Source organism: Equus quagga, chromosome 1 (genome assembly GCF_021613505.1).
Source record: "Equus quagga isolate Etosha38 chromosome 1, UCLA_HA_Equagga_1.0, whole genome shotgun sequence".
Taxonomy (NCBI): domain Eukaryota; kingdom Metazoa; phylum Chordata; class Mammalia; order Perissodactyla; family Equidae; genus Equus; species Equus quagga.
Genome location: NC_060267.1, coordinates 164,781,710 through 164,842,844, shown reverse-complemented (window position 1 = coordinate 164,842,844; position 61,135 = coordinate 164,781,710). Strand labels below are relative to the sequence as shown.

Genomic DNA, 61,135 nt, shown 5'->3' with positions numbered 1-61,135 from the left:
GGGATGGGGAAATAGACTCCACCGGTTGATGGGAGGAGTTGTAAAGTACGTTAGAAAGGTGTCGATGTGGGGAGGTATAGAACCATGGCTATTATTGCAGTCAGTCTACTACCTCCACGTACCCCAGCTCTCCACCGTGGTTGAGAACCCTGGACCATGTGATCACCGAGGCCCCTCCTAGCTCTGGCGTTTCTCCTGGCATGAGGATAGATTTCTATTCATGTTTCCTGCAGAGGGCGCCAAACCCAAGCCAATGGCTCCTCTAGGCTTGGCGCTTTCCTCCTGATTCACTGCATGTAGTTTGCTTCCTTCCTACCCTTTCTAACCTAGAGTACTATTCTGGTTATCTATTGCTGAGTAACAAACTACCCCAAAACTTAGTGGCTTAAAACATCAGCCATTTTATCTCATGGAATCTGCTGGTTAGGAATTAAGACAGAGCTTGGATGGGCAATCCTGCTCCTTGTGGCTTCGGCTGAGATCCCTCACTGGTACTCGGTTGGCAGGTGGACACGACTGGAGAGTCCAGGTTGGCTTCACTCACATGTCTGGCGCCATGGTGGGGATGGCTGGAAGCAGGCTCATTTGAGACCATCAACCAGAGGGCCTACATGGCCTCTCTAGCATGGCAGTTTCAGGGCTGTCAGTCTTCTTACGTGATGGCTGCTTTCTCCTAGAATAGAATGTGTGTTCTGAGAAGCTGCATGGCCTTTTATGACCTAGCTTAGGAAGTCACATAGCATTCCATCTACAGTATTCTATTGGTCAAAGCATCAAAAGCCCACCTAGATTCAAGAGGGAAGGACATAGACTCCACCTCTTTAATGGGAAAGTATAAAAATCTGCTCACTCAAGTCCCCGCTTTTCCTCCCTGTATTTTTGGTCTAGTCTTCTGTAATATTCTCAGATGAGACCTCTCCCTAGAGCAGTGGCTCTTAAAATGTGGCCCCTGGTCCAGCAGCATCAGCATCCTCTGAGACCCTGTTAGAAATGCAAATTCTCAGGCCCCAGCCTAGACCTACTGAATCAGAAACTTGAGGGTGGGACCCAGTAATCTGTTCTGACAAGCCCTTCACTTCATGAACCCTAAAGCTTGGAAACCACTGACCCAGGACAGAAGTCTCTTGGTGAGCCTCAAGTGATGACCCATGACTGCCTTCAACTTCCCATCCTAGATGTTGGATTGAGGGTAACCTGGGTGGGGCATGCAGTGGAGTGTGGTGCTGTTTATGGGTTGGAACATTACAAACAAGAAAATTCACCATTGCCCTTAAAGAAATTACAGGGGCCAAAATAACCACAAATGAAATTCTCTTAAGATGATACTAGTGTCTCAGCAGTAGAATTTCAGTGTTACATGGGCCCCTTTTCATTTCTAAAGAGAGTGCAGCAAAGGGGGACAGAGGGCAGGGGAAATAACCAATTTGTTCCTTTATGAGGTGGTTCCTTGTAGACTTGTCTGACTCAAAAAGTCAGCTGTCTGGGGCTGAAATGAACTCAGATGAACCACCATAGAGAAAGCCCCTCTGATAAAGGCAACGTGAGTTCTCTTCCTGTATTTCTCAGCGGGGATTGGATGAGGTGGGGTGGGGAGTCCTTAACCCACTAGTCTTGTGTGATTTGCAACCCTCTCAGAGTGGTTAGAAATGAAGATGCTGGCAATAAACCACACTCCTGGGTCCTCGGGGCCCATCAGTGGTAACTATGGGTAACTCATGTGTAACAGTCTCCTTGGCAAATCACCAAGGTCCTTGACCTGTGAGCTCATTGTTACCACACAAATGGAAGATCTGAGTTTCACTGAAAATTTAAATTGCTTCACTCTACTCTAGGGAAGAGATGGGGCCAGCAGCTCAAGTAAAGCAGTCATTGGGCCGCAGGTTGGCCCAGTAATTATAACGAGGTTTGGCGATTCTTAAGCAGTTTGACACATATGTGCCCTCTATGCCCCTAATTGAGTGGTGGATGACCGGTATGTCCCACGATGCTCAGAAACTTTGTCCTGCCCACTTCCCAAGCACCAGTTCCTAAGTACTAGTTACCAAGCTTCCTTCAAAGACCTTACTTTGCTTGCAAACTTGTCACTCAAACAGCTTTGCAGGAAGATAGAGAAGAGTCCTGTGGCCAAACCCCATCCCCACACTTTCCTGGATATGGTAGGAGCTTCTGGGCTGGCCCAGAGAATCCCAACCACAGGAAGATCCGTGGGGATAGTTGAGCAGAGCTCGGGCTTCTATTGCTGGTGAAAGAACCAGTGAAAAAACCTGTCCAGACTGTGTGAAAGTCAGCCCTGTGCCCTGCCGTTTGTGAGACTCCTGGAGCCGACACTGAAGCCAGCTGCAAGTTAACAGGGAGCAGTCTTTCTCCCAAGGTCACCGCTACAGCTCAAAAGTGTCATAATCACTCCTTTGAGTGACTCCTGCTTTCTTTCCAATGACATACCCAGCCTTGCTTTGTCACGCCTGCCACCTGAACAAAAATCACTGCAAAACTGTGACTGAAATCATGGACTGTCAAAACTTTGCAGTTTGCAAGCCTCTCAGTAAGAACGGAACATTCCACTCTTGCCTGGAAGACCTGAGCCGCGTGAGTCACTGACACACAGAAGCAGTTTCAATTTCCACCCTGATGCAGAACTTTTTTTCAAAGATTGGCACCTGCGCTAGCATCTGTTGCCAATCTTTTTTTTCCCTCCTCTTCTCCCCAAAGCCCCCCAGTATATAGTTGTTTATTCGAGTTGCAGGTCCTTCTAGTTGTGCTGTGTGGGACGCCGCCTCAGCGTGGCCTGATGAGCAGTGCCACGTCCACGCCCAGGATCCGAACCAGCGAAACCCTGGGCCACCGCAGCGGAGTGTGCAAACTTAACCACTCGGCCACCGGACTGGCCCCTAGAACTTCTGATAGGGGTTCTCAGGTACCACATTCTGCGTTTTTCTTAACTTTGTAGTTTTCCAAGGAATCAGGACCTGGGTCCACCTCACAGTCCAGGCTTGCCGTCAGCCCCTTTATACACAGCCTGCTTTCCTTTACGCCTGTCCCAACACTGCTTTATTAACATTCTACTTACACTCCACCCATCCCCAGATCCTATCGTGATCTTGTCTGTCTGCGTGTGATGAGACACCCACTGTTCCTCTGGTGTTTGTAAACCTAATTCTGTTGATCCGCAGGTTCGACCCGGGGGTATTCATCAGATGGGCTGTCGTGCAGCAGAGTTTGAGGACCACTGCTCTTCTTCACTGCTTTGCAGTAAAGGCTGTGGTCCAAACTGCTGTCAGAAGTGAACTCGTGTAACCAGCCTCAAAGAGGGAAGAAAAATACCCCTGCTCCCCAAAGAGATGATTGATTGGCCTGGGCCATTAAATAACACTTCCTAATCAGTTTTTAGGTGTCAGAAATTTTAACCATGTGATCACTAAAATTCAACACAGCCCTGAAATAAGGTACTATTATGCCCAGTATATAGATGAGAAAACAGAGACTCAGAGAAGTTAAGCAAATTATGCAGGATAATTAAACAGCAAGTTGGTAACGGAGCTTCACGTCCAGGTGTGTGGCTCCAATTTTTTGCTTTTTTCACAATCTGCCCCACATCTTTCATGACCTGCAGCAGCCTATGAGAGACAACCTCTCTGAGTGGACCTGTCAGAACAACTAAGCCTGCTGGGTGTGGGCAGTCTTCCCATATGTTTGCCCCAAGTGCCTCAGCACCTGATCCTACCAACAGGAAAAGCGAAAGTGGAGAGACGGCCGCTGTGCTGGGCGGTGTGTGCCCAGCACTGTTCTCCATTCCTTCTCCGCAGCGTTTGGTCCAGTAGCCACCCCTTCCCCTGTAGCCTGTGAGCTTCTGGAGAATCTCCAGGGAGTGAGCTAAGAGTAATCATATAACCTTTGCCACTGTGGCTTCAGGAACCAGGCTCTAATACAATCAGCAGGTGACATCCTCCTGACGATAGGAATTGGGTCAGGAATGGGTGTATGACCAGTGAGGCTCAAGGCAAGATTTGCAAGGGGCTTCTGGAAACAAATTTCTTCAGAGCCACTGGAATAGATGTTCTCTCTTCCTCTGGCTATTGCAGGGTGCAGAATAAGACTGCAACTACAGCAGTCTGCTCATGACCACCCTAAGGCTCAGACTAACAGGAGAGATGCAAATAGCTGAGAAGATAGCTCAAGTAGAGGAGTGGAGTGGGTGCTTTGATTGAACCATGCCTGATCTCCACCCCACTACAGGAATTTTTAAGTTATATGAGCCAATAAATTCTACCCTGTCGTTTATATCATATTTAAATTGGATTTCCTGCTACTTGCCAACGAGAGCCTCTGGACTGGCAATAGCCTCCTTTGAGGCTCTGAAGACCTCTGAAGACCTTGTGATATTCTCAGCCACTCCATGTGACAGCCTTGGGAGCAGCTGAGGTAATCTATCGCCACTCCTGGGGCATGCCCTGTCACAGTGGAGCACAGAGTCCACACTCACAAGCTGTTAGAGTTGGAAGAAGATCCAGCCCTTGCTTAAAGTCTATTTTAGGTGAGGAAATAGAGGCTGTGAGAAATGATGAACCAGGTATGAACCTAGGTCCCAGGACTCCCAGTTCAGTGCTCCTCCCACCACACTGCGGCACCACAACTTCCCGCGGACTAGTGGATGAGCTCAGCACACGTTTACCTGGCAGAGGTGCGCTCTCAGCTACCTATTCTGTGGCTGCCTGGCCTGCTCACAGAAGCCCCTGTCTCTGGGGAACCTGCTCCCTACACCACAGTTAGCATTTCAGGGAAGGGCTGGGGGCCACTCAGCTTCCCTGATCTTTCATCCTCCATTGCACAGTGCCAAAGGGGTGGAATTACTATTATTATATATATATTTAAGACGTATGACTTTGAATCCTTTCATCTCCCAAGCCTTTCAGAACTCTCCCTTGAAACAGCTGGAGACAGGCCCCCCTCTAATGTTGTGGGGCTGGGGATGGAGGACAGCAGGAGGCTCACACCCCTCTGTCGCAGGATTTACAGTCTAATCAACTAACTACTGTTCTGAGATATGTTCTCTCTGCTCACTGTGACAGGTACACGTTCCGAAAGACCTGGAAGGCCAGGTTTGAATATGGAATTTTTAGATTCCTCAAAGTTCTGTGCCAGCGTGTGGCAGCACAAGGAGAGCAGGGCCCAGGCCCCAGCCCTGCCCCTGGTCCATCCCACACTGAGAGGAAACCCCAGCCTGCGAACTAAGCTCCATCTATAACCCCTATGAACAGCTCGCCCCTGGCCACCGTGGGTGCTTCCAGGTGTGTTCAGGCCACACTCACACTCAGGAGCACAGACATGGGGAAGAGTGTGGGCCCTGGAAGCAGGCTCAGGACCGCTTGGGTGGGGAACTGTGGTTTCCTGGGTAGCTGGAGCCTGGTCTGGGAGAGGGGTGTGCCAGCTCCAGTGGGCATGTCACCTTGGCTTCACAGACTCCCTGCCCTATGGGGAAGGTCACAGCTAGGGGAGGGCCAGAGAAGTGCCCTGCAAGGAGTGGGACCCAGGACAGGGCCACTCTTGGCCAGGTCCAAGGGCAGTACTGGATCTCTGTCGTGTCCTAAACAAGATCCTAAAACAAGGCTGGGGGCGGGGCTGAGTTAGCAAGATGGGGCTTTATGACCTTGAGCAAGTCCCTCCACATCTCCAGACCTTAGTTTCCTCCCTTGTCCTTGAGGGAGTGGGACTGCTTCCACATTCTAGAACCTTCTGCATAGTCTAGGTAGCAGACGAATTCAGCCCCCTCATTTTAACCAGCAGTGCTAGGACACTGGCCCCCAACCCCCAGTGAAGAGAGAGCCAGAGTGGGGAAATGAACTGCCTTTATTTCTTGATTTCCCATCCAGAGATCCCAGTATGAAGATGCTGGCTTTACGTAGGGGGGACATCACCCGAGGACTTGCAGTAGGGGCTGAGGGACTCGGGCTGACCAATGTGCCCACCTCTGAAGACACCCCACCTCGGGCTGATGTCGTCCACTACAGACCACCAGGACGATGGATGGCCCACTAGGCCTGAAGTCCCAGAGACTCAGGCACATTAAATGGCTTTGTACAAAAGCCCAGGAGTGTCTCTCCATCTGGTAACAAATGGGCAAATCCCATTTGAGGTCTGCTGTCGGGGGACACCTTTCCAAAACAAAGCTAAAACCCCACTCCGGAAAGATGGTGATGAAAGGCAGCCCACAGACATGCAGGACTCAGGACCCTGTAGAGACGTGGGGGGCTCGGTACACAGACATGAGGACCAGGCTATGCACTATGGGGACACAGAAGGGAGGTCATGGTGCTCACAGGAGTCAGCAGGCAGCCAGGAGCTGGAGCTTAGGACAGAAACCATCTCTGCCTAGAGCATGTCCTCAGTAATGGGGTCCCCGGTGTGGAACCCCAGGCAGTGTTTTCCTAATGACTGAGGAAAGACCGAGAACCTGCCTGGGCGTGGCCTCAGGAGGTCACCCTCTGCTAGCGAATCTCCTAAACAAGAAATGGATATGAGGGGCATTCACAAAACAGAGGCCAAAGTGCAGAGAGCCACGAGGTCAAGATGGTGCCGGGGGATGGTGAAACCACGAGGGCCACCCCTTTGGGAAACGTTGAGAAGCGAAAGGCCACTGCTCTGCTATTGTCCGCATGGCAAGCACCCAGCTGAGCCTCCACCCTCTACCCAGCCAGAGCACGGGTTTGGTGGCTTTCTCAGTACTTTTTCACAGTTGGGTCTCTTCCTGGGGGAGCTGCATCCACATGAGGCTGTGCTGGGCTGTGGCCAGTTAGGGGTCCCTCAGCGAGTCCAAAGCTGGGAGCCACCCCAAGAGGACAGGCCCACCTCCCTGCTTTGTGGTTCACGGGCCTGGAGAGGCCGGATGGCCGGCTGTCTTGGCTGAGAACGCCCGCATTTCCAGAGGTCAGAGGAGCAGAGAGGCCTGTACCCCAGACGCTCCAAACGGGATGAGAACAAGCTCAGGCAGCCCCGCAGGTCTGAGTGTGTCTAACAGTGCTAAGCCAGTGCGCGGCCTGCGGCGGCAACACTCCAGAAGAGAAGGGGTGCTGTGGGTCAGCTATTGGCCAAATGGCAGTGATGGGGAACAGTTCCCAGGTTGGGCATGTGGAAGGTCTTCGGGTACTTTGGATTAAGACAGGATGTGGTGGTCCTAAGTTCTTCCAGTCGGACTGAGTCAGAAGAGCATCTTAGCAGCAAGAGTTTGTCCTTGTTTTTGTCGCATGAAGTTGGTGGAAACTGGACCAAGTGGTGCCAGGTCAGCTTGACGAGGGTGGAGAAGCTGCTGCCAGTTCCGTGGGATGCAGCCCACCTCTCCTCGTGCCCCTCAGGTGAAGTAGCGGCAGGGCGTGGAGTCGATGTAGCAGTACGGGGTGCACTGCAGGTCTCCATACGACCTGAGGGAGGCAGACACGGGTCAGGGCGGACACCCGGCACTGGGCAGGAGGGCTCCTGCCCAGCCCTGAGGACAAAGCCAAGTTCTAAAAGGCCACCTCTGGTGATGTTTGTCAGACCTCACCCAACAGCAGCCACTGCTCCCCCAGTACTAAGGGCTCAGTGTTCTATAGAGGCTGTTCTCGTTCCCGTTTGGGGTAAGGGGCTTGGGGCAGCTGAGCCCAGGACTCTGGGGCTTTTTCCCTTGAGCCCAGCTGAGGGATCTGGGTGGAAGGGGTTGGCAGCCTTGCTCTTAACACAGCATCTCCAAGGGACTCACCCCATTCTCAAGGCCTGAAAGTCTTCCCGCGCAGTCCATTGCATTGTACTGTACTGATGCAGATGTTCTATTTCTGTGCAGTCCAATATGGCAGCCACTCGCCATATCCGTGGTTATTGAGCTCTTGAAATAAGGTTAGTGTGATGGAAGAATTGGATTTTTAATTTTATTTCATTTTCATTAATTTAGATTTAAATAGCCCCATGTGGCCAGAGGCTACCATATTGGACAACACAGTCTATACCTCTGTAAGCCCAAGTGCCAATCCTGAGACAGTGTGTTATACATTATAGCCATATTCACAAGCATCCCCTGCGGCTTCTAGGGGTTAGGTGAGTGACCACAGTGAGTCAGTAGGTGAGCCCTGGGCTCTGCGTGATCCTGTACTCCATGTCCAATTGTCTACACTCAGTTGTCTCCATGGAGCCATCAACCAGCTTAGACCTTCCGCCAACTCTCTGGCAGGTGCCTATTAGGAGCCCTCCTTACTTCAGGGAGGTGGCAGTGCCGACAGACACATAGAGGCAGTGTGGTCCTGGCCAAGCCTACAGTGCTCAGGGTTTGGGGGTGACTACAGGTCTGTAGTTCCCCCAGCCTCGTTTGATATGTTGATATGCATCTGGGGGTGAGCACTGAGGAGACCGCCTTGGAAGAGAGAGCAGAGAGGGTGCGATAGAGAGACAGGTCTTGTGTCTGCTTCCTAGCCCTGCTGAGGGCCTGGATCCAAGCCTAACAGAAGAACAGGGTTGGAAGCCAGGGCTGGAGAACTTGGACTCTTGAGGGACTTAGGAGGTATGAGGGGCCAGCAATCCACTTTGGAGCCAAGGCAGAAGCAGGATGTGGACGGCGACGGGGAGGAATGGCCTCCCCCTTTTCCCTAGAACGTATACAACTCTGGTTCTGTGAAGATTAAGGGGAACATGGCACCATTCTGCACCTTGAAAGGAGCCTGGGAGGCCATGTTCTGGGCATGGAATCAGTGCCTCACAGGGCCAGTGGCCCTCAGTTTGCTAGGAGATGTCAACGTGGAGGCCAGTACACTAGAATACTTATCCGGAGCAACATGAACACCCACTGAAGAGGCTCGGAAATAACTCGGGGGTCCTTGAGGGGAAGACTAAGCTCTCGGGGTTTTCTTGGAGGAGCCAAGAGGCAGCAAAATTAGATATTAAAGCTGGTGTGATCTCACTTGCACCCACAGGCCTGCCGGGGGTGGGAGACGGCCCAGCTGGTGGCTGTGTCTGTCTCAGCTCGGCCTCAGCGGCATGCAGGCTGCTCTGAGAGGGCCACGGAGCGGTTATGTGTTTATCGCCTGTCTCCCCCGGGGGAGCAGGGACCATGTGCTTGTTATTTGTCACCATACCTCACTGTCTAGAAAGTACCAGGAACAGAAGAGGCACTTTAAAATATTTGTGAAGGAGAGCAGGGGTGGAGGGAGGCAGGGGTGTCATAATAGCATGGGAGGCAGTCCCTACCCAGGGAGATAGGTCTCGCACGTCAGGTAGCCAAAGTCGGAGCCATCACAGTCCTCCACGCCCTTGTGCCGGTGACCGTCTCCACAGTACGCCCGGTGACAGCCTGAGAGGACACAAGGAAGTGAGCCCCGAGAAGGGGCAGGGCTGGCACAGACCGGCCTCGGCCTGTAGGCATGTGTGGCCTCAAGGACCCGCCCAGAGCATGCACCCCCTTGAACAGACCTCCACAAAGCTTCAGATGAGTCCAGGGACTGTCCCTCAGACCCCTGAGTCCCACACCGACGGAGAACAAGGAGCCCGGGCTTCAGCCCAGACTGGCCACCTCCTAGCCGGGGGACTGTAGGCAGGCCACTTGGCTTCTCCAGGCCCCGCTGTCCTTATCTCGAACCTGGGGCATGGACACCGCCTCCCCTCACAGACCACTGAGGGTTCCCGTGGTGAGGGGCAGGAGACAGTGAGCATCGGGCACAAGTGACAGCCACAGGGGCTCTTGTCTGTCTACAGAGAGCTTCCAGGGTAGGTAAGCCCATGTCCCTGGGGAGCCAGATGAGCCCCAACGGGGTCTCTGTTCTCACACAAGGGGAGAGTCTTGGAGTATGAACCCCACTCTCCTCTCCACAGGGCTTCGAGGCCGCATCAGTTCCTTCCTGCTGTGTGATCTCCTATTTGATGGTGTCTCCCCCCTGGGCAGAAGGGATTCAGGCAAAGCCAGCCTCCCAGGGGTAACCAGGTGACCATCCTGGGACCTGTCATGGGCAGCGCAGCTACCCTGAGAGAATCAGCAGCTTCTCATCCCCACACCCATACTGCACATGCCTTCCCCTCCACACTGTCATCCTTCCCCTGGGCTTCTTGAGGGCAAGGCACACGACTTTGCAGCTACACGTCCCCAGCCCTGAGCCGGGGCCTGGCTCCTCACAGCAAGGGCATAAAAATACTTCAGTGAAGGGGTGTCAAACCCCCTACTACCCCCAGATGATCCATGCAAGCGTCCACTGACAGAGCAGTCAGTACCGTCATCCCTATCTCTCAGCGGAGGAAAGTGAGGCTCAGAGCTGTAAACTGCCCTCCATCCCTCAGTTGCCAGGCAGCCCCCTCCCTGAGCCCCAGGGTGAGCCGCTGCCTCTCAGCGCTGCCTCTCAGCCGGTATTCAGACTCTGTTCTGTCTGACTCTACAGCCCAGGCTTTCCACCTCACCTCCTGCTTTTGTTACTTTACAGAAAAAGAAAGCAAAGCAAAGCCTCCAGCACTATGCTGCCCGCCTCTCTCAGGAGCATCCCATATGCCTGAAGGCAGCCCTGGCCAGCCCACCTCCCCGAAAAAGGGTTTTCCTCCTGGGGCTCCGGCTGGTGGAAGTGAGTCTTGATTCAAGTTCTTGGCTTCTCCTTTTTGCCTTTCACTCCTGTATCACCTCTATCTTTTGATAAACACTGTGGACTGGAATGTAGGTTTTGCCAAGAAGTAGGATCTAGAAAAAAGGGAGGTCCTGGTGGCTTCTCTGGGGGCAAGATCCTTGACACCAACCCCCATGACATCCTGGATGGTGGAAGAATTAACATTTGGCCTGAAGGGGGAGGGTCATCCCCACAGCAGGCGGGTACACCCACCCTCCGGCTCTCCAAAGGTTCCAAACCAGCACAGCTGGTGTCCAGGACTTGCCCTGACCTGCCCCGCTGGCAGTTCAAGCTCCAGGCCGCCCTAGTCTGGGCCCACTTACTGATGCAGTCATCGCCCACATCATTGTTCCCATCATCACACTCCTCGCCGGGCTGCAGGACCCCGTCCCCGCAGGAGCCGCGGTGGTCTACAGTGTAGTCCACAGGGTAGAAAGGGGTGAGCTGGCCAAAGAAACACACCACAGTTACCAGGGACAGCACGCCAGGCAGGTCGTTGGCACTGGGGACGGGCTCTGGGTGAAGGGGACACTGCTGGGGGCCGGCCCTCGGCTTCCTCCTGGGTGGGAAAGGCACTCCTTTCCTGTCGCCCAGAGCTGGGCTGTTGGCAGCAAGGCGGGGCCAGATCAAGATGGCAGCCTGGAAGTGCAGGGACGCGCAATTGTCTGGAACCTGGGCTCAGAGAGGAGGTTCTATTTGGGGAGCAGGGGCATGGAGAGCTGCTCAGAAACAGTGAGGAAAGATGCGCAGCCCTTCCATGGAAACAGACTGCCGGAAGCTCTGTGCCAGGCCCAAGTGTGGGCCTTCCCTTCCTTTAAAGATGTGTCCCTTTCCTGGGCAGGGTGTGACCTGAGTGCCCGCCTTGGGTACCTGGATGGGGAGCCAGCCAAGGCTGTCCTTGAAGTACAGAGATCTCTGGTCTCTGCGGAAGGCAATGGCATTTTGGGTGTTCAGCCTCTCAAGCTCCTCCTGGTTGTTGACCACAAAAATCTGCCAGAGAACACACTGGTGAGGATTCCAGAAAACCCCTCTACAGGGAGCCAGGGAAAAGCTGGCGGAGGAAACAGACTCTCTGTCCTTGGACTGGTAACAGTGGGCAGGGGAGTTCGCCTGTGACGCTCCAGTGTTCCTCCCAATGTGGGGAGGAATGTGCTGATTCCCACATCTTCTCAATTCAGTTCCCAAGGTCTGAGTTTGAAATAAAAATATCCGTGATTTATAATTTTTTAAACATTTAAAATATTCCCAAGACTTGAAAAAAAGGGTGATGTCATCTAGTCAAGTAATTCAACATCTGGAAATGATTCTTTAAAAAATTCTTCTACTCAAAGGTGTTCATTACAGGGTCATTTACATTAGTGAAAAGCTTGGGAGTACCCTATAAATATCCGACAGGAGGGCACTGGTTAAACAAATCGCGGCATAGCCACATGACGGATGGCTGATTAAGCATCCATTTGAATGATATTTATGATGAACGGGTGTCCAGGGTTTACTTCAAAATAGTCCAAGGGAGGGTGGGCACTAGTGTGCAGGCGTAAAGAGGACATGAGATTGGCCATGAGTTGATGATTGTTGAATTGGGTGAAGGGTACATGGAGGTTCATTACATGATTTGTTCCACTTTTGTATTTATTTGAAATTTTCTATAATTTTTTGTTTTTAAAAAAAGACGAAGAAAACCCTCCAAAGTGGACCCATGACCAAACGGACAGTTTGGTTTTCTTCTTTTGATTTTCCCTTATTTTCCAATTTCCCATAGTGAGTGTGTACCAAGTATAATGGGGGAAATAAGTTTTACCAAAAGGCTTTTACAAAGTCCCGAGAGGATCAGGTGGGACGGCCCAATGGAAGACCACCCAAGCCTTCACCCAGAAGAGCCTTACCACAGGGACTCGCGTGGAACTGGGCCCGTACGCGGATTCCCCGTAGGAAGGGTTATTCACATTCACGGAGGTTCCACACAGACATCTTCCAGGAGGCCCAGGAAATCCTCTTTCCCCTTTGGGTCCCGTTACAAGTTGTCCTAGGAAGCAACAGATTGCTGTGTTACTAGAGCCCAGGAAGAGAAAACCACACAGCCCAGGGGATGTGAGCAACCTTCACAACAGAAGAAAGGTTGAAGTCCATGGTATTTCAGGGTAGGCCTGAGGGAGAAGTTCAAAGAGATGCTTTTGATCCAAGATGCAGAGGAGGCGATGTTCTCTGCAGTCCCTCAACCACGCTAGGTGTGGCAGCATCTTTCTCAAGCCTCTTTCTCCCTCTCCTCTTTCTATACTTTAGAGACTAGACAGGTAGGCATTCTACTTCCCAGAGTCCCTTGCATCTGGAGGTGATCACGTGCCAAACTGTTGGCCAATGCAAGGACTACGGTGGGAGAAGGGTGGGCATCTGGGAAAGTCTATCCTGATAAGGGAGAAACATAGCTGATGGGAGACATAGCTTCCTCCTTCTTCCTGCCTTGAAGACAGATAAGATGTCTGGTGCTGCAGCAGCCATACTGCAACCATGAAGTAACAAGTGTGAGAAGAGAAGCCAACATGCAGGAAAGATCAGGGCCTCCTGGGGCCTGGGACCCTGAGAGTGACACTTAGAGGCTGAACCAAAGCCAGCCATCGTCCACCTCTGGACTTCCTTGTTGCATGAGAAACAATTTTGTTTAGACCATTTTTAACAGGGACTTCTTACTAATGAACACATTGCTGATGGATGACTTTTATTTTTTTACTCATTTTATTTAATTTTATATATAGGAGACTTACAAAGGAATTCCTGAATGTGGGTTTCTTTGATTTCTTCTGGAAGAAAATGAAATGTTTGAAATGCTCAGCATATTTATTCTGCCTTGGTACTGAGAAGAGCATCCTGAAAGGACGTGGTTGGGAAGTTTACTCCCTGCAGTGTGGGAGACCTGTTAGGGAGCCATTCTCACCTCAACTTTTAAAGGCCCTGATGCCCAGGCCACACCCCAGACCAATTCCAGCAAGACTGCTGAGACCAGAATCCAGGCAGCCATATTTTTAAAAGCTTTCCAGATGTTTCCAGCTTGCACCAGGGTGAGAACCGCTGGTCTTGGGAAGTGGTCCTTGCACAAGCCTTTCCCCCACCAGATTGTTCTCCCGTCGCCATCCCTTCCTCCTCCCCAGGGGCCTCCTAGCTCACTCCTGATCTCAGTTCAAACATCGCCTCCTCAGGGGAGCCTTTTCAAATGCTCACACTCCGTCATGTTCACTTTGGGCACAATTTCACAGTTCTCTGGGCCTTTTCTTCACAGCACTTCTCTCTGCGATTCTGCATATTGTGAGGTTATGGATCAAGCTCCATCTCCCCCGTATGACATAAGCTCCACAAGGGCAGGCTTGGTGCCTCTTTTCATTCACCAGGGCTTGACACACAGTAGGGGCCCGGTACATGTTTGAAGATTGAATGAATGAATGCAGACTAACTGGAAAGAAAAGGTCTTCGGAAAAGGCTAGAAGTGACACTCTGGTTGGCAGAAGAGTGCTAGAGTGAGAGCCATCCACTGGAGGAGAGGAAAGAGGAAACGATGGGGACTGAAAAAGGAAATAAGTAAGTACCTCTCCTCCTGGGAAAATAAGGGGAGTCTGGAGACCAGCCGGCCATGGGTTTCAGGTTGTATAACATCCGGGGCAGCCAGCAACTGGGGACACCGTTTGCAGATCACAGAAGGGCAGGAAATAAAATGAGCCCAGGGGAGAGGTCTGTTCAGGACCCCAGGGAAGCAGCTGCAGCTGGAGGAGGAGACCCCAGTGCGAAGACCCCCACAGCCTGAGCCTTCGTGGGCTCGTGGACAGGTATGTCCAAGATCAGAATGCTGCTGGCCTGAGGGAAGGGAGGTCTGCCAACATCTACCAAGTTATGGTTGTTCGTTCTAACAAGAAAAGTGAACACAATCGTGTGGGAGGAGCTCCAGTCTTGTGTTCTGATATTTTCAGCAGTGCCCGGAGAGACAGAGACTCCACCAGCCCAGGAATATTCTGGGTAATTAAGCACCCAGGGAAACAGAGGTGGCAATGCTCTGCAGCCAAGGACTGGAGAGTGGCACCGGAGCAGCCTTCCAGCAGGCTCTGTGACCCCAGCGACTCCTCTAGAACCATGGGCTTGGAGAGAATGGAGAGTTTGTCCCATTATCCAGCCCATTAGTGGTGAGGCTGAGGTCTGAATTCATGTTTGACTTAACACTATGCCGTTCAAAAGACATACAAGAATATTGATGCTTGCAGGAAGCTGGCAATTCCCAGGTACCACGTTGATTCACTTATACCCTGTCTGGGTGCAGGAAGGACTCAGCCAAATTTGTAATTCGGTTATTGCAAATTACATCCTAAAGGCATATTGCCTTCATTCCCTCCCTTGCCCCCCAGCCCCTCTTTCTCTGTAACTTGGGTGATAAAAAGCTCCCACCCTCGCCACCTCCCCCAGCACCATCCCGCCCCACAGCACCAGGCACCAGAGCCAAAGGCAGCCTCCCGAAAGCACGACAGGACACGGCAGGGAGCCTCCTTCCTGCCACCGCTGCAGTTTCCCTGCTGCTTCCTCCCAGCTGTCAGAGGGCATCTGTTACCCCTGCCTGTTTCCTGCCAGGCAGCACTGAAGGGCACAGCAACCCGAACTTCCCCACCTCGGCCTCCTGGAGCTCATCCCGTGGGCCTGGCCTGGCCTTTCCACCATCCCCTGCAGCCAGAGGACCCTGCGCTCCATCTTTGCCAAGGATCCTCCCATCTCCACTGGCTGCCGCAGGAGGAGCAGGTCTGAGAGGGGAAACTGGGAGAAGGCAGAGGAACCGCAGAACCATCTCCATGCCACCCCCAGCTCCCACTCTGCCCCTGCAGCGGCTGCATGGCTGAGGGGAAAGGGGACCAGGAGTCACAGACTGATTTTGACCAGGTGTGGCCACCAGTCAGCTCTGTGACCTTGGGAAGTCACTTCTCTCTGAGGCTCAAAGTTATTATTTACAAAGGGAGGACTGGACTAGACCAGGGAGCTTAACCCACCGTGCACAGAGCCTGAGGGTCTTCCCAGATGGATTGGGCAGGGGTTTGAAACTCTGGGAAGCAGTGTGCAGAATCTTGGATGTAGGTAGACACAGTTTTTTTCCCTGAGAGTGGGTTTAAGACTTTTATCAGACTCTTAAAAGTAGTTTCAGGAATTGCTCTGGGGGCCTGTTCCAACTCTTGATGATCATCCGACTGGTCCCAGGCATGGGGAAGGTCTCTTTTAAACTTCACCCCCCTTTCCCTCCCCAGCTCCCAAAAATCATTTCCACAGAGCAGGATGATTGCTCCATTTTCTTTAGCTGCCTCACTCCAGGAGGCTCCTTAGAAAGGAAGTGAGTCAAAGGAAGGCAGAGAGGAGATATCAATCAAAGAGATGGCCGCGTTGTGCTCGGCGGCTGTGCAATAACCCCAGGTGGGACAGACTGAGGGCCGTAGCGGCCCATTGAGCACCTGTAGGGTCCGGGCCCAGCCGTCCCACCTGCCAGTGCTGTGGGGATGCGAAGCTGACGCAGCCACAAACCCTGCCTCAAGGACTTGCCATCCAGGAGGAAGATGAAACACACCTGCAGAAAAGTTGCCACTGGAGGGGCCAGAGCAGAGAGGCCATGTACCACTGGGGCCCCAGGGAGGGAGAGCCATCCGTTAGGGACCAATGAAGGCCTTAGTGAAGAGAGGGCTTTGAAGGAAGGAAAGGATTTTGTTGAGTGGTCGAGAGGATGAGAGGAACGCCATTCCAGGCCACGTGGACCCTGAGAAACTGTGGGAACATGTTCCAGCTCTGCAGACAACAGCATGTCTGCGGGAGGGCAGAAGGCGGTCTGGCTGGGATCTGGGGGGGATGGAGTGGTGCACAGGAAGGGGACACGTGCTAGGGGAGAAGGACCAAGGAGAGAAAATAGGACTACGCTGGACCTGCTAAAGGGATGGGGCTGTAATCCACCAGAGACAGACAAGACAGAACAGTAGGCGTTTAGTGACCTGCGGAGGTCTCCAGGCCCTACCCTGCTCCCCCTACTCCAGGTCCCACAGTGGGACCAGGATTCAAAGCAGAAGAGGGCTGGCCTTTACAAATCGATACGCACAGGGAGACCAGTAAGGTCTTAGTTTGCCAAGGATCTCCCGATGCATCTTCCCCTCATACCCTCTGGCTACTCCTCAGTTTTGTAAGCCCCTAAATACCCCGAGGGCCAAGAGAGTCCCTTCTAAAGGCAAAACCTAGGCTCAGGCCATGCTCTCAGTCTCTGGGGCTTGCAGCTCATGGTCATGGGCTCAAGAGGAATGGTACGCATGCCAGGACCAAGGAGGGTGAGTACTAGTTGGAAGGACCCCCAACGAGATCATCCATTCAACTCACAGAAACAGGTTATAAAGGACGGACACACGGCCTAGGCTGCATCTCAAATCTAGTTCCCTTAACAAAATAGAAACAGATGTGGCAAGATAACTTATTGGGATGCTAGCTGACGTTTGTTTTCCCAGTATATCTTCCTCTCCCATTTTCAAGGAGGTAGCAAAGCTTTGTGCTTTCTTGCCCTTACTTAAAACAGGTACTATCTGAGCCTTCTGCCTTTCCATCTTCGTTCTCAGAAGAGAAAATCTCCTAAGAGGGGTGGCACTGTATGAGGAGCGTGAGGAGGGAGGGGGCTAGAGGCTGGAAGAAGAGGGACCACCCCAGACAGGGACCCCTGTAACCTGGAGAAGGGATAAGGTCCTCAGAAGGAATGGTTGTGGGGAACTTCTTGGGAAACTGAACCTTGGGGACCAGGACTTCCAGCCTTGGAAATGTTCCGATACCCAAGCATTGCATGAGGATGGTGGTCACCAGGCACCCAAGAACCACATGGCCTCAGACGACAGGCATTTCAGAGGTGGACAGGGTAGATGAAAGGTTGGAGGGAATTCCTGATTTTTTTCTGCCATAATTCCCCAGGATCCTTGCCCAGTCCTGTCATGGCCATTGAAGGGTTGAAGAGAACCCCAATAAGGCCTGAGGTTGAGCTTTCCTGGCATCCTGGCAGGTGGAATCTCAGAGCCAACTTTAACTTGGTTTAAAGGATCTAACAAAAGAATGACACTTCTTAACCCACCCCATGTTGTGGTTGCAAATATATTCCCATAAACATAGAGGGAAAGAAGTGCACTGTAGAATTTTAATATGCCTTCATTTTCTTTAAAAAAATTAGAATAAAACCTGTTTTGATTCCTTTTGTATAACTGAGGACAAAGCATCTTGCACAGTCAGTAAACAATCTTCTTGGACCTAGAGAGGCTGTGTTTATATAGACGTTGTGCTAGGAAAGGGCTTACTTTGAGCTTACACAGGAGCAAAATAAATAAAGGGCTCAGCTCATCAAATTAAACAAAGGGAAACAGAGTTAGGGTGTGGCTTTGCCCCCTTCAATGGTGGACTTGGATTTTTTTTAGTGATTTCTTTCTATATTCAATGCAAATCAATAGGAACTCTTTCATAACACTGTGTAAGATTAAAACATTTGCAATGTCATCTTTACTTCTAGGGTTAAGAGAATTGCTTGGAACCATGAAATGTTTCTCTAGAAAAAGGTGTTAGATGATGAAATATGTGTCTGGTTTTTTTCACTTAAAGGATAAATGACATCACCAATGTAATTCTTTTTTTCTCTCCCCGATTTGTTCTCTAAAATGCTAAAACAAAGCCAGAATGATGTTTCTCTCTTTTGTGTAAAAGTTGAATGAGCCAAGTTGTGGAGAAATTATAAATACATCCAAGTACCTCAGGCAGTTTCTAACTCAAAACATAAGGCAGCCCTCTGCTGGCATCTCCTGCACCCTCTCCAGGGAGGCTGGCCAGAAGGGTGACACTGTAGGTCCAGTGAAGCAGGGCAGCTCTTACCTGCCGATGGGGGGCCCGGGGGTCCTGGGGGACCTGGACGGCCAGGAAGACCAGAAGGCCCAGGCTTGCCTGGTGGGCCCACAACTCCACTATCTCCCTTCTGCCCCTGACAGAGAGAAAGGCAGAGCCCGTTATGACAGCATGACACGGCAACTTCCTGCCCCATTTATCTCTAAATCAGGGGCCACCCTGCACTTTGGAGTAAGAGCCCAGGGCAGGATGCGGCCCCAGAGCTCTTGACCACCAAGCTCCTAAAAAGCTCAGGGCAAGCGACATTTGAGACTGTGATGGTTGCAAGTTGGCAGACATTACTTCTTGCTCCATCCTGGAAACATGGCACATGGCAGCTCAAGGAACCAACCCAACCCACTCCCTCACTGGGTAGATGAGGAAACAGAGACTCAGAAAAGAGCAGGGCTTTTTGCCACTCACCTAGCATCGAGGCGGCAGAGTCGGGCCTAGAACTCAGGCCTTCTGCCTGCTCGTCAGGACCATTTCTATTTCCTCACAAGAGCTGTTTCCACCCAATGACTTCCCATTGTTCTCAGGATAAAGACTCAGCTCCTTACTTCAGTCTACAAAGCCCCACATGACTGGGCTTTCCAGTTTCATCCTGGCCAGCCTTTTAGTGTTTTTGGTCTTCAAGAGCACCGTGCCTTTTATTTCCCTCCTCAAGACCCTTCTCACTCCCCCAAACTCCTCTCCCCTCCGCTCTGCCTAGTTAACTCCCCGCATCCTTCAGTTCTCAGCTAAAACGTACTGCAGCAAAGCCTTCCCCAACCTTGCCAGACTGAGCCAGTCCTCCCCATCACAGCCTCTCAGAACGTGGCCCTTCTCCTTCATGGCATTTAATCCAGATCATAACTACACTATCATGTATGTGCTCATTTCATCAATGTTTCCTCACGAGACTCCCTGTGGGCTGGAATCTGTCTTGTTGACCTCTCTTCCTCAGATTAAATGAGGGAGGAGGAAGAAGCTGAAAACACAAAAAGGAAGCAGTGTTGTTGAGCTATAAGTCAGGAGATCTGGGGTTTCACCTTGGCCATGAGATCCTGGCTAACTCATGTCACTGTTTTGTGCCTGAGTTTTCTCATCTGTAAAATGGAGACAGTAAACATATACCTGCATAGGTTTGTCGTGAGGCTAACAAAGATCTCAGAGGGGAAAAGCAGCTTGCACAGAACCAAGGGCTGTGTGGGGCAAGCTGATTATCATAGCAACCGGCTTGGTTGCAACTTTTTCACATGTTTAAAAAAGTCCTGGTTTCTTAAAGAGAGGCATACCTGCAGCAATAGCCATTCCACATGGGGTGTCCTCTTTGCTGCCTGTGTGGGAGGGTCAAGAGCAAACATTCGCTTTTCAGGGCTGCCCCTAAGAATAACCCCAGAAACTAAGGCTGGTGCGTGCTGTAGGTTCTTTCCCCAAACAATTTGCTAGTTGTCTGCTCTTGCCCCAGGCCTAACCAGGACAGTGATTGATGCCCGACATCTTTGGCCTGGATCCCTCTTCTACACTTGTGTCTTGGCAGGCTTGCCCCCGTGATGAAACATAATCTTCCCCAAGTCTGGGAAGCAGGCATACTGGGCACTCCTTCCAATCACAACGGTGACATGTGACCTGCTGCCTTGTCAACATGGCCCTGGGGGCTCTCTCAGCAATGTCCAAGGAGTTCCTAAATTCTTAATATGGGACCTGTGAGGTCAGAGTTTGTTTCCAATTTCATCCTGGTGGAGGGAGTTCTTAAGCCTTTGCCCAAGCTGAAGCATTCCTTGAGGTAACCAAGATGGGTCCCAGAATGGCAAAGGAAGTCACACCATCTTAATATAGCCACAGTTAAGGCTTGTTTTTCTAACAGCCATGTCAGCTGGCTATGAGCACAGGAAGTGCACAGCTTGAAGGAGCTGGAAATGCTCCTTAATTCTGACACCAGCAGTAATGGAATATTCTGCTTAACGGGTCACCTACTCAGAACAACCCATGTCTCTATGAGCAGAACTCACTGAGCAGCACTTTCCAGGAAAAGCATTCTTTATTCCTTTATTGCCACAAAGCCTATGATCCCTTTCAAGGAGGCTGCTCTGTCTTTTTAACTAAAGGTTTTGTAGTAAAGTCAAGAGCTACTGTCTTGGATCTACCTGAAGGCAGGTCCCGAAGCATGAAGCGGGTGGAAAGACGATGAGTTGTGGGGAAAAGCAGGTCTCAACTCCCTAAGTTCTAATCCTGACCTGGAAGAGGCTTAGCTGAGGGTCCTGGGCCGGCCACTCCACTTCCCTGGTCCTCAGAGTTCTTTTAACCAAATGGAGGGAATTGGATGAGCTGGTCTCTAAAATCCTCTGGCTCTGAAATCCTAACCTCCTGAAGTCCCTTCTGGATTTCTGCTTCCAGGGTTTAGATTGACTTATAATAACCTCCAGAAACTCTCAGCACCACTGGCCCAACAAACACACGAAATGTAAGATTCCACTAGGAAATTAATTCACGATAAAAAGAAAGTACCATAGCAGGCTTCCGAGGCCAACAACTCAAGTATCTGCTGACTGGAAAGGCACTGAGGGTTTGGAGAACACTTAGGTGGTTTATAACATCTTCTAGAAAGGATCAGCTCGTTTCCCTAACTTCTCTGAGCTCCCAGACATGTTCTGGCGTCATTTTTAAGCTTGTTGCAACCAAATCACTCTCAGCAGGGTCAAGAAATAGCCTTCTTGGCTTCAGTCCTCACCAGGAAAAGGCAAACACTGCCCAAGAAAAGAACTAGAGGATAGAAGCAACAGGCTTCTTGAACCCCAGGCGTAAAAAGTTCTGGATGGAAATCAGCAGTAGGGAAGAAAATGATTTTAGGAAAAAGATTTCCCTTTTTTCCTTATTTTTCTAAGCCTAGTCCTTAGGAAATTGCTCTCTGTGGCATCATTGTAAAGCCATGATCATGCCACCCATTGTAAAACTTTGAAAATTGAACTGGCATCTTGTGACTTCAAAAGTGATTGTAGAATCTGAGTTATCCAGGTTGGAGCCTGTGTCATTCCTAAATTCTCTTGGAAAAGACCAGAATTGGCTTCATGGTTCCAAACCCTAGCTGCATATTAGAATCACATGGACAGCTTTAAAAATAAAATAACAACCTGGGGCTGGCCATGGCATAGTGGTTAAGTTTGGCACGCTCCACATTGGTGGGCTGGGTTCATGGGTTCGGATCCCAGGCATAGACCTACACCACTTGTCAGCGGTGCTGTGGCAGGCGACCCACATATAAAAGTGGAGTAATGTTGTCACAGATGTTAGGTCAGGGCTAATCTTCCTCAAGCAAAAAAGGAGGAAGATTGGCAACAGATGTTAGCTCAGGGTTAATCTTCCTCAGCAAAAAATAAAAATAAAAAAATAACAACCCATGCTAAAGATCCGGGTCAATTCTACCAGAATCTTTTGAAAGTAAGGCCTAGGCATTGGGGACAATGAGAGGCAAGGAATCTGTATTTAAGCAGCCCCCTCAGGTGATTCTGATGTAAGCTAAAGTTTGAGAACCAGGGATCTAGCCTAAGAAAAGAATGGAAATATCAGAATGGAAAAAGTTTTGTGCCCAAAGATATTAGCCTCTCAGCATCATATATAACTTGGTTAGGTCGCTCATGTCCAAACAATCTATTGCTTACTCATTTACTAAAATCTGATGCAGACATTTATAAAAGTTACTTAAAAATTCTTAATGAATATCTGAAGTAACAAGCAAAAATGTGTAGATAGTGATTTTAAGTTAAAAATTTACGATGTAATAACTATATTGGATATCAAAGAAACAAAACACTAGAAAGTTCACAAAAGAAACAATACTCAAAACAAATATATCAAAATGGTGACAGTGGTTCTGCTTGGGTCTTGGGTCTTAGGTCTTTAGATGATTTCCCTCCTATTTTTGTGAATTTTCCAAGTTTTCTGTAATGATCATATATTACATTTATAATGAGAAAGGAGGTAAAAAGCCAACAAACTGACAACCAAACACATAGAAGGGCACATCTCTCTGGAAAGACTGTCCATGGGGACAAAGATGAGAGGTTTCTCTGAGCCCTCAGGTGGCTCTAAGCCAACCAAAGCAAATGTACCTTCATCCTTCCTCTCCGTCTCATTTCACATGGTTTGACATGAGAGCCTGCTACCAGGGGGAATTCTGAATTAAAAATTTCCCCAACCCTTTAATAGTGCCAATAAAGAGGATCACTTACAAATTGGGATCCTGAGTGGGGAAAACCACACTACTGTTGAGACCCAGAAGACCCTTCAACAGCAGGGAAATATCTGCGCTGTTCTCCAAAACTCCATTTGTGTCTGGGGCATTGAGGCAAAAAGCAGGTGTTCTGGGTAAATGACCAGATTTGGTTTCCATCCCAGTTGCTTTAGTCAAGATAGATCTGTTCTTATGATCCAAAGATCCACTCTTGCTTCTAGCCTTGGACAGAGTTGGATCAGAGCATCCTATCCCATCCTCCTCAAACTATGGCCAGCCTAGAGAAGCCAGGAGGTCCTCAAAGTGATGTTGCTTCTGCCCATCAGCCCAGAGGATGCTGGAGACTGGCTCTATGGAACATCTCTGATAGACTCCACCCAGCTGCCTCACCACAGGCCAGGAGGGTCTGACCGCATAGGTGTGGGAGCCCTGGGATGGTTACCTGCTTGCCTCGTTTTCCTGGTCTTCCTGTGGGTCCCCGGTGTCCTGCTATCCCAGGCTCACCCTTTGGACCCATTTCACCCTGGAAGGAAGAAAGAGATGCAAGACAGGAATTAGGGTACGTGGAGCAGGTACATCTCTACAGGTCTATCCAATCATTGGCGACGAGGGCAGTGTACTTGATGGCTCCAAATCCCTTCCAAGTGGGCTGCTCTGGGAGACTGGGAAAGTGATGAGGTCATGTGAAAGGCAGATAGGTTTCTCAAGGAAGAAGAAGGAAAGGAGAAGGTTACCCTGGGTGGGTGACGACTTATCTGAGAAAGCCAGCTCCCAAGCACCACGTATTTTGGTGTCCCAAGTCACCCTCCAGAATGGCCAAAGTGGGAGGCCCCTGCATTTCAGTCACACGTGTGCCTGTGACAACACAAGCTGCTAGGGAAAAATGCTTTCACTTGTAGTTGAAATTTTATGTTGTGTTTCAGTGTTTTTTGTAACATAAATTAAAATCCATGGGTTTTTGAATGATTGGACACAGTTTTGAAACTATATGAGTAGGAACTTCCCAAAGTTCCTGCTCATGTAATGAGCTTTACTTAGGGTTGTATATTTTCCCACTCTTCAGTAAAAATTGCTTTGGGTTCCAGCTCACTTCCATTTGATTTAGATGAAAACTCTTTTGGGGAGAGATGTTCCAGACATACGTTCAAATACTCAATATAATTATTGTAAAAGGCCTGGGAAACTATGTACACAATAGTCCTAATTGAAAAGCCCTATTTTGAACTATCAGAACCACACACACCAACTTTAGAATTCCATGGTTTATTTGCTCTTTCATAAAACCCACGGCTCCTTTTTAGTTTTTTTTCCTTTCTCCCCATGTTCTTCTAGGATTCTAGGCCCACTTGCTGTTTCTTTGGATCATGAACCCACAGGGCATCATCCCTACCTCCAGTAATCCCTCCATGGCCCAGAATGCACTGCCAACAAGCTAAGTTTAGCAACAGCAACTATGAGAGTTTCTGTTAGTCAGCAGCCAGTGGCCATGAAGAGCTGTCCCAGCCACTCGGGGAAAACAATAAACACTGCAACAGCTTTTCACACGGAGGTCAGAAGAGGTATAACACAATGGAAAATTCCAGGGAACACCAATATACAGTAAGCCTCAAGCATAAAGCTCTGAAGTTATCCGTTGGCTCAGCTAATGTAACAAATTTGTCCCTACCCAACCTACCAATATCTTGCCTCAAGCAGAATTGTCCTTAAACCTATGCTTTCTTTCCAACCTGTCGTGTCCTTCAGTATTCCAGGCAATGAGAGAGTGAGAGGATAGGATGGAGTCTACGTGGCCATGGAGATGTTTGCACAATTTTCCCCGGCTGTTTAGAACGGGCCAAAGGGTGTCTTGTTTGGCTGGGAGCAAACAGCAGCATAACAGCATCATATTTTGGAAAAGATTGTTCGAAGGAAGTGTGGCCCTTCTCTTCATCAGCTGGAAGCAGCCAGTAATTTCTTGATCTAATTTCTCTCCTAAGACCTAATTACGGTTATCATATCAGCTCTGTCTTAAAACAGCCTGCCATGAAAGGGAAAGAGAACTCTAGATGGCAAGTCTAGCAAATGGTGCAGAGACCAGAGAAGCTGTCATATTTAATTTTACAGTAATTTATTATACTTTGATATTCACTGTTGCTCTGAATGAAAACCTAACCTAAATATTTTAAGATAAAATTATTTTTTCTCTCTTAACGTTTCCTTTAACTTGTTTATATAATTAATCTATTTATTTTTAATCCAACCCTCCACCTAGGGGAGAAGGAACAGCGTTTTTGACAGCTTAAGACAGTTATAAACTATAATAAATTAATGTCAGATGATGGAAATTGTTTAAATATGCTCTGCTGACTGGGAGAAGGTCAGATAAAATTGTTTATTCAAATTTGGAAAATAAAACATTAAGGCGAACTTGAAAAAAACTTAGAATTCTAAGAAAGCATCCCATTTGCATGTTTGAAGAATATTATGCTTGGAGGCCAAGGTAAAAATAACAGTTTCCCGGGGGCTGGCCCAGTGGCGCAGTGGTTAAGTGCGCACGTTCCACTTTGGCGGCCCGGGGTGCACCACTTTCGGATCCTGGATTCCGACATGGCACCGCTTGTCGAGCCATGCTGTGGTGGTTGTCCACGTATAGAGGAAGATGGGCACGGATGTTAGCTCAGGGCCACGCTTCCTCAGCAAAAGGAGGAGGATTGGTAGATGTTAGCTTAGGGCTAGTCTTTCTCAAAAAAAAAAAAAAAAAAAGAAAAGAAATTAAAAAAAAGAAAAAATAAATAAATAACAATTTCTCGTGTCAATGCCTTACAGTACAAGGAGCCACCGTTCCGATGTTAGATTAGGAGCTGTGCTCAGCGGCATTTATGCACTCTCTCTCTTTATTCTCTGACATCTCCCCTCACCAGCCTCCTCTTCCTCTTCCCCAGAACTTAACCGTAAGGATAAGTTTCAAAAAAATCTACCAGTCAATTGCCACCTCCACAATTTTTGTCATATCTGCACACTACTCTGTTATTTACTGAATGCTTTTCTTTAAACCAACTGAATTAACTCCTTTTTTAAATTAAGCCTTGTCCCAAACAAGATGTCCATGAAATCCCACTAAATATTTAACTATCAAAATAAAAAATGTTTGCTGTCACTCAGCTAAAATGACCCTGAGTACCTCTGGCAGTACGTGTGGCACCCGTGCAGGAGTGCTGAGCTGGGTGTAGTGAGCAGTGGCATTAAGCCAAAGGTACCTGCGCCTCTCACTGGGACCCTTGACCACCGCGGCTGAGATCTGTGTCCCTCGTCATAACGCGTTCTGCTTTTGAACATTACCATGGCCCTCCCAGAGGTAGGAAATGCGAAGAAGGGGCTCTCTCCACCTAGATGGGCGTCCTTTCCCTCCCACTGAACTGGAGGGAGGTCTCAGACCATCCTGCACCCTCTCACCAGCATGTTTAGCAGCTTGCTTCTCTTTCAAAGCAGAATCTTCCACGGCGAAAACCAGTTTCCTGGCCTCATGGACAGAGCGGCAGACCTCTTTTTGCTGTGCTTGGAGGGTCTAATTTGTTACGGAGGCCTATTTTTACGATTTCTAGGTACTTACTTTCTGCCCCAACATTCCAGGAAATCCCGGGAAACCCTGTAAAGAGAGCAACAAATACAGTGAGCGCCTCTGAAAGAACGTGGGCGAGGGTTGTGGAAGAGCCGGGTCATTTTCAGGATGGAGCCCTGGCAGCCAGTCACTTGTGTAGTTGATCATCTCTATGCAGTGGCCATTACCTTTTCTCCTTTGGGACCCAAGTCACCCCTTTCACCTCTGGATCCCTAGGAGGAAACCACAGGAGAGAGTCAATCAGTTAATATCATGGGGGAAAAGTGGAGCCTTTCAAACTGAAAGGTCCCTAAGCTGACACCCTCATTTCACAGGCAAAGAAACAGGCTCAGACCTTAGGTGACTTGCCCGGGGAAGGAATGCTTTGTGATCTACCTTCTATTTGGACCCCAAAGACCTCTTGCATTAATAAAGGACAACTCACATAAATTCTGGGTCCCAGATCCTCTCTCCTCCTATAAGAAATTTGTCCCCAGGTTCTGGCTGTGTTTTGGTTTGGTTTGGTTTGGTTGTTGACCGATGAGAAGGTTGTGAGGTGGAAGCTTGGTCTGAAGACACACGTTGGCCACCGTCCTCCAGCACCCCCATGCAAGCTGCGTTCATTCTCCACCTGGCACAACCTTCACTCGCTCATCTGCTCCACGGGAGGGGCCCCTACCTCCATTGGGAGCTCCTCCCTGAGCCACTTGCCCTGCCTCAGGAGGCCCCTCGCTTCTCTCTCAGCCCACTGACAAGGGACAGGGGAATATCCAGGAGCGGTTGCTGCAGTCGCTGACTAAAGAGAGACCTCAGCCATTCTCTGCTCATCACTGACCCTGGAGCCCATAACCCAGACCAGGCTCTGGGAAGCCCTCAGAGACAAGCACTAACCTTTTCCCCTCGGGATCCAGGGTAGCCCTAAAAAAAAGCAGAAAGTGCATTTACAACCAGCCCTGTATGACCTTTGGGTTTGGTGCAAGAGTGGAAGGAATTCCTGAATGCAGTGATGCCATGTGTCTCCACATTCCCTGGAAGTTTTACGGGGGTTGCAGCAGTAAACACAAAGATGTCCCTGAGGACTGTGTGTACACCAGGCCGAAAAACAACATTACTTGTCTTACCCCTGCAAAGGCCTGAACAAAGGTTTCCATCTGCTTTGTTGTCCAGAGGCTTGACCCTCGCTGCCCAGGAGAACAGCAGGAATGGCATCCTTATGCTCCTGGATCCCTGGGCATGACATCCCCCAAAGGGCTGGTAAAGACAAGCACTCTGGCTTTCCAGACTCTCCAACGTCTGTGACCTTCCCCAGCCCAGGATGGCAGCCCCACCCAGTCCCTGTCTTTGTAGATAGCAGCTGCTCCAGGGCCTTAGTGAGAAGACCTGGGAATGTCCATCTGGACCACACACTGACCTTGGAGCCCATTGGTCCTCTTGACCCTGGCAAGCCCGTCATACCCAGGTCACCTTTTTCACCCTGTGGGAATTAGAAGAAGAAGAGAAAAAAAAAGACCTACAGTGATGAAAATGAACCAGGAGAGTCAGGGCAAGGTTGGGATGGAACTGGGGACATTGGGGCTTGTTTGTGAATCTGAAGTCCCCAAATGCCCCTTGCTCACTCCCAGGGGCCCAAGGCTCCACAATCCACACTTCATTCTGGTATTTGAGATTAAATATAAAATGAAATTCCCCCAAGGGGATCAGATCTCCAAACTGAATGCTCACTAAGATGTTGTGAGTGGACTGAAGCTTGATCTTTTCCTAGAGAGGGTTGCAAGATGGTGGGAGAGAGAGTGTGGCGGCACTGGAGCCTCAGAGAACAAGGTGACAGCACCCAAACAAACTACCCGCTTTGCTCGTTGCATAGGGTGGGGCTTTCAGACATCTCCTGTACTCTCAGCCTAGGTTTGCAGCCAAGCAGGTTCACACACTCAAGTTGCTCCTAACACACCTACACATTTGCAAACCCAACTGAACTGAGTGAAAGTTTTAAAATTCAAATTTAAATTAATTACCATTTAAGAATTCAGTTCCTTAGTTGCACTAGCCACATTTCAAGGGCTTGAAAGTCACATATGGTGAGTGGCTACCATATTGGACACCTCAGCTACATACAGTAGATTTTTATAGAAATATCCTCGGGACTTTTCCTAAGGGGACTGGAAACACAACCTTCTATTCCCATAATAAATACAACCAGTAAGCAAATCAGAGCAGAAAGTGACATTCTCTGGCCCACCTCCCGACTTCTGCAGGTCACATTTCCAAGTCACAGCCTGTGCACCCCATAGTCTATGACCAACAGTGAGAAGAACATAAACAAAGGCACAGATGTGGATGTTAGCTATCCATAACTTGCCTGAGGAAGGAGATTTCATCAGCACTTGGCAATCTCTCTCTGAATGTAGGATTTCAGTTGTTCCAGCCAGCCAACGCCCGTCCCCTCAACCCAATGCCCCCTGCCAAATCAACACAGCAGGCCAACAGCTTCCCAGACGCCAGCCCCTACTGGGTCATCTCAGGGAAATCAAAGAGTTGCATGCTCACAGGACAAAGGAGAACCAGGGACCCTGTGAAAGAGGGGAGCGGCCTCTTATTTCTCCTCCCACAGGGTCTGAGCTGTTGGACTAACCAAGGTCTTGCAGTCAAGTGAAGGAGGAAGTGTTTGGAGACCTCTGGGCAGTCCTCGTGTTCTCTTCTTTCTCCCTCTCTTGAGGAAGTGATTTTCACTGACTACGTACCAGGGGCCAGGGGAGCTGCCATCTTCTCTCCTCACGCTCTGATACCATATGAGCCCTGAGAGCTTGCCACTTACCCTGGGTCCTTCGGGGCCAGGCCAGCCGACAGGCCCAGGCATGCCAGGAACACCCGGGGGGCCAGGTCTTCCCTTCAAAGACAAAAGACAAAAGTCAAGACAACTGGGTTTGTTCCCCTCCTTCCAGGAAGTAGGATTTATCTCTGGGGCCCAGAGGGGAGTATGGAGCCTCTCAGAATGGCCCCCAGGACTCCCATCCCCAACCTCCAAAGACTGGTAGCTTAAAGAGTTGGGTCACTTAGGTATAAATTAAATCCCTTGGTGTCACATTGTCTACACACAAAATCTTATTCTACTCAAGAAATGGAAAGTGGTAAGGAAGGGATTCTAAGCTTCTTGGTTTTTCAATATTTATCACCTCCACTCACTCACACTCACACAAATGTCCCCTGAATTCTAATAGTTTCACCCCAAGGGTGCGGTGCACAATGGGATAGGATTATGTTTGGGCAGCAGTAGCAGATGCTGTTGGTACTCCCTTTAGATATTTTTTACCTGCTCGGCATGCCCACCCCACAGCGGCTACCTTCCTTTCTGCTACAGCTCATTCCTGCAACCTGCAACTGTGGAGTTTGCCTGTGGGCAATTGGGGTTGCCCAGCAATTTATGTACTTCCCCTTCCTGCAGCTAATAGCCCAGCCCCCTTACCTCAAGGCAGGATAAACTGTATGGTGCAATTCACACTCCCAAGCTGTCCTAGGGATGAGGCTGAAGCTGGATATCACCTGATACCACATCCATGCTGGGCTTCTTCCCCCACCTCATCCGGCTCGCCCCTCCTCTCAGGCTCCTCTTGAGAGAGCTCCCTTAATAATTAATTCACTTGCACATGGCATGTGCCATCTCTGTCTCTGCTTCCAAGGAACCCAACCTAAGCCAGGGGCTATGGGAGAGTGCACACTGCAAGAGATTAGGAGCAGGGATTTGGGGCTATCCTGACCTCTGCACCCACTGGCTAATTTCACAGTAGGCCTAGCTAGACATGTGGAAGGCTTAGCCCCTAAACTAGAGATCACAATGCTGGTATGTGTATTCATTTCTACTCTTGCCACCCACATTCATGGCAGACATCAGTTATCAATTATGGCCCTCGTTAGTTCTGAGCATGGAAACCATACCAGAATCCCTTCCAGCCCAGCCCTTCAAATAGCCACTGTGCCTTGGCTGGAGTTGTCATTTGTATCCTAAAGGGCTGTAACTTTGCCTTGAAAAGGTCTGTTTGAGGCTCTTGTTGACAGTGAAACCATTTGTATAAAACTTAACCAGAAAAATAGTAATTTATATTTAGAACTATAAACATCTTTCTTGGGCAAATTTTTGTATCTCTTTCTACCACCAAGACCCAGAATTTCACTTCCAGTATCTATTGACTGTAGCGAGTGGTTGCTGGTTTACTCCTTCCTCACACAAAGGAGAGTCTTGATAACATGTGTTTGGTTCACTCAGAGTCCTTGCAACCTTAAGCAACTCCCATTTATTCCAGCTGGGCCAAAAAGCAAAAGCCATTTGTTTCTATCTGTTTGGTACTTTATTCCAGTTTAATCAAATAGACAGTGAGAGTCATTTTGTGCCGCTGGCTGGGGCCTTGGGGGGTTTCTCTGATGGATGGCAGGGTGAGATGATCAGAGACTGGGGGAAATTTGGCCAGGCTTGGCAGCCTCTGGAAGAAGTCATGAGCAGGCTTCAGCTTCCAACTGAAGGAGTGGGCAGAGACAGCAAGGCTGCTACTGTCATCATCAGGATGGCAGTGCCATCATTGTCCACTTGGGTACTGGGGGCTGTGGAAGCACATTGCTAGCTCCCCCACCCCTAGGAGTGCACATACACACATACACATGGAGCACAGAACAGCATGGACCATACCTTCCTTCCTGGTCGGCCAAGCTCCCCCTGTGGATGGAGAAGACGGGTAAGCCGAGGCTGCTTTGGAAGAGAAGTTCTGGAAGCAGAGGGCTTGGTAAGGCTGATGACTGGGCATGATCATGTGGCTTGGTCACTTGGCCACTCACAGCATCCCTGCCATCTCACTGGGCCAGCTTGAAATACACCAGTGGGACTCCATACCTGCAGCAGCAGCCCAGTCATCATGGAGCCTAGCCTCACACACTAAGGCTGAATTAGCGCATGGTTTAAAATATCAACCAGAAAATTCTTAGTGGCACCCCCAGAAAACAGGCTGGAATTACCAAGAAGAGGTAGGTCGACGAAAGTGGCTCATACCTTTTCTCCCTTTGGTCCTGTCTTGCCAGGAAGCCCCGGTGGACCCTACACAATCAAGGGAAGAAATGAAGAAAGTACACATCAAACCAAGGCAGGACCGGTGGTGAGGGAGGCAGGACTGGGAGGGGGGTCTTGGGGCACAGGGTTCCTATAGCAGTCTCCTTCTCTAAGCAAACTGAGGGCTCCAGGGACCCCATGAAGGACCCTCTCGTGCCTTCCAGCACATTCTTCTCTTCTCTATTCCTCTTCTTCCAGCTGTCTCTGAGCTGTGTTTCCAGTGGTTGTAACACACTCATGTCTACTCTCTGTGATTTTAGTTTTCTCCCTGGAATCCTTGTGTTGCCAGGAACATCCTGAGCCTTTGGTGAGAGCAACTAGAGAGTCCTGAAGAAATGCTGTCTGCTGAAAACAAGATGCTTCACCACCACTCATGTCTTTTCTGCTCCTCTCACCAAGCTTCCCTGGGGCCCTGACAAGAGGGAAGTTATGCTTTGCACATAGAAGCAGTCGACTTAGAAATTCCCAGGGTGAATCAATCTTTGGGTACCAGGTAGAGAAAAAGCAAGTAAATAGTGCATTTTTGACCCATTACTCAGCCACAGGAGTGGGGCAGACTCCAGCTCAGGGACCCTAGCACCCACTGCACTAAAGCTTGGCACACCCACAGCAGAACACAGCTAGCTGCTTTCTGCTCACACGCCTGTGAAATGCTGAGCTGGCTAACTGTTTTCCAAAAGCCCCAGAAGAGCAGAGAGGAAATCCATCAAAGCCCCCAGGCCACTACTTCATCTCCAAGATCTGCAAGTGAACAGGCCTAATGCAAGGACTGTTTGAAATAGGATTTCTATGAGACTTGTCCAAATGACAAACACCCCCCTCAGCCAGTGGTCCCCAAGTGTATCTGCACGTTAGAATCCCCTGGGGGATCTTTTAAAAGTCCCAAAGACCAGGCCAGAGCCAAGGCCAACTACATCCCAATCTCAGGGAGAGGGGCACAGGCCTCAGGACTTTTTGAAGCTTCCAGTAGATTCTAATGTGCAGGTAAATTTGGGAATTGCCGTCTTTGGTTTATTTTCCTTCTGTTTTGGGGAGGGAAGGAAGGAGAGTTTCCATCCCATTCTCTTCTGATTCCCAAGCCTTGGTTTTATCCTTTTCTTGAAATGGCCTGGAACTGTTTTACCAGGCCATTGTGTTCCAGCTCAGTGCTTCTCAAAGTCTGACGTGCAGGGGATTCACTCAGGGATCTCGTTAAAATGCAGATTCTGATTGGCCGGGGGTGTGTGTGGTGGGGACAGGATGAGATTCTGCATTTCTAACAAGCTCCCAGAGGAGGCTCATGGTGCTGGTCCACAGATCTCACTTTGCGTGGTGACCGCACTCACACTGTGTTCTAAAGGAATGGAGGTGGCTGCAAAGTCCCCTGGAGTTGGGCAGCACAGCCTCCATGTGACTCAAAGCAGATTGCGTGAGTTTAGGGATGTGCAAGTGTGACAGGAGAGCTGCTGGTCTGAGGTCCGCAGAGAATGCCCCTCTCTTTCCCGTGTCTGTGGGTTCTCACACCCTCTGAGAGCTGTCAGCGTGGCCTGCGGGAGGTGGGAAGAGAGACACCCTCCAGAGATGTGTTCCTCAGGATGCCCATCATGTCTTTCTGCAGACTTAGCTCCTCTGTGGCAGCCTCTGGCCAACTCTGCATTCAACGTCCTGTTTTCTTTATTGCACTCAACAAATATTTATGGAGAACCTTCTACAACCCATGCACGGGTGTAGACTGGGCACACAGAACGTACAAGATAGACAACGCCACTGCTCTCATAGACCCTGCTCTCATTGACTCTTTCTGTCAAGAGCCAGACAGTAAATGGCTTCGGCCATGCCTCTGATACAGCACCTCTGTCACAACTACTCGGCTCTGCTCTCGTAGGGCAAAAGCAGCCAGAGACAGTACAACTTTGACGACAAAGACAGGCTGCCGCTGGATTTGACCCGGGGGCCATAGTTTGCCAACCCCTGCCACGGAGCTTACATTTCACAGAGGGGAGACCAAAGGGACCAGGGACAAAAAAACAAATAAGAAAACTATGACAGCATGAGAAAATTATGCAGAGAATTAAAATAGGTCATTGGGATGGAGAGTGATGGAGAAGGCTACCGTAGCCTGAGTGGTTGAGGAAGGCCTTTCTGAGGAGGCGGCGTGTAAACTGCGTTCCTAGTGACAAAGGAGCTGGCCATGGTAAAACCTAGAGGGAAGAACATTCCAAACAGCCGGAGCCACAAGCACCAAGGACCTAAGGCCGGAAAAAGCGTGGGAGCTTGAGGACTCAAGAGACACACTGTGTCTGTGTCAGTGGACAATGTTGGTTGTACGAGATGACATAAGAGATACAGGCTGGGCCCCGTCATGTGGAGCTTTGTAATCCAGGGTGGGAGTTTGTCTCTTAGTCTTCCCATGATGGGAGCCACAGGAGGGGTTACCCAGGAGGGGTGACATAATTCCTAAGGCACTTGGGGAACTGACTGCTCCTGTACCCTCTTTCTTTTCCCCATGGAAGGCCCAGCGCCCCAGGCCAGGGAATGTTCCTCCTCGATGGAGCCCCTCTCCCAGTCAGGCCCAAGGAGCTGGGAGTCTGTGGGACAGGGTCTTTGGAGGGTACTCTTGTTTGCCTAGAAAATCCTTTCTCTAGCATTTTGTCTTCTCCTCACTCTTCCCTTTAGCTTTGGTGGGGAGAGGTAGGCTGCTTGGGAGCAGTATCTGGGGGCCAAATGAGCTCAGGATAATAAGTTCCTGTTTGCCTCCACTTTCCTGCACTGCTTGGAGGCTCCTCTGGGTCCCCTGGTGGGGTCAATGGTCACATAAAGGGCAACCCATTGTCATCAAGTGTTTGATGATAACTATAATTATAACCACATCCATCTAGGCAGAACTCCGTTTGGTCCCCCTCAAAATCCAGTACTGCAGGGGCACTTATTGTCCCCATGGCAGAGATAAGAAAGTCAAGGCTGGCGGACAGAATTCACCTAGAGAAGAACCAGTGTTCTATGCTTGTGGCTCTGGAGGTGGAGAAGGAAAAACAGTCCCCATATCATGCTAAGAGGAGCAGCCCTAAGAGGCTCTGCCCAGCGGGCTTCGCTGCTCTGAACAGAAGACAGCGGGACGGGGTCTGGAGGAGTGCACCCACCTGGGGGCCGGGAGGCCCAGGGGAGCCAAGTGACCCTTGCACGCAAGAGGACTGCGCGGTCTCGAGTTCCAGGATGAGATTCTTCATGTCTGGGGAGAGAAGCTTCAATGCAAAGCAACACAGGGTTATAGGTCAGACTTGGGGGACAAAAGAAGAGTCACCACACTGGACACAGACCTGCCCCATAGTCCAGCTCCTAAAACTGGCACTTCCCTAATACCCCAATGGGTGTCCCAAGAAGACGACCTTCAGGGCCACCAGTTTCTATTCTCTCATCCACTCTTGAGATGTGCCTGGCTTGAATGGATTACAGAGATACAATGGCCACTTTGGATGGAGTTAGGAAGCTCATTTCTGGGGACTTTATCCAATGTCTAGGACAACACTGTCCAATAGAAGTAAAATGTGAGCCGCCAGTGTGAGCCACATAGGTAGTTTAAAATTTTCTGGTAGCCACATTAAAAAGGTAAAAGGAAACAAGTGAAATTAATTTTAATAACATATTTTATTTAACCCAATATACCCCAAATATTATCACTTCAGAATATGCTCAATATAAAACAATTACTGAGATATTTTACATTCTTTTTTTCACACTGTCTTCAAAATCCAGCATGTATTTTATACATCCAGCACATCTGAACTCAAACTAGCCACATTAAAAGTGTTCAATAGCCACATATTGCTAGTAACTACTGTATTGGACAGTACAGGTCTAAGAGTTTCTAGAAAGATCTGCGAATTCCAAGTCCCTAGAATGCCCCAGTCTGTTGTCTTTTAGGTCAGCTTCCCAAACCCTGCTCTTTTCCTCACCTTTTCCTTTCTTCTCAAATTCTGTTCCCTCTCACAACTCATTATGGCTACAGGAGGACCATTTCCCGTGTCGCTTCATGGAAATGGTCCACGTTAGATATGGGCTGTGGAAGGGAATTTCATAAATACTTCGAGAGAATGAGTACAAAAGAGGAAATTCCATATCTGAGCAGCTGATGGCAGCCCAGAAAGTTATAAATTCATCTTATTGTTTTCAGGAAGATGAGGCAGTTTGCCACATGCAAGTCCCTGCTGAGAAGAATCTCCCTCCGTAACCTATTTAAGACAGTGGGAGAATGGACACACACCAGAAACCGAAAAACGTCCATCCAGGGCTCAGCGAGGAAAGGGTTGGTCCCTCAGAAAAGCTTCTGGAGGCAGCTCACTTCGAGTGGTGGGGCAGCGGGGTGGGGCTGTGCAGTGGGCACCGAGCAGCCGCATTTCTGTTCTCTCGCGAGGCCTAAGGTACTCACCGGACTTCGGCCCCCTCTGAAGAATGGTGGTGGGAACAGTGGGGGTGGAGGGGGCGTCAGCAGGCAGCATGCTTTGTGGCTGCCACGCTTCTTCTGATCCAGGCCGGGAAGGGCTGTGCAGAGAAAACTTTTGCTCATTAGCATGGGGTCAGTGCTATCGGGCCTCCGTCATGCCCACCAAGCCAAAGGGAGACCCACGTGGCCACCCAGACTCCCACATCTGATTTCTAACCATTAGATGTGAGCGTAACTCCTGTTTGCTACTTGGCGTAGTCCTCCCTGGCCCTTGCTGGATTAAGGTGGTTAATAAATGAGCAGAGGTTATGAACGCTGAGACTGTTATAAGGTCCATTTCCCCTTCTTCAGAGACTGATTTGTCACTTTGTAGATGTGGCAAAGAGTGCAAAGTTCAAAGGGACTCCTAATGTGCCCCAGTAGCTGAGGAGAAGGAAGTGTTTGTTAATAGCTTTGATGTTGTTCTCAGAAGGAATTGTTCAGCCAGGGCGGGAGGTAGCATGATTACAAGAGACCTGGAGCCATGATTTCAAACACATATTTGACACCAGGCTCTACACACGCATTCGGTGTCACCCATGCTCACTAGAGAGTTACACTTTAAAGTCTCAATGCATAGATGGTGAGGAGATGAAGGGAGGGCCCTGGACCCTTGTAGTTTCGTTGTCACATGGAGTCTCACATTGTCACACGTTCAATGTCACATGTGACATTTTAACGTATACAATGTTAATATATGCTCAACGTTGAAACTTACAAAAAGGACACAGATCGAAAGTATACAGCCCAGTAGATTTCTACAAATGAACACACCGTAGAAACCAGCATCTGGATCAAGACACAGACCATAGGACTCCCCAGCCTCCAGGGGCCCCGCCAGCTCCTCTCCAATCTCTGCGCTGCTCCCTCTCCAGCACCCTGACTTCTAACCCTAGGGATTCATTGTGCCTGTTTGGGGACTTTATATGAATGGAATCATACAGTATGAACTCTTGTGTTTGCCTTCTTTTGCTCAACACAGGGTTTGTGGGGGTCATCAGGTGGTTGTTTGTAGTAGTTACTGCTGAATAGAGGTCCACTGTGTGACTAGACCACAAATCCTTATCTATTCCGCTGCTGCTGAACTTGGGGTTGATACCACTCCACACCCACCGGAACGGCTAAAATGCAAAGGAAGGAAAATAGCAATGTTGGCAAGGCCGAGGAACAACAGAACTCTCATACATTGGCTGGAGAGGGTATCAATTGGTTCATCCTCTTTGGAAAACTGCTCAGCATTGTCTACTAAATCTGAATATAGGTGTACATTATAGCCCAGCAGTTTCCCTCTTAGGTATTTACCAACAGAAAAGTGGGTGCGTGTTCACCAGAACACATGTACTAGAATATTCATAGCCATAATACCCACAATTGCCAAAAGCTGTAATTTTCAGTTCCCAGTTTTGGTCCCATGACGGTACCCTCACCTCCACCCTTTCACCGAGCCTCTGACCTCACAGAAGACGGGCGCGTCATCCACCACATGCCTCTCAACTCTGAACCCAGTTTTCAGTCTTGTCTCCCAGGGGCCAGTGCTCACCTACGTTTCTACCCTGTATTCCAGGACCTGCCTTCAGACATCAGGCAAGTGCTGGGTGCTCCCCAGAAGTCATCAGGTTGTGCAGGCCACTTGTGTCAGCCCCAGAGCTCCCAGGAATGGTCGCTCCATGCACATCCACACCCTCACACCTTCAATGGAAGAGCATTTCACTGGCCTGGGCCAATGATCCTCAGCCCTCTCAGATCCAATGCCCATTTTTGTGAGAAATATTTTGTAAAGACACCTTCATTATCCTGAAATGAAATTCATAAGTAACACAACATACCTATGCAATTTTTAAAAATCAATATAATGCTCTGAATGTAATATAAAAGATATAAGAAAAGCAATTTATGATAGAAAAATGTATCTTTTGATTGTAAGTGGTCAGGCACAAGTACATCAGAAAACACGATATAGTTGGATATTTACACCTACCCATGGACTCACAGAGAATGTGACAGCTACAAATACAGGTCGTAGCATCGGCAACTCAAATGCTACAAGGGGTGCGTCCACCATGTGAAGTGATTTTCTCAAATGATAAACCAGACTAGGTAACACTTCAAACTGAACAAAGCCCAATAATTACTCAGTAGCTGTAGTCTCAGAAAACTCAGTTTAATATTATAATTCAAAAAATGTTGATGTGAAGGAGAATTAGGCTCTAGGATGAGATAATTATATACAGGTATGAATATTCCATGTGACATTTCCAAGACCTGTAGGACATGGAACCATTCTTGGTGCATGATTCTGTCCCACCCATTGCAGGCCACCCCTCATCCCGGGCCCAGCTCAACAAAGGCAGTGATGCCACCCACCCCAGCCATTGTGACAACCGGAAATGAAAATTTCTGAAGTGGCTCTGCGAGAAACAGTTGGCTTATCCCATACTTGGTGATTGGCTTGGTCACAAATGGTTCCACAGAATCTGGCACCGCAGCACCAAGGCAGCATCTGCCGCCCCGGCCGCGTAAGTTAACAAGGAATCAAAGGAATTCAGAGAAGCAAGAAAGAGGAGATTGCCCGCTGGGAGGGACATGGAAGGCTTTCTGGAAAAGGCGGCATTCATGTCGGTTCTAGAAGATGAGGGAAGAATAAGACAGAAAGTTTTCCAGACTCAGGAAATATCTGGGGAAGTCATGGGTACTTGAGCAAAGCCTTGAAGGCCTGGATGGGGTGAGGGTGTTGGAAGGAAGGAAGACTCCATGTTCCAGTAGGGACATGACACTTTCCTTGTATTTCTCTCCCTCTTCCTCCTCCCTTCTCTCTCCCTCTTCTCTTTCATGCTTCTTTCTGTGCATCTGTTTCCATTCTATCTTCTTTAGCATCTTCACTCTCCCCATCCCCCCATGACGGCTGACCAGTCTTGCTTCAACTCTTTCATCTCTTTTGGCTGGAACAGCCCTCTGTGGCTCTTATTTCAAACATCCATGGCAGGGACTCTGACTGCTCTGCTCATCTTTTCCAGCCAAGTTCAGGTCGCTGGGACAGCCGAGCAGAACCCACCCAGGCCAGGTCTTCAGCGGGATCTCTGGATCTGTTGCTGCTCAATTGAGGCTGTGGGAGAAGGTTCTCTGGAAGGGGGCAACGGCAGGCAGGCACCCCGTATATGTTAAATATAGCACAGAGGCAAGACGTTTCAAGGTGTTGGTCTAAAGGGAAAGGAGACTCTTGAAAGAATAGTTGGGAGTGGGGAAGGCTGGAAAGTTTGTTCGGGGCTAGACAGTACAGTTTTTGATCGCCCACAGAAAGGTTTGGGCTTTATTCAAAGAGCAGTAGGGAGCCACAGAAGGTGCTGAGTAAAGGAGTGATAGGATCAAAGTGGCAGTGGAAAGGACTGTGTGCAGGAAAGGTGGGGTGAGGAGAGCTTGGAGAATGGGGAGCAGGCAGCAGGCCGGATGTGCAGGTGGCCTGTCAGGGCCAACACTGGCATGGAAGCAATGAGGACAGAAAGGAAGGGGTCGATGCAGACATTCCTGGGGAGAAAGAATCTGGGGGCCAATGTGCTGCAGGAGTGGAAGAGGAGGAAGACTCAAGGGTGGTTTTGATGCTACAGGGGACCTGGGGCAACAGTGGTCAGAGGAGGAGACGGGAAAGTCCGAGGAGGCACCAGTTTGTGGGCAAAGCTGCCAAATTCAGTGTTAGACATTTGTTCATTTGAGCACAGGCTTTACCAGGCACTGGGCTGCCTCCACCAGGAAGCTTTCCTTGATTCCCAGGCCAAACTTGAAGGGTCCTGCTATGCTTTTCTCCAGGTTTGCCTGATGTTAGCTCTTATCCATGGGGTGGAACTGTCTCCTTGTGTCTCTCTGGCGAAACTGTGCTTTCTGGGAGGACGGGAGCCACTTTTTATCCCTGCATCTAGCACAGGACTTGGCATACACTGGGTATTCCACAAATGTTTGCTGAATTAATTTAAAAAAATTTTACTATATGCCAGGGCCCATGTAAGTGCTTTGCACGTATAAATTCACCTAATCCTCAGAGCAACCCTGAGAGTTAAGTACTATTATTGTCATCAACATCATCACCCCCATCTTACAGATCAGTTAACAAAGTCAAAGAGGTGAAGCAACTTGCCCAAGGTCATGCAACTAGTAAGCGCCAGAACCAGGAGTCCTTCCTCTCAATCTCCGTGCTATGACTGCATGGAGGTGGAAATACAGGTCAGGAGCCAAGAAGGCGGCGAGGTGGCCCCTAACAACCACCTGAGACCTACAGTATCAATGCTCTCCACCCAAGCCCGCCAGGAACGCACCTGAGGTTGAACAAAGCTGGCTTTCTTGACTCATCGCCACAGGGAGGGTGCACACCAGGGGAACCGTGGGGCATCTCGGCGAGAGGGTGTGAGAAAGGATTTATTCTAGGATTTAGGCTTTTGCTAGGTGATGCTGGGCGAGACGATGAGGAGGCACGGTCTGGCTCTGCTCTGGATGGGTTGCTGTGGGGAAGCAAGGGCTAGTCTATGACTGAGTATCTGAACTCTTATCTGGACGAGGAGAAGACCGGAGCGAGACCGAGGCTGTGATGGTCAAGAAGCAGCGGTGACTCACGATCACGGAGAAAGGGATAGTTGGTCATCTTTGTGGTTTACGATAGTCTTGGTTTGTCTGTGTCCGATGTGGTTACAGGGTGGCCTTGTTTTTGTCCTGATCCATCAAAGTCACAGAGTGGCCTTGACACGTTCCGTGAAACGGTGTATGTTCAACAGGAGGACACCATGGCCTGGCTGTGAGTGGCAGCCCTACTCCAGCTGTCATGGGCTGCTGTTCTCTTTCTCTGTGGTAAGATAATATGGCTGTATTGTTACAAAACTTGCCTTCTCCTCAAGTTTCTCCAAGTTTCTTTCCTGGAGTGTTGAGTAGGCTAGGAGTGGGCAGCTTCCGTTGCTCCTCCCTGCCTGGGGCGTGTGGAGAAGCTGGCAGACACGCACCAGCACTCCAGAACCCTCCCTGCAACCCGGGGCTGCAGGCTCCTTTGCCTCTGTTTGGCCTCAGCAGACAGCTAAGCGCTGAGGCTGTGGTTTTCCGCAAAGCCTCTCCCAGCCGGGAGCACCTGGGAGGCTGGCAGGTTCACATGGCTAATTTGCACGCCTCACCATTTATTTTTCCAGACCATATAAGGCCTCCGATGCCTCCCTTCACCCCACACCCTGTGCGGCCTTCTACTGTTGAAAGATCTGTATCACTGAAAGCAATCACTTCTCTCATTTCTTCCTGGAAACCAGAGAACTCCTCAGTGAAAACAGAGCATCAGTTGCTTTCCTGTTGAGGCATCCGCATTGTTCCTCCCTCCTTGGCCCTCCCCGCCCTTTCCTCCTTGACTTAACTTCATTTTCAGCAGGTGAAGACTGGCTATTTCTGCCCCCCCCCCCCCCCCAACTCCCTGGAGATATTTGTTTTTAGCACAGTCTAGTTTATTTACAGCTCATTCCAGCTCAGAATATTTCCATCAGGTGGACGTGTTTGGGAACAGCTTCCTCCCCACCCCTCCCTCCCAGTCAACTAAGCCAGGACTTCACATGTCTATTTTGGTGTCATCCAAGTGGCCTGTGGGTCTCTCTCAGGACTCTGCTGCCCCCGTGGAATCATGTCTGAGCTCAGGGCCCAGCCTGGAGAAGCCCCAGCAGACTCTGTTGTAATGGAAACAATCGTGTGTGTGTGTACACGGGGCCTGCAGAAACCTGGGTGCGCTACGTGGCTCCACCCCAGGCAGCTGCCTTGGAAATGCCAACTATCACAGAATTTCAGGACCCCTTGCCCTGACTTAAAGACACCAAGGTCATATTGATGTGGCCACTGCAGTGCCAAATCATGGGTAAACAATGCTGAGTCTAGCACAGGCTTTTGGCGAACTTTTGGGGGGATTTTTGCTGTTGTTGATGTTGGCTTTGCCCTTTGGACTCAATACCCACTTGACTCTTGGGTAAATCCTTGGAAAGTGATTCGCTCCAACTTAGTCTTGGAAATATAGGGGTGTGGATCAAAGAGTGCGAGTCTGAGTGCAAGTGATGCTGCAACCTGGCATGACTCCCTTCTTCAGTCTGAGACTCGGTTTCCCCATCTGTACCACAAGGAGTTTGGCCCAAACCATCTCCAAAGTCCTCTTTGTACATACAACACCAGGATCACCACTGTGTCCATCTGGATCTCCCACTCACAAGACCAGCCTGTCAACAGGGTACTCGAGAAAGCCTTTCCCCATTTCTGCCTCTTTTTTTTTCACCAAGCAGCACCCCCTCAAATCAAGCAAATGTGCCATTAGAAGCCACCAAAGGAAAGAAGTGACATAAACATCCTGCCTTTGCAGGCTGGGAAAATTACAGGTGCAGCCATACGCTCACTATTCTGCAACGGCTCATGGAGTTGATAGACTGTTCTACTTCCTGCTTCCTCCTCCTCCTGCTTTGGGCCATGCCCTGCCTGTTGGAACTTGCACCAGAAGGAGCCCAAGGAGAGGAGAGGTGAAGGGCACATGCTCTGCGACATCACTAAGTGTTCTGACCATGAGTCGGATGGCTCAGCTACAGTGAAGTTCTCACGTTAACTGGCTGTAACTTGCCTGCTTTTCCCTGATTCATGTATTCCGGAGTTGGCCTCACCTACAGCTTTCCTTCAAGCCCCACCCCATCACCCCTGAAAAACAAATTTTGATCCTAAAAGTTGAAGGTATTCCAACTTCTCTGAAAGGCACGTTAGGAGTCGGCCGTCTTGCAATTCGCTCTGAGCAGGCATAGGGGGCAAGGGAGGACACAACCTACAAAGAAAACGATTAGGCCGTTTGGTGGCTTCTGCCCATGGGACAGTGAGCTGCATGACCCCAAGCCAGTCAGCCCGGACAGTGATGGAGAGCGTCTCTCCACCCGCTGCCAGGGGCGGCCCCGGACCACAGAACACGATGTTGCTTCAAAGCCAAGAGAGCAGCAGCTGCCAGCCTGCCCCTCCGAAATCAAGGTCACAAGAGGGGCACACACAAGTGCACACACACACACACGCACGCGTGGATGCCAAGGTCCCCACAGACTCCACTGTCAAACCCCTTTATGGTGCAATTCCAACACTGCTGAGAAGTTTAAGATTTAAAGGCTACCGAAACTCCCAGAACCAGTCAGCTGTCTGAGAGTCTTTTTTTCCAAAACCGCACATGCACATACAAGCGCACGCACACACACATTCACACAACTCACCCCAGCAGCAAGCTGAGTAACAGAGCAATCCTGAAATGGTGAGCAGATGAGTAAGGCTGAGTGACGGGCCCGTCATTGTAGGCCACCCCCGGGGCCGACTGGCCGCGGAACACAGCCGGCAACAGGCTGAGATTTGTCACGCCCCCGAGCGCTCCCAGCGCCTGGCCTGCTGGGCATCTGGGGTGGGAGTCGGCCAATCCCTGCCTTGGTGTTGCGTCTGCCCCAGATGCCAGGGGTCCAGAGGCCAGCGCTGAGCTCCTGGGAGCAGGAACGGGGAGGCAGTGCTCCGGCCTCTCAGGAGCCTGCACTAGGCTGGGGAGAGAAAGTGTGCCCCTGGCCCAGAGGAGGAGGCGAGGGTGGGAGCCTGGCAAACTGATTGCCCCCGTGAGCAGCCAGGAAACGAGTGTGATGCATCAACAGGCTGCTTTTCACACGGTGCAAAAACTGCCCTGTCAATACTGTTCTGGCAAGCCTCAAAGGCACCCCCACTGCCATGGGTCAGGAGGGAGGGCGCCCTCCTCTGCCTCAGGGAAGGTCTTCACTGCCAGGATCCCTCAGCTTTCATCACGCCTGTGCCAAGGTGCTGCCAACCAAGCCAAACTTAATTCAAAAAATATACATATGTATATACTGTATTTCCAAAGGGCCCGCAGAGCAAACCTTTTTAGATGAAGCCTGCCTGTAAGCTAATAAAGTGGCATATATGAGACACACGTGGAAATCTGCTGACACTTTACAGGCGTACCCAATGCACACTCACGATATTCCAGATCATGAAAGACAAGATTATTAGTACTTAGCAATAAGCACCGTTGTTTTGACCGGCTTAGTGAAGACCATAAGCTATAGCAGGAGTCCGCAACTTCTTCTGGAAAGAGCCAGATAGTAAACATTTTAGGCTGTATGGGCCACATGGCCTCTGTTGCAACATAACTCTGCAGTTATCCACAAAAGCAGCCAGAGACAGTGCATAAAAGATGGAGTGTGCCTGTGTTGCAATAAAACTTTATTACAAAATAGGAGGCCAGCTGGACCTGGCCCGCAGCTATAGTTCACTGAGCCCCGAGCAACAGCTTCCCAAAGAAAGGAGAGTTCCTGTGTTCATTTACTGCTTCATTCATTCAGAAACACACTCTCCTCAGATGTGTGCCGGACACTGACTAGACACATTCCTGCCGTCGGGCTGTGATGGTCAGTGTCGTGGAAAGAGTAGGGCAAACTTGGAGCTGGAGTCCTGGTTTTGCCACTTCCTAGCTGAACGACGTTGAGGAAGTTATCCACTCTCTCTGAGTCTCAGCTTTCTTATCTGTAAAGCGGGTATAGCGAAACACACCTCGCTAGTTTCTTGTGAAGATTAGGGCTAAGGCTTTTGGGGCTCCTGGCACAGAGTAGGGGCTCTTTCACCAACATTTTCGTAGATAACTATCATACAAGGTAGAAAAAGAGAAGTGGCTAACATGGGGCTGGGGTGTCCAGAGGGATTTACAGCAGGAAGTGATGGGTACCAGCTGGGGCAGGGGGCTACAAGTGAGCAATCAGGGAAAGCTTCCTGGAAGAGGTGGCATTTGCGTTGAGCTTTGAAAGCAGAGAGATTTGCTGGTACCAAGGTGGGAGGAGTCAGAGAGGAAAGAGTTAGGCTCTGTTCCTTCTCTGGGGCATTTCCCTCTGTTCTTAGAAACACGGTCTAAGACGTCAGGGAAAGCAGCACAGAGGGCATGAAGTGCTCAGTCCTGGATCCCAGACAGTTGCAGAAACACCATCTGCATCCCATTTTCGTAAATTCCCCCATGCTGGGTCATATTCCTGCAGCTCTTCATTTTTCAAACCTCATTTCAAAATGAGCATTGACTTTCTTGCATTTGGCATCAAACTTTTCCTTAAAAGGTTTACACATGCGAAACATTCAGCTATACTTTGTTTCATTATTGTAAAAACAAAGGCGACTGGACTAGACAGTCACTGAGATTTGGCTAGCTCTGCAGGTGTCTGCATCTCTCTTTTGAACCTAACGACTCAGGCTCACAAACCTCTCTTTCTGTCTTTCTCCTTTCTATGCTTCTCTTTTTCTGCAACTCCCTTTCCTGTCTCAGTCCCATTCTCTCTGTCTCCCTATCTCTTACGTTGTCTCATTCTCTGTCTCTGTTTCTCCAAGCATCAACAGTTGAATTTCCTTAAGTCAAGTGCCTGGATGTATGCTTGACTACTGTTACCCGCCCTTCAGCCAAGCGTGCCAGCCTGGGATTAGGGACCCTGGTCTCCAGCCCTGGTGTGGCCAGTAACTTGCTATGTGACCGTGGATAACTCACTTCCCCACTGGGCCTTGGTTTCCCCAAATGTAAAACGGGAGCGTTGCACCAGATGAGCTCTACGCCCTTTCCAGCTCTGGCTTCTACCAGGGGCTATGACTCCTGAGACACAAATGGTCCTTCCTAAGGGCCCTGGACATGGATGGAGGATCACTCTCGCCCCCTCTCCCCTAGAGAGCAATCCTTGCCCCGGAGGCCGCCAGCCTGCTGAGTGGCTCAGGTTCCTTGCCCAAGCACCAGCTCACCACAGCAGAGCTGCCTGCGAAATCTAATTCATAATAAAAGTTTCCGGGGCCTTCCTGCAGCTGTCAGCAGGTGTCATATTCACAGTATTTTGTCTTAATTGCAGCTCTGGGATTTATCAACCAGGCCAGAAGACCACTTCTGGAATACTGCCTCCCTGGGCACTGTTCCAGAAGTTCCTGTCCCCACTGTGGCCACACGCAGGCCTGTTCCCTGCTGATCCCCACCAGAGTGGAGTCTGCTTAGTGTCTTCCCCCTTCTGTGTCTCCCACCCCTGCTGCACACAGACATGCCATGGCTTGGATAACTCAGCACCCTTCCCAAGGACCCAGAGCTCCCAGTGTGAGGCAAAGACAACCACGTGTCTGAGGGCAGAGCTTAGGGTCCCACCAGCCCCAGGGCACCTCAAGTCTGCTGTCACCTCCCCAAACCTGGGCAGGCAGAGAAGTAGGTTGGAGCACATGGGTTCTACCTTCCCACTGACAAAGACTCTCTCTTTGACCAAACTTTGATCAGGCTCTCAACAAGGCCACGAACTTGGGCATCCGTGTTCATCCTCACAGAGACCGGTTTTAGCAAGAGTTCTGCTAAGCCAGTGTAGAGAGAATCCTCACCCTTGATATCTGATCACACTCAAGATATCTGATCAAATTCCTCATCCACTCCCCACCCCCTTGATATCTGATCACCCAGGCCTGCCTTCAGCAAGGATCCTGTTAAGTGGGTTTAGCAACAATTCCCCTCCCCTTGACATCTCCTCTTAGTGATTTTCTATCCACCCATGCCCCATCACACTCCTCGGTTATAAATCCCCACTTGCTCCTGTTGCATTCGGAATTGAACCCAATCTCTCCTCCCTATTGAGATAGTCTTGCCACCAATGGCAATAGTCTTAAACAAAGTCTTCCTTATCATTTTGACAAGTGTCAGAATAATTTTTTCTTTAGCATGACCTCCAGATCGACTGTTTTACTCAGGGGAGCCCTATACAGATTCTACTTCAGCCCACAAACATTTATTGAACACTTACTGTGTGCCAAGTCTTTGCAATTCACCAGGATACAGAGATGAATAAGCCCATGGTCGAGCCTCTGGAGGGCAAAGAGTTTTCATCTCATCTGCTAACTTGAACTGATTCATAGAGATTTCCTGGAACACTGTGTTAAAAAAGACTCTGAGGGGTTCCGGCCCCGTGGCACAGTGGTTAAGTGCGCACGTTCCGCTTTGGCGGCCTGGGGCTTTGCCGGTTCAGATCCTGGGTGCGGACATGGCACCACTTGGCAAGCCATGCTGTGGCAGGCGTCCCACATATAAAGTGGAGGAAGATGGGCATGGATGTTAGCTCAGGGCCAGTCTTCCTCCGCAAAAAGAGGAAGATTGGCAGCAGATGTTAGCTCAGGGCTAATCTTCCTCAAAAAAAAAAAAAAAGAAAGACTCTGAGGAAGGAGGGTGGTGGCTGATTAGTATTGCACTTCCTAAGATGAGAGGAAGGAGTGGCAGCTGTGCTGCATACTTGCTGACCCTGGTTTAGCAAAGTCCTCGGCGTGAAACAATGACAGCACTGGGTTCCACACTTCCCACGCTTTATTGCCTTTAATCCTCACAGCATGATTATCCTCATTTCACAGAGGAGGAAAGGACTCTTGGAGAAGCCAAGTCACTTGGTCCAGGCCACACAGCTAGTACAGAATTGGGGTGAGAGTTCAAAAGGAATGTTGCACACAGCCCCTTACCCAGCCCCTAGGGGACAGCTCTCCATCCGACCCCTCCCCCGACTCCTGCTGTTCCTACTGCTCTCCTGGAGCAGGGCCCTTTCCCTGTGACCTGGCCTTTCCCTGGCCTGCAGGCTCTTTCCACTCCCAACTCCTAGCCCCTGACTTTATGTCAAGAACCTCTTCAGCAATGGGGCTGTGCAGAGAAGGCTGGCATCCCCCAAAACGTGTGCTCCCCTCCCACAGCCCAGAGCTGTCCCTGAGGAGCAGCTGCAGTGACAACCCGCTGGGGCACGTGACTCTTCTTACCACAGTTCTGCCTAGATGCAGAGGACTCAGGCCCTGGGGGATGGTGGAGCCACAGAAAGAGAGGGCCTGCATCCCTGACTGCCAGTGTGGAGGCGAGCTGCCCCCAGCTATGGACACTGGACTGTTGGGTGAGCAGAAAATAAACTTCTATTACATTATGTCACTAAAATGTTGGCGCTTGTTTGTTACAGCAGACAGCATTACCCTAACCTGGCCATGAGGCGCCAACCGTGGGAACATTCAGGAGCATTCAATATCTTTCTCTGATCCCCTCAGCAAGCCCACAGGTGTGGATTAGTGTCCTCCTTTTCAGACAAGGCTCAGAGATTTAGGGATGCATCTAAGGTCACACACAGCCAGGATGCAGTAGGCCAGGAGTGAATCCAGATGTCTGACCCTGGAGACTTCTGGATACTTGGTTACCAGCACCAAGACCTCTCCCCACTCCCACACACCCCAGCCAGAAAGAAGGAGCAGAGAACCTCAGAAAAAACGGCAGGCGGTGTCTCAGGGTTGGAGGCGTTTACCAACACCCAGCTCCGTGTCTTTCTAGTCAATCTCTACACTTACTCATCTTTGGGGCCTAGCTTCCTGGTTTGCAAAGTCATGAGTAGACAGTCCTAGTTGCCTCCCTGACTATCCCAGCCACGGAGAGGGTTCAGTCACAGGTGCCAGTGGCCTTCCGTCAAACGTGCATTTACCTTCTCTGTTGCAGAATTTACTCTTCGAAGTGGGCAACGAATGTGCAACTCATTTTGAAATCCATCAGAAAACAACATAGGTGGGTAAGCAGCTGCATGATAGAGCCAACCCAGCAGAATGACGACCATCGCAGGGTCTGAGTGGCGGTCTGTCTCTTTGCTAGGGCTGCCATAACGAAGTCCCTGGGCAGCTTAAACAATAGAAATTTATTCTGCACAGTTTTGGAAGCTGGAGTCCAAGGTGAAGGTTTCATAAGGTCTAGTTTCTTCCGAGGCCTCGCTCCTGGGCTGGCAGACGGCCTGCTTCTGCCTGTGTCCTCACATGGCCTTTCCTCTTGTTCTGCATCCCCGGTGTCTCTGTGAGCATCCAAATCCTCTTCTTTTCAGGACACCAGTCAGTTTGGATTTGGGCCACCCACATGGCCTCAGTTAACCCTCATCACCTCTTTAAAGCACCGGTCTCCAAATACACACGCATTCTAAGGCACTGGGGGTTAGGGCTTCAACATACGCACGTGCAGGGAACATGTCAGCCCGTAACAGTGGGCACAGTGATGTTCCCTGGAGAATGCTTTCCACTTTTTTGAATGTTTGAAATTTTTCATAATAAAAAAGAATAAAATTAAAAAATGTTAAGTAGGCAACAGAGAACCGGAAGATACCTCCACAAGGGCAGGATTGGGGGTGGGTGGGTCTAAGGCCCTTGTCGGCAAATATCTGAATGGCCCCCGGAGCAGCACAGAGCTAGGGCACTAGCACTGCCTGGAGAAGAGCTCGAGCAGGTAACTGAATCTCCACGAAGGACTTGAGCAGGACGTTCTCCTCTGCGCCCTCAAAGGGATCCCTTGAGGAGGAAAAGTGTGGCCTAGCCACGAGGATGAAAGGAAGTCATCTCCTATGGGTCGTTATGTTATAATAAGTCATGTATCAGAAGCGACTCCTCTGATTGTGCATAGGTTCAAGGAGACACGCCCATTTTCTTTTCCTCCCACAGGGGAATTTTTTTGGACCTTATCTAAAGGAAGGCATCTGCTTTTTCGAGTTCAAGTCCTAATTTGACAAAATGGCCTGTGGTAAATAGAGAGGAAGGAGGAGACAATGTTATTAGGAGCCAAGGAAACATCAAGAAACCTCCCCGAGGCTGGCTGCGCCTTGGCTCTGAATTCGATTATAGCAGCCAGCATAAATCAGCGAGCGCTATTAAATCTTCTGCTATGGCTCGACAGGGGAGCCCGGTCTCTAGAGTTATTCGGGAGATCTGGCCATCGGTCAGAGACGAAACCTGCCATTGCATCGGGCCCAAAGGGTGGGTTATTTCCAACCCCTGCTGACAACCGGGGCTGAGTGGAAAGACCCTGTGTTTCCAACCGCCTACATTTGCAGGATTTCATTTTTCCATGGTGATGTTTCAGCTCTACGGACGCTCGTGATTCAAAACCACGTGGCTCACTTAACCCTTTCCCTAGAGCGCCCCCAACCCTGCCCCTCACCCTAAGTATTTGTCGTCTGAGTGTCTATGGGTGGGGAGGTGGGAAGCAGGGGCCCCAGGAGCCCCCGGGCACAGACGGACATTTCTACCCATTGGTCTCACAGAGTCACTCAAATCCCTGGATTCCGGAAAGTGGGTGACCTTGGGCTGACCCCCTTGAACTCAACTGAGAAATAGAACTTCTCAATTGAACACGTTGGCAAGATTCGCCTTAGGCTTTTTGCAGCCCTACCATTCTGGAAATTCTCTGAGATCTCAATTCCCTCTGCAAATTCGGGTCTAACAGACTGCTAAAGACAGAAAAATCCCACCTTGTGCTCCACATGAGAGGCTCTGTTTTGCATGCATATGTGGAATTTTGTTGAATTATTTCCAGTAGGTCATACATTCCTGTGATTTAAAATTCAAAAAGTGTAAATAGGTATACATAAAAACTCTCCCACTCCTGTCCCAGATCCAATGATTTACTATCAGTTATTTGGTCTTCTGTGTATACTTCCATGAATATTTTACACATACAGGAGCAAACAGATAGGTATATTATTTTCCCCTCTCACTCAAAGGGTTATTGTAATATAATACTATACACAGGGTCCTCTCTCGTGGTTTCTTCACCATATTTCTAAAAGATTATTCTGTGTAACTACATACACTGCATCCAACATTCCTTTCTATGGCTGCATAATATTCCTTCATTTGGAAGAACCATAATTTGTTCCCCTTGCCCCCTACTGATGTGCATTTGGGTGATTTGCAAACATTTGCTGATGTAAACAAGGACACAACAAAATAGCCTTCCACGTGCATCTTTGTGTATGTTGGTAGGTGTGTCCATTGGATGACTTCCTAGGGTAGAATTGCTGAGTCCAAGAGTGTGTGCGTTTGTAATTTTCACACGTTGCCTAGTTCATCTCCACAAAGCCTCCATCAATCCTCATTCCCTCCACGTCGGGGCAGAGGATGAGAGAGTCTGTTTCCAACACCCTCGCCAGCACACGTGAGGTCAGACCTTTTGAATTTCGCCCGCCTGAGAGATGAAGAACAGTGCTTCAGTGTGGTTTTAATTTGCATTTCTCTTAGGGGGAATGAGGCTGGGGTATTTTCATGAGTTTTAGAGACATTTGTACTTTTTTCCATTAGGTTGTTGGTCTTCTCTTGCAACTTTTTCCCTATAAGGAAAGTAGCATTTTATTATGTGATTTGCAAATATTTTCCCCAGTTTGATTTGGCCTTTTGACTTTGTTTTTGATTGTTTTTCCCACACACAAATTTTTTCTTTTTATGGAGTAGAATTTACAGCAGAAGTCTTTTTTTATGGCTTCTGGGGTTTCCCCCCATTAAAGTTACCCCCCAAATCTCCCAAGGTTTCTTCTAATAATTTTATCACTTCATAGTTTATATTTAAATCTTAATTCATTCGTAATTCATTCTGGTGTAAGAGGTACATTTGTTTGTTTGCTTCTTTTCCAGAAGACATTTTATCTGTGATCTAAAGCAGAAAACAGAAACGTTCTTTAAATTACCTTTATGTAGCCTGCAAACGTCAACTCTCACAAGACTTGGTGACGTGTGCTGAGCACTTATATGTGCTAAGCTCTGGCCTACAACAGCCTTAACGGTTGCTAATGTTTTCTCCATTTGACAGATAAGTAAACTGAGGCTCAAAGAAGTGCCCAGCTAAGCAGCAGGATCATGACTTGAACCCAGACCAGTTGTCTCCTCGCCTTAATTGCTCTGCTCTCATACAAACCCCACCGCTGGTGCACCCTGAGATCCCACCATGGCGATCCACTCCCCTCCTCATTCACTCTTTCATGTGTTACTTTAGTGCCACAAATAGACTATGGGCTCCTTGAGTCAGTCCGTCTTATGAACCTTCCTGTTCAATATAATAGTTAAGGATGTAGTAGGAGGTGCAATAAATATTGGTCCTTTGATTGGCGGGAAGCATATCAAAAGCTATAGGTCTGAAGTAATCGTTGTAATTAATTCAGAGACGAGAGACAGATTTGACAAGCTCATAATATTAATAGTACTATTGATAAAGAGGATCTGAATCAATTCAAATGGATTTTATTGCCTCATTTAGAAAAAAAATTTCACAAAATGCAAAGTGGCAGCAGATGGGTATATGGCCAGAAAATTGAGCAACGGTGGCAAATCAGCCACCGTTGACTGGCATTCCATTTGAAGATTTCCTATTTAATAATCTTCCCCCGATTGCCCGGGAGGACCCATGCTGGCAAGCCTGGTGCCTTGGCACCTGCCATCGATTTTGAAGGGGGCAAGACTGACATTCCGGGCAAGGTAGATGCTGTGTGGACAGAGGCCCCGCTCTCCTGACACGGATGAACTGGAGATGGGGAGGGGCTCGTCTTACCAGCCAGGTTCCGCACAGCATTGCACAGTTTCCATAGGGTGGACGCTGTCAGCACTGCAGGGTCTTGGGGGGTTTCCTGGGAAGCTGACCCTGGCTGGGGAAGTGAGAAGCTTTCTCTGTCACAGCCTCAGGGAGGGCCACCTGCGGGTAGACTTGGCCCGGCAGCAGGCCTTTCTGCTGAGGACTCGGTACGGTAAGGAATTAACCTCACGTGTGAGCCCACGCTTTCCAGGTCGTGAAAGTTCAGTGTTGCCCCTCAAGGGACAACAACTCCTGAGTACGCACTCTATTGGCTCAGAGCTGGGCCCTCCCATGCTCTCTCCTTGATCCTCACACAACCCCTTGAATTCCCTGCTATAATGTCCACCTTTTCCAGGTAAGCAAAACTGAGGCTCTGACATTCAGGGTCCCATGGAACTTCTGAGCCCGGACCTCTGATTCCAACGCCCATGCACTGTGATGTCCCCGCTCAGCCTCAGGCTTTTGAGGGAGACTCTGAATTCTGAAACTGGAATCTTCGGCACCGTGAGCAAATCTCTGCAGCCACTGAATAAGAGGAGGTGGGATTACAGCAGAAATGAAGCATCCCGGGAGGAGGAAGTGGCCTGGATTCCAGCTCTCTCACCACCAGTTGGAATAATGGTGGCAGCCAGTAACTGAGAGCTTAACTGTGTCCCAGATGCACTGCACAGCTCTGCACCCATGAGCTCATTTAATCCTCTTCGCCTTAATGAGCCAGGTACTCTTATCGTCCCCATTTTACAGAGGAGGAAGTTGAGGTGTTAAGAAATTAAACCACTTGGCCAAGATCACTCAGCTAGTGGGTCACAAAGCTGTCACTCAAGTCCAGAGCTATCTGAACGTGAACCCCACGCCTTTTACTCTCACATCATGGATTCTCAGGTGTCAATGCTCAGAGGAGAAACATGTGCCAAGAACCCTTCTTTGTGCAGGTGTGAGTTCTGTAAATTAGCAAGCAGCTTGTTAGCCTCAAAGCCAGAGAAAGTCTATGGCTAATAGGATCTTTAAAATCCAGTCCATCCCTTCATTTTACAGATGAGGAAACTGAGTCTCACAGAGAGCAAATGGCTGGTCCAACACAACACTACACAATGTCCCAGGAGTTAATGCAGGTCTAGAAAATAACCCAGGTTTCTCAAATTTTACCTCAGAGCCTTAGCGATGCACTGCGATACCTCTCAAAGAACATCAGTAAACAGGCAAACTGTCAACCCTGCTGACTAATGTCCCCACCCCACCTTCTAGATGGGCCTGAACAGAGATCCTTAGCAGCAATTACCATGTGGCCAGCGCCACACCTGTCAGGCAGGCGCACTCTTACTCTCAGGGCCGCCCAGTGGAGGAAGTGCGGGCGGGGCAGCTGACTCCCGAAAGTGAAGAAAAAAAGAGTAGCAACTATGTACCTCAGATACTTTGGGGAAAACATCTCCAAGGCCCAAATTGTCCAGACAGCCATCTCAGCCTCCCACGCTTCACTTTCTACGGGCAGACACAGAGAGTAGAGGACGTGCCACCCACAGCCACACGGTTCCCTCAGGGCCCTGCCGCTCCCTGGAAACAGAAGACATTCATCTTTTCCATTGTTAACTTGCCCTACCATGACCTTACCCGACACAGCTCTCAGAAAGATGGACAGGAGGGAAAAGGATCATTGTCCTTGCTTGGAGCCCCCCTAAACCCTGAACATTAATCTCACCGCTAGAGAATTGGTTTCTGGATGACCACAGAGAATTTGGAAGACTTTTGGGGGCCACTCCATAAGGTCCACCTCAGAACAGATGATCTCAGAAACTGAGCCAGTTCTGTTTGGGCACAAAGGGGCAGGCCAGTTTGAACCCTCAACCATAATGCCTCACTCCACAGGCCCCTCACATAGGGGACAAGTTCAAACACTTGAACAAACCTTGAGTCACGTGAAAGTAAGAAAGTCCCAGTCAGGCAGGTAGGTCTCTATAGGTAGGATGGCCATGATCGCCCCATCCCCTACCCTCTGAGTCCCTGAGAAGCCACATGCCAGGTCTGAGATCCCTGGAAGGTCCCTCCTGGAGCCTGTGCCCCAAGAGAGAACTACCAGCTGCAGCAAAAAAGCTCCTGGCCTTTCTCCAGACTTCTCAGAAAGACGCCAAGAAGGCCAGGTAAAGCGGCACAGCAGGATGAGTCGGGAGGCCCAGCAGGGGAGGAGCCTGTCCCACTGGCATTCATGTTTCCTTCTCCTCTTTCCTCTCTCTTTTTCAGACCCCAGCTGGTTCACGGTGCAAAGCCCTCAGCAGCCACGAGGCCTCTCCGTCAGCTGTCGCTAGCTCCCAACACCCGCCTCGCGCGTGTGCTTATGTTGGTTGCCATGGGGACCTAAGTGCCGGCTTGAATGGAGCTAAACACTCGTAGGCTGGGAGATGGAATAGGGCCAGGTGTATTTTTAAAGCCATCTGGGAAAGCCGGTCACCCCGAGAAGAGCCTCCTTTCCTGGTCACCGCGTCCCTGCTTTAGGGACTGGTTTATAGACGCAAAACAGATAAAAGTCGAGCCACCTCTTTCTGCCTTAACTCACTGAATATTTTAAGCAAAAAGTTATTGTTTGGGACTTTTGCCTCTTAACACAAATGCATCTTAGGGGAAATTATGGCCTCTTGGCATGTGTAGAGACACTGTGAGGTTCAGGAAATAATGACAGCAAACGTCTATACATCACATATTATATACCAGGCCCTATTTTAAGTACTTTATGTTCATAATTAGCCCACTGAATCTTCACAACTGCTTTATGAGTTAAACCCTACCTTTAACCCTATTTTATAGATAGGGAAACTGAGGCACACACAGGACAATTTGCCTGCCCTACATCACAAAGCTAAAGGAAACACCAGATTTGAACCTAGAGGCCCTACCCCTAACCACCAGACTACTCTGCCTCTGTAATAATTTGGGAGTCAGAAAGTCCTGATTTGGAATTTTGGCCCTGGCACTGTGTGCCCTCAGACAAGTGACTGCACCTCTCTGAATGTTACTTTCCTCTTTGGTAAAACGGGGGCACAAATGGCTTGTGAAATTGTCATGACGATTAGAAGTCATATAGGCTAAGAGTCTGGCAAACAGAAAGTGCTCAGTGCAAGGCAGCTGAGTTCCTGCAGCTCTCTCACAGTACAGAATCCACAGCAGGTGCTGCCACTTCCCTGCCCATACCCCTCAGCTTCACTGGGCCCACGGGCTTCTAGCTCCTGCCACAAGCACTTGTGACTATGCCAGAGAGCTTCTCCAGCTGTGGAAGCTGCCTGGGGCAAGCACGTCCCCAGGAGCTGGCGTATCGATATCCTAAGTCCCCTGTCTCCCCAAGGTCCCCAGTAGGACTGAGCCCCAGCTGCCCACAGCAGCAATCTGCTCATCATCGCGCCCTTGCTGACTTCCCTTCCCTGTCTCACTGCCCTTCTGCAATCACCTCCCAAATAAATTATGTGCACCCAAATCCTGGGCTCAGGGTCTGCTCTGGGGAGAAATCCAGATGAGGACAGTATATACGCCTTTGATTCTGATGTCACTTAAAGAAAGCACTCCTGGGTCACTCTACTCAGGAGAAAAGGTAACTGCGGCAGACTGAACGATGGCCCCAAAGGGTCCAGATCCTAATTCCTGGAACCTGTGATGTTACCTTACATGGCAAAGGAACTTTGCAGGTGTGATTAAATTTAGAAGTTTAAGATGGGGAGACTATCCAGGTGGGCCCTAAATGTAACCACAATATCCTTATAAGAGAGAGCAGAGGAAGGTTTGACACGGAAGAAGAAGGCAATGTGACCACTGAGTGGCCACAGGGAACTAATCTAAGAACTCAGAGGTGATCTTCAGCAAGGGTTCTTAAAGAGTGGTCCATGGACCAGCAGCATCAGCAGCACCTGGAATCCTATTAGAAATGCAAACTCTTGGGCCCCACTCCAGACCTGCTGAATCAGAAACTCTGCAGGTGGGGCCCAGCAGTCTGTATTTTAACAAACCTTCCAGGTAATTCTGATGTTAGCTATAGTTGACTGGTTAACCCTGGCTAGTCATCAGAATCACCTAGTGAGCTTTAAACACTACGTGGGCCCAATCCTATGCCCCAGAGATTCTGAGTTAATTGATCTGTTCAGCCTGGACACTGGGCTTCTGTAAAGCAGTCCAGGTGATTCTTGCGTCCAGCCAGGGCTGAGAACCAGTGGTGTAGTTGGTGAACCGCTGATCTAGAACATAGACTTTCAAAATGAGCTTTGCAGAGCTTGGGAATTCAGGAAAAATGTCCCAAGGCTGTTAAAGAAGGAGGAGGCAAAATCCGAGCCAGCAGGGCTTCTGATCCCAGAGGCCAAAAAGTCACATGCCCAGATGGGGCTGGACAGGTGAATGGATTAAGGAAGGTGGACCAGGTGTAAGACAACAGGGCACAGTGGGGACTTGGGAGCCGGGGCTGAGCGACCACCTGCTGCTCCATTCCAAAGTCGTTGCCATATCTGACTGCCAGGTTGTCCTGGTTTTCAAGACAGCTTCTTTTCAAGAGACATCAGAAATACATTTTGAAAAACTAAGTCACTCAATTCTTAAAAGTTACCAACTAAAGCAAGTTTTAAAAATATCTTTCTGTTTTTTTAGTACAACATGAAGGCTGAACACGGTTAAACAGAAGCCTGGATCTGGTGCTTGGGAGGCTGGATAGGGGTGCGGTGCTGCTGCAGGTGTCTTTCATTCACCTCCTGGGACCAGCTGGCTGGCCTGGACGAGTTCTTCCCAGGGGACGACAGGAGCTCCACGGCGGTGGGATATTTTTATCTGCTCAGTGCTGCATCCCAGGTCCAGGTACACAGTTGGCACTTACTAAGTGTTTGATGAACGAATAAATCCTCATAGCAATCCTGTGCGCCAGAGACTAGTTTAGTCACTTAGATGAAGAATTTGGGGCTCGCCACAATTGTGGTGTGACCGTCCCACGATCGCAGCATAACCAACAGAGTCAGGATTCAAACCCAGGACCCCACACAGTAGGAACTGCTGTGAAGAGCAGATACAGCTGTAGCTGTGAAAATGCTTTGCAAAATGAGAGGTTTGGGGATCATTGGTACCAACTGTAAGAGCAATACCGGTAGCACTTAGAGTGTGAACTGCATTTCCAGAAGCCGGGCACCAGCTTATTTGGAGACTCACTGAAGCCAGAGGGGCTTTCTGTTCCTTCTGGAAGTGCATTGTTTCATATGGTTGCGGGAGTGGTGGGTGTGGATCTGAGGAAAGCAAGCTTGAGTGTGGCGAAGGGCAATGAAGGGGCCTGGCCCTGGGTATCTGAAGGGAAAGCCCCCCATTCGTACATCCCCTCTCTCTCTGTCTGGGCTGGAGATGAGTTCACTGCTTTATTCAGAGGCTTGGGATGGGGTGAACTGGGAAAGCTGGGACCCCTGGAGAGCCCTCTAAGTTCAGAACCCTCTCTGATTGTATTATCCAGAGGAAATATGTGGAGCTAAATCGGAGGAGACGGCTGGGAAGTGCATTATGGAACATTAAACAATAGCTGATCAGCATCAGACGCAAATAAATGGCCCATCATCTACTGCCAAGCACATGATTGGTTCCCAAGCGGAGCCCTGGCTGGCTTCCAGGCAGGGGCGCACAGGGCCAGACATCAGGTCCCATAGGCTGCAAAACGCCTGCTGTGGGTCATAGCCCAGTGGCCAACAGGAGGAGATTTCAGCACCCGGACAGAATCCACATCCTGCTACATGATCTCACTCTGCAGAACTAGATTTAGCTCTTCTCACCATCTGGTCTCTGAGACCTGGACCCAAATCTCATCTGAAGAGTCCCTGCCTGCCTGAGAAATCCTACGGTGGAAGAAGGAAGCCACATGTGTCTGTGTGGGTTTAGGATAGGTTCATTCACAATGGCTGAAGAGAATGTCTGTGAAGTGGTATTCCCTTCCTTGACTCCAGGAAGGCCTCATCCTCCAAAATACCCTGCATGAAGCTCATCTTTCTAGAGCATCCTTTAGCTGAGATCTTAAATCCCTGTTAAAATACAAATACCTTCAAAGGAAAGATAAACCAGAACCCTGGCAAGTCATACACACTTTAGTATAAAATAATCTTCAATCTTTTGCTAAGACCTTTGGGCACTGATATCCTCAGGAGAAGGTAGGAGGGAACGGAGAATAAAGAATCTAGAGCTGAGTTTCCAGAGGACAGGAGGATAGCCTGCAGGACTTCAAAAGCTAATAATATCACTATTTATCCACGGCCATAAGTAAATTTGGTCTACATTGGCAAAAGCCTCACACTTATCAGAAGGCCGGATTCCAGTCTCCAGCTTTCCCACATACCAGCTATGTGATCTTGGGAAAGTCACTTAACCTCTCTGAGCCTCCATTTCCTCATCTGAAAAGTAGGCGTGACCCCCACACCTGTCCCAGGAGTGCAGTGAGAATTACATAAATTGAAATGTCTGGAAGGTCTGCCCTGCTATAGATATTATTGTCCTTGGGTCTGTGCCACCACATTCTAGAAGCTGTACAACTCCTGAGCTACATGTGTGGATGGATATTGGAGCTGAATCAACCCACAGACCCATAGTGAGCCCAGCCAGGGCCGGCCAAACCCGGGCTAGATCAGCTGATCCTTGGTTGGCCCACAAACACATGAACTTCAGTGATAAATGCTTGTTGTTTAAGCCACTGAATGTTAGCGTGATTTATTACCCACAATGGTCAAAACAATACACCAAAGTTCAGGCTCCCGACGTTTTTAATTTTAGGGGCATGTTCAATAGAAATCATTCTAAAATACATCTGACGCTTATCTACCCTCTGAAATAAAATAAAATGAACACAATTCAGTCTTCCCCAGGTCATTCAGGGCCATCACAATGAAACCAGTCAATGTGCTGGAAGCCAATGATGCCTTCAGGACTTACACACAGAAAGGAGGCTCCAGAAATAACTCCAGCCTATTCTTTTTGATCTCAGAACTATCCCCTCCTTCTCTATCGTTTTTCCCATAATCAGTTTTATCAGCTGTCTTTTTTGTTGTTGTCACGTGTCTATCTTAAGCAGCAGCACCCCCCGCCCGCAATCTAATGTGCTACAGCTAATTCAGCACCCTTCAAGAAACCTGCTCTCCATGCCTGTTAGCAAGGTGCCCAAAGGGAGAGTCGATCGGCTTGGAGTAAGGGCCTGAGCTCGTTTTCTGTGAATCAAATGCATGTGCTTTAGTGCTGGGATTTCTATCATCAACTTTGGCCTCTTGGATGCTTTTTGCACCCTTCCAGGTTCTCCTCTGAGACCTGCAGTGTGTTGCCAGGTAATGCTCATCTGATCCAGACAGCTGGTGCTGTGTCGGGTGCTGTTGGAATACAGTGTTTGCTGAAGAGAGAAGGCAAGCCTAGCCCGCAGGCCTGAAGGAGCTCTTCCTCCATCAGTGCCCTCTCTGGGGTACTCAGTGCACTGCCTGTGCTGCCCGTGTTTCACCAGCAGGTGACCATGGGTTCCCCAGAGCAGAGGTGGTGTCCCCCCTGTCTCTGGGTCCCCTGTAGCACTCAGCGCCATGCCAGGCACACCGTAGGCCCTCACTAAGGGGTGGTGGGTGGAATAAAAAGGTCTTCCTTGTGGCCCTTGTTTCCATGTGCACAGGGCTTGTCTTCTTCAGAAGAGTGAGAATCTACAAGCTTCCGAACATAGACTATTTCACAGCGAATTGTTGGAAAGCATTGTAAAGTATTAAAGTTCTCCCGTGTCAGGGAACAGCTCCCACACGTTTATGTCTGACCTGGGCTCTCAGGTAAGCCCTGGAGACGAAATGAAGGGACAAAGCCAAGTGACTCTCCAGGAGAAAGCAGGTATTTTTTGTTCTATTGAGCTGTCACCTTAGTGACTCCCAGTGGGTCTACCTCATTGTTTTGCCAAATGTCTAAAGACCACATTCCCAGCCAGAAGATCCGGATTTAGCAGTTCCCGAGGCAGTGCCTATGGATGTGTGGGCTAGCTATCCCACATTCCCCTCCTTCCTTCATTCTGCGCCCAGAGCCAACCAGCATAGACAGCATCAAGGGGCTCCCCTGCCCCCTGGCTTCAGGTTGGGCTTGGCCAATGGGAGGCACTGCCAAGAGGTGGTTGGATTGGAGGCGAGAGATTGGGGTATTTCTTCTCCCCTTTCTCCTTGCTTTGGGTCCCTCTGTGATTAACGGTCCTGCTCAGGGGCCCCTCCTCCAAGGTCGCAAATCTTCCTGGAATCCATTTGCCCGTTTCCCCGTCTTGTCCTTTCAAGCACAGGGCGACAAAGGCTTCCCTCCACCGCTAATTGCTCAGCATTCCTTGGTGGTTCCCTTAACCCCACCCACACCTTTGAGAGTGGTCCCTGCATTCAAGTTTTTTCATCAGAACCATCTGAGCTGTTGCTTTTTCCTGCTGTTACCTTGATCCGTACCATACACAGCCTTACCTAGAGCCTTACCCTGACTGGTACCATACAGAAGGTTACCAAGAGACGTCTAAGCGGTGCCAGGGTTCTCTCTAAGGCCAGGAGTTCAGAGGAAATCAGAGCTTCTTCTCTTTCTAACTTTCAGAACTCATTAGCCATTTTGGCTCTCTCTAAATTAACTGACACAAAATGATGGCAAACCCCCAGCTATGGATGAGAAAGTTTTTATTCCTTCATTCACTCATCCAGTCACCCAATATTTATTGAGCACCCACCACGTGCCAGGGACTGTTCTGACCCTGGGGAAATGGTGATAATGTACAAGACAGATGCAGAAGTCAGAGCCCACAGAGGCAGAGCTGGACCAGAAACCCAAGTTACCTTAAGTTCTGGGCCTTCAGCAGATTCTCAAATGTGCTGGATCTATGGCCCAAACAAGCTTAAGAACCACCAAGTTAGACCAAATTAACTCCCAAGCTTCCCCCTTGAA

At 49.5% G+C, this 61,135-nt stretch overlaps 1 protein-coding gene across 3 annotated transcripts; it reads right to left on the bottom strand.

Moving 5' to 3' along the window:
* Window positions 1-5,833: 5,833 nt before the first annotated feature.
* Window positions 5,834-43,276, bottom strand: COLQ (collagen like tail subunit of asymmetric acetylcholinesterase). 3 transcript variants are annotated; one of them, XM_046650422.1, is made up of 18 exons: window positions 43,068-43,133; window positions 40,140-40,660; window positions 35,782-35,894; window positions 34,496-34,597; window positions 31,320-31,364; window positions 30,963-30,989; window positions 29,100-29,171; window positions 27,699-27,761; window positions 27,179-27,205; window positions 26,476-26,520; window positions 26,300-26,335; window positions 23,153-23,233; window positions 18,489-18,594; window positions 12,485-12,624; window positions 11,469-11,588; window positions 10,922-11,042; window positions 9,205-9,307; window positions 5,834-7,412 (listed from the first exon to the last, which is right to left on the bottom strand). In XM_046650422.1, the coding sequence occupies exons 2-18, from the start codon at window positions 40,171-40,173 to the stop codon at window positions 7,343-7,345; spliced, it is 1,305 nt and encodes a 434-aa protein (XP_046506378.1). In that variant the 5' UTR covers window positions 40,174-40,660; window positions 43,068-43,133; the 3' UTR covers window positions 5,834-7,342. The 3 variants fall into 3 exon arrangements, with proteins under 3 accessions (XP_046506378.1, XP_046506232.1, XP_046506307.1); XM_046650276.1 differs by lacking the exon at window positions 40,140-40,660 and having other exon boundaries at window positions 43,068-43,276; XM_046650351.1 differs by lacking the exon at window positions 40,140-40,660 and having other exon boundaries at window positions 18,489-18,588; window positions 43,068-43,276.
* Between the last annotated feature and the right edge of the window lie 17,859 nt (window positions 43,277-61,135).

Bases quoted from the DNA above. Each gene is read 5' to 3' on its own strand.
- COLQ (XM_046650276.1), bottom strand. From the start codon at position 43,143: ATGACGGGCCCGTCACTCAGCCTTACTCATCTGCTCACCATTTCAGGA. The intron at 35,895-43,067 runs GTGAGTTGTGTG...TTCTCTGCACAG, and splicing joins TTACTCAGCTTGCTGCTGGG to CCCTTCCCGGCCTGGATCAG. The intron at 11,589-12,484 runs GTAAGGCTCTTC...GTTCTCTGGCAG, and splicing joins GTTCCACGCGAGTCCCTGTG to ATTTTTGTGGTCAACAACCA.